Below are 72,089 nucleotides of genomic sequence, written 5' to 3'. Positions count from 1 at the left end.
GCCATCATCAAATTCCTTAGCAACCATTGGAGCAACGTTTTGCAAGACCATCATATCACGTAAATGAATAGGGAGCCATCTGGCATGATTTGGATGGTCAAGTGCAAAGAACCAGGGTATAAGTAGTGCAATTGAATCTTTGTACAGTTGGAAATTGCCTTCTCTTAAAGATCTGATAAACATCAAAATCGTCATTTCAAACTTCATTGTTAAAGACCAGTAGTGCAACAAGGAACGCTCAATTTCGCGGCGCTCAAGCCATTCTTCAAAAACCGGTTGATCATCTTCAGAATCTCTTTCTTCCATAAACATGCTTAAATATCGTTTCATCAAGATATACAAAGCACTGGCAGTCACTTTATGTGCGTGTCTTGTCCGTGATACATGGGATGCTTTGAGGAATGAATCTGCAGTACCCGAGATTTCTATGTTTGCTTGAGACAGTGGGCTAGTCCATCCACTGTTGTCTAACCAATCACCGATGGTTCTTAGTGCGGCTATTTGTATGTGGAGGCCCCCAAAAAGGATAACTATTCGTTTTTCAGAAAATCTGTCTGACCAGTTCCATTGTATCGACTTAGCTATGGCATAGAGAGGTTGATCACAAGTTATCACGGGTAACTGTCCAGGATTCAAAAAGTTTACTTTGCTCATAATAACATTCATAGCATGTCGAATCATTGCAACAGACTTTGCTTCCTCTTGGAATAAAGGTAACAGTGAACTTATATCTATTAATGTATCTGAATCTCCTTCAAGTCTGTTCGCATGGAAAGCTGCCCAGGAATATTCCATGTCCTCCGTATCGTCTGCAGCACTTTTGTCATAAACATGCTTCAGCCATCCGCAAAGTGACATTATATTATGAGCACTATGTACTAAAAAACTTGAAGTGAGAGTGATAAAGTAGAATATATCATATAAAAAAACGGATATATTGCTAGATTGCATAGGTGAGTATACACAATATCACACACCTATATCCCCCTCCAAAAAAAAAAAAATTTGACCCCCAAAAAATTACCCTCATTTCAAGTAAAAGAGCCCTAAATTTTCATAAAAAAAAAAGCAAAAAAAAACGCAAAAACACCAAAATTTTCTTACTCCCAAAAAATTTTTTTTTTTACTTTGGAAAAAAACGTTATTAAAAACACCCAAAAAACAACAAAAAAATTCAAAAAAAAAAATAAATAAAAAAACCGGGAGAACAGGCGAAGAAAGAATTCTGTGGGATTTAAGAGAAAAAATAATTTCCCCAGTGCGCCCCAACCTTGATTTTTAATTAATTTTATCAATATAGTCTAGTAATAAAACGGATCAATACGACTACAACTTCAATTGCTTTTTACATTTGTGAAGTGTTATAGACTAAATCGATCATTGGAAATATTTACATGGTTGTCAAGAGTGTGTTTACATGTTGCCTGGGTGATGTAAACATATAGCAGACGTTTATTGACAGTGGAGAGATTGGAGTATTTCACAAGAAAATCATCTGTAGGTGTTTATTCATTCTATTATTTTGTGTTGTGAATAGATTCCGTTGTAACATTTTATTGGAATTTCGTCAATTTGATCATATACTCAAAAAATGATTGCTACACAAAATTACACATGGACGGATGAACAAAAAGCAACTATTTTAGAACATCAGGCTTTTCATATGAATATGACTAATTTTTTAAATAATGTTGTGATAGAAGGACCAACCAAGACGTTTCCGAGGAAACCAAAGAGTAATTTAAAGCAAGTAATCATGACAAAGAAAACAAAAGGAGTACAAAAACGAAGTCATGAACAACTTCATGCATATTTAGTTGAAAACTTTATAGAAACAAAGAAGACGATAGACAGAGATGTGTTTCTGTTTAAACTTGAGGACATTACCACTGAAGAACAAGCGCTTGAAAAATTAAAAGACGGGTTTAAGCATCTTAAACGTCAAAATGCTCAGACTCTCTTCTTTTTTATTCAATATGGAATGTTGCTCAATGGTGTTTACAAGAAATTTTTCGAACTACGTATTCAAGGGATTATCACTATTACATGGGGTAAGTGGCTTCTTGAAAACATTGGGATTCATCCTTCCTATGCTCGAAGGTTGCGGGAATGTGCAAAATCGTTGGGAGGATACTATAAACTTTATAAAGTTGGACTTTCTTTCACCGAGATCTTCAAGCTTAAGAAAGAACTTGTAGCTTTGTTTAACAGCAGCCCAGAAATGAACACATTTTGGCAAGAAAATCCTTATATATATTCCACACGAGAAATGGAATCATCTCAAGAAGTCATGACTGCCGACGCTGTAAGAGGATACGCCATTTAAATTATGTATAGTACAATATTTGTTCTTGTTTGTCATGTACAATCCCACTTTACTACCGTAATTCATAACATGGTAACGGTGACACTACAGTAGCGCCGTTGCTAAGGATTTTGTGTTGACTATTAACTGATAATGGATTCTGTATTTCTACATACCTGAGTGACTGTTATATGTACATGGATGATAATGTGTAATTTTGCAAATACTTTTACAAATGAATGTTATAATAAAGATTTAAAACTTAGTCATTTGTAATTCTTGTTCATAGAAAGCACCTGTTATTTCTTCGCCTTTTAAATCAATTATTTTATAAGTAAAAGGAATTGTATTTAAAACTTTTTCAATTACAAATATTTCTTTAGTCCAACGAGTAGTATAACCCTTTTCAAATTTACCCTTTTTTTTTGTTATTCTTACTCTAGTACCTACTTCGAATTTAGGTTTTTTAATTTTCTCTTCTTTTTCTGGATATAAATTTTTATACACTGTTAATTCATTTTTTAATTTACTTGCTTCAACAGGTGTCATTTTAATTGAAGAATGTACTGTATTATTATAATTTTTAACTAATTTATCTAATATATCATAATATTTTAAAGTTTCATTAGCAGTAAAGTATTTATACATATGTTGTTTCATTGTTCCTATCCATCGTTCCACTACACTGGATTTTTCTTCATTCTCAGTTGAATATAACTTTATGTTATTATCTTTTAACAATTCTTTTACTTGTCGATTATAAAATTCGGATCCTTTATCTGACCAAATATATATTGGTTTTCTTTCTTTAAATAATGTTTTAAATGCTTCACTCACTGCTACTCCTGTTTTATTTTTCAATGGAATCAACCAACCATATTTACTAAAAACATCTATAACTGCTAATAAATATTTATAGTGTTTATTTTGTTTTGAATATTGTTGTATATCTATCAAATCAACTGCCCATGTTTGATCTATTGAATTAACATAAACACGTCTTTTAGGAAAAGATTTTATAACTCTATGATGTAATTCATCTGCTAATTTATTTGTTAGATTTGTTTTAGACATTTTTAAGTAACTAAAATGTTTTCTTAAAAAATGGAGGCAAAAAAGGATAAAATTTTATCCAAGCGAGAAGATTCATATAAACTTGTTTTGACAAAAGAATATAAACATAAAGCAAGTATTTATGTATTTAATTATAAAATTAGTCTAAAGGATGAAAAACAAGAAACATTTACAAATGCTTTTGACCACATGGTAGACTATTCCATAAAAGATTACCCTAATGGAAGAATTAAAATAGTACCTATTCATGAAATCATAATTACTAAACATAAAAGCTGGCCTATAAGAACATATAATACAGTTAAAAAGTTATTCATGGATCAAATGGAAAGATTATTAAATAGTGCTGAAGAATTAAATTTAGAAGAAGTTATTTTTGAAGTTACTATTATACCCAATAAAAGAGGAAAAGGTAAAGCTTTAAAAATATTAGATGTCATAAATAAAAGAAGTATTATCAAAATAAAAAATGATGATACAATATGTTTATCAAGGGCAATTGTAACTTCTTTAGCTTCAAATAAGTTATTAAAAGATTTTACAGATTCTCAATTAAAACACATTAAAGAGGGTAGACCATTACAAAAAAGATTAGCTGAAGATTTGCATGAACAATCAGGAGTAGAAATAAAAGAAGAAGGAAATGATTTTGAAGATGCAAAAGTTTTTGGAAATTATCTTAATATTAGGATAATTGTTTTTACATCAAATAGTACAGAATATATTTTATATGGTGGTAATGAAGAATATAATGAACAAATATATTTATATTATCATGATGAACACTTTGACACTATAACAAATATAACAGGATTTTTAGCTAAACGTAGGTTTTGTAAAGTATGTTTAATTGGTTATACTGAACAACATACATGCAAAGATAATACAGTAACAACTATCAGAAAACAACATATTTGTGATAAATGTAACAAAACATATACAGGTAAAAATCACAAATGTGGTGAAAAAATATGTTTAATATGTTATGAAAAATACACGGAAAGTAATGAAGAACACTTATGTTATATGAAACCATCAGTACCAAAACTAGTAAAAAATAATAAACATATATATTTTGATTTTGAAGCAAATCAAGAAACAGGAATACATATAATGAATTTTTGTATAGCTTACGATTTAGAAAATATTTATTGTTTTAAAAATAACTATGTAAAAGTATTTAAATGTGATTTCAATATTGATAATTTAAACTTGTTAGAATTAGACATAGATGATTGTTTTAGTGATGTAGAAAAAATTAAATATGAAACAAATTCTGTAATAGACAACTTTTGTAAATATTTCATAAGAGATAAATTTAAAGACTACACTTTTATTTCACATTATGGAAAAGGTTATGATATGCAACCGATTTTAGGATACATTGTTAAAAATAAAATTGAACATAACATAATTTCTTCTGGACTAAAATTAACAGCTATATTTATTAAAGGAATAAATTTAAGATTCATAGATTCTATAAATTTTACATTATGTGGATTAGCTGCTTTCCCAAAAACATTTGGATTTGTGGGTAACAAAGGTTATTTTCCACATTATTTTAATACAACAGAAAACAAAAAATACAAAAGTAAATATCCTGATAAAAAATATTATGGTTTTGATACTATGACTACCAAAAATAAAAAAGAATTTGACAAATGGTATGAAATAAAAAAAGATAAAAAATTTGAATTCGAAAAAGAAATATTTTACTATTGTTTTTTGGATGTTTTAATTCTTGCCAAAGGTTGTACCTTATATAGAAAATTATTTTTAAATATAACCAATAATTGTATCGATCCATTTCAATATATTACAATTGCTCAATGTTGTACAAAAATATTTAAAACATTAATGTTGACAAATGAAACAATTGGAATTCACAAAAAGATGACAATTAAAGAAGTACATTCACAAAAATCAATACAATGGTTAGAGTATATTTCTTTAGAATATAATATAATGATTCAACATGCTAAAAGGGGAGGTGAAAAGAAATTATTCATTAATAATAAATGTTATAAAGTCGATGGTTATTATTATGATAGAGAAAATAAAATGCGTAATGTTTATGAATTTTTTGGATGTTATTGGCATGGATGTACAAAATGTTATAGTCCTGAAGAAATATGTAAAAAAGATAGAAATAAAAAAACTATGAAAGAGTTATATGACCAAACTGAAGAAAGACTTAAAACTATTGAAGATTATCTAAAACCAAATGTAAAAATTCATACAATATGGGAATGTGAGTTTGATCAACAAAAATATCCTGAAGTTGATCCACATTTAAAACCTATTGATAAAAGAGATGCATTTTATGGAGGAAGAACAGAAACTATTCAATTATACAATAATCTTTCTGATTTAAAAGGTAGATATGTAGATTTTTGTTCTCTGTATCCATCAGTAAATAAATATTGTAAATATCCTATAGGGCATCCTATTGCATCTACAGATATTTCTGTAGATGATTATATAAAAAATAATTATTTCGGAATAATGAAATGTAAAATATTACCACCTAAAGGATTGTATCACCCTGTTTTACCTTATAAACAATTAACTAGTGATAATACACATAAATTACTTTTTGGATTATGTAGAACATGTATGAATAAAATATCTTTTAAATGTAAACACATAGATTATCCTACTTTAAATAAACATGATAAAATACATGAAATAAAAAGATGTAAAGAATGTAAAAATATTAAAAATGAAAAATGTATACATTCTGATGAGGAAAGAGTTATAGTAGGTACATGGTCTACAATAGAAATAGATAAAGCAATAGAAAAAGGTTATGAATTACAAAAAATATATGAACTAGAACATTTTGAAAAAACATCTACAGATATATTTAAACTTTATGTAGATACGTTTATGAAATATAAACAAGAAGCTTCAGGATGTAAATGTGATCCTAAATATTGTAAAAATGATTGTAAAAACGATAAAGAATGTAAAACAAAAATACAATACATTATAGATAATACTGCTTATGATCTAGATATTGACAAAGTTAAGTACAATTCAGGATTAAGATTTATAGCTAAAATATGTTTAAATAATTTATGGGGACATTTTGGTATGAGAGATAATTTTACACAAAAAGAATATTGTTTTACTTTAGAACATATAACTAAAATAGTATTTAATGAAAAATATAAAGATATAAGTACTATGATATTAGATGAAGATATTGTTTTAACAGAATATAAAAATAAAGAAGAATACTCTAAACCTAATCCAAGTGTAAATGTTTATATAGCTTTGTTTACAACAGCACATGCTAGATTAAAATTATACGAACTATTGGATATTCTTCAAGAAAGAGTTTTATACATGGATACAGATTCTTGTATTTATAATGATGATGGTTCTGAAGCTTGTAAAAAAATAGAAAGTATGATGGGAAATAAATTAGGAGATTTAACAGATGAAATTGTTTCAAAACATAACGCTAATCATATAAAACAATTTATATCTGCGGGTCCAAAAGATTATTCTATGAAACTAGATACAGAAAAACTAGTTAGCTGTTGTAAAGGTTTTAGATTAAATGCTGAAGTAGAAAAAAAGATTACATTAGATAAAAAAATAAAAATAGTTACTGATGAAAATGAAAAATATGAAACTGTAAAATATGACAACATAAAAATAGGAAAAGATCATCAACTTAAAACAGTTAAACAAGTTAAAGCTTATGATTATATGTTTGATAAAAGAATGGTATGTTATGAAAATGAAAATCTAATTAGAAGTTTTCCTTATGGATATTAAAAAATATATAATTTAAATTTTTATTTTAAAAAATAGAAGACTAAAAAATGATTGAAGCTTATACTGAGAAAGATGATCCACATGCTAAAGTTATATTAGGTAAAATAAAATTATCAAATTATCAGATATGTTGTTTAAGAGATGATGGAGAATGTCCTTTAACTTCAAAACAAATGGAAGTAATGGATAAGTATGAAGGTAAAAAGTTATCTAAGTTTCCTCCTGGTTGGGATGCTTTTATTAGACCAGATAAAGTTTATGAATATGTTTTTGAAAAACCATGTCCTGAAATTTAATTTTTTATTTTATTTTATTATTTCTCTATACCCCTTAAAACAAAAAAAGTACAGGAATTAGGGACTCTAATTTTTATCAATTTTTTCTTATTTTTCCAATTTTTCATACAAACGTAAATTGTATTTATTTTTTATTTTAATTTCCAAACAATAAAACCAGTTAATACCATACCACCAACAACAAATGCAATCTCTCTATTTTTCTGGTATTCTGATGGAGTATAAAAATCACTTAATGTAGGTTTAGGTGATAATGAAGTTAATTTTTTATTCGTGACACGATAGTATAGTTTCATTGCTTGGTCAACATCATCAAAAGTCTGAACCGCATGATGTTCCTTTTGTAATTGTTCATTTATAAAATCTAATCTTTGTATTCTTTTTTTATTCCATTCTGATTGTGCTTTTTCTAATTTTTCTATAGCTTTATCATGTCTTATTTTCTCTTCATTTGCATTACTACCCATATGTGAAAATAAATAATTACTCCCTGAAAATGCAAAAGCATTTGTTATTGCCCCACCAAGCATCATTGTTAAAGCACTTGCCATTTTATAAAAACAAAAATTACTTCATGATATCAGCAGGTATAATACCTTGCTTAATCAACATATCTTTTGTTGCTATCGCAAGTAATATATCAATGGATAACATTACAACATCATTCATATTAAAATCCACTTTTGGTGCTGGCCTCCTTAATACCTTTTTACCTATTTCTGCATATCCAACTGTTAACAATGTTTCCACTCCAGCATGATATAACATATTTGCTATTTGTTTTCCGTCTTTTTGAGTTGTCATTTTAATGTACTAAATTTAATTAAATTCAAAAGGATCAATTTCTTTCTTTTGTTTTTCTGGTTTTGTTATTTCTTTAATCATTCTTTCTGGTTTCTTACTTTGGTTGTAAAAAAACAATCCCAATCCAACAATACTTATAGGAAAAAGTACAAATTTGTAATCAACTAGGGAACTGGAGTGTTTTTTGACAGAAGGGATATGTTCGTTTGATTCATAATCTGTTTCTGTATCAGAATCTTTTGTTATTTGTTTGATTTTTGAATTTTCTTTTTTTAATTTTTCCACTTCTTTTTTTTCTCAATTCTGCATTTCTTATTCTTACTTCTGCACCTTTCTTACCAGCAGCTACTCTTTTTGGGTCTTTTGGTTTGGGTTTTTTAAATACTTCTTTTTTTTCTTCTTTGTTTTCTTTTTGTTCAGGATTTTCATTCATCATTTTTTATGTCATTATTTTCATCTTTTTTTCGGAAATCGAGCGAAGCGAGTGGTTCAATATGTCTTGCTGTTGTTAATATTGCAGTAAAAGGAGCAAGATACATTCCATATCTATAGTACAGTTCACAACATGTATTAGTTAAAGCATTATTGATAAAAGGATCTTCCTCTAAGTCTTGTATTAAAATTGGTGGATTAACAACTTTGAAAAACTTTGATACACCCATGACATATAAATTTATAAAAGAGTTTCCTAATGTCTTGGTCATACTAACTCCCAATCTTGCTTCATATTTACAGTATAGTTTGTTTATTTGTTCTGTTGTCATTTTATCAATATCTGACAGTTGTAATTCTTTACCCAGATATTGTTTACTACTCCCACCAGCAACAACGGATGATAATCTTTCGCGTTTTTTTTCTTGAAGGGAACCGTTCACTTCGCTCGCTTCATCATCAATATTTATGTTTTCCACAATTTGCTCGCTTAATAATTCTTCAGCATTCATTTTATACGTTTCAAAAAACGGATATAATTTATTTTTAACTTTAAAAAAATTAAATACAACATATCCAACCAATGATAAGACTGCAGTGTTTGTTGCAATTGTTAGTATTTCCAACAGCATTGCTTTTTTTTATTGCTTATTTTGGTTAAATTACTTAAGAATTACTTATTTTGGTTAAATTACTTAAGAATTACTTAAGCATTACTTAAGCATTATTTTGCTTATTTTGGTTAAATTACTTAAGAATTACTTATTTTGGTTAAATTACTTAAGAATTACTTAAGCATTACTTAAGCATTACTTAAGCATTACTTAAGCATTACTTGAGAATTGCTAAAAAAATCAATTAAGTAACCAATAATCAGTAGGTTGATCTGTCTTTAATATTAATTTACGATGTTTCTTTTTTTTAAGTTCTTCCTTTATTCTTTGTCTTTCTTCCAAAGTAGGAATAACATCATTTTCTCTTAGGCAATTATCAAAACTATCTCTATCTTTTGTGTAGAACATGCATAACCATTTTGTTTGTTCTCTTAAATCTTTTAAAACAGAGTTGTATCTCTGTGAAATGACCCACACTGATTGTTCCGCATGTCTTCCTGAAAATGCAAGCTCGGACAGCATATCTTTTTTCTTTGTTAGTTCTTTTGTTGCACTGCAGTCATCAATGATATATAATGTTGGATGACCAGCATATTTTTTAAAGAACATTCTTAGTAGTTCTTGTAGCTTCTCTTCTTCATAAAGGGAACCGTTCGCTTCTCTCACTTCAACAATAGGATTAACAATTATTAGATTTTTTGTTTTTGGTTTTCTAACATCACCAATCCATTCACGATTTTTGTATGCTTTGTTCCATTGGATGGTTGGACAAAGTATGACTATATATTTGAAAACTCCACTATATTCTCCTTCTAATAAATCAAGAACAAACTCTGTTTTTCCACATCCTGTTTGTCCACATATAATAGCACAATGGGGATATTTTGGTAATTCATAAAGGGAATCGGAGTGTATCTCGCTCCGCTCGTTTGTTTCCATTTTTTAAGGGGAACCGCTAGTAATTAACTTCTTTAAATCTTCCATCTTCAAAATTAATTTGTGCATCTTGTATAACAAACAGATAAACATTTATTAATTTATTTGCTCCTGCTGTTTTAGTTATTTGGATAGTAATACCTTCAGAAGCATTTTCAATTCTTCTACCTGAACCGTGTAATGAGTTGTCATCTGTTGAACGTAAATCTAACCATAATGCATAATTAGTTGTAAGATATTTTTCTAATGTTGTATAGGATAAATTTAAATCCTTTAAAACTTCTTCTGTTGTTTTATTTCTTTTTGAATTTAAAGCAAAGAATTTATTTATTTCATCCCATTGTTGATATGCTTTCATTCCTTGACTGTATAGTTGATTTGGAACACCTTCTATTGTCATTTCTACTTTTGTTATGTTAGGATTATAATAAGTTTCGGTACTTGTTCTTTCAGGATCTTCGAACAACATTAGAATTCCTTTCATACTTCTAGCTGGAACATTTAAATTTATATTCCACAATGTATCAGATTTGTTTTTGGTTATTTTTCTATGTCTTAGTATTCTATCGTACAAAATAACCATCTTACCATTAACTTGTTGTCTTATCTGTCTTGCTAATTCTGCATCAGTAACCATATCAAATTCTAAACAAATGTTTTTGATTGTATAACTTGCAGATGTATCTGTTGATTTAATAACATTGCTATAATTATTAAATGTAAGTTCATATTCAAGTCTATCACCAAGACCTGCTTGATAAAAAGGCATATGAGTTTCTAATAGTTCAAAATCAAGTGGGATACAAAATCTTGCACCATATGCAGTTGCAATTGCTTCATCACCTATGTCTGATGCTTTATTATCTGCACCAACTCTGTGTTTTAACATGTTTGTTTCACCAATTCCTTGGTATGCCATATTTAAACGTTCAGATGTAGATTTCCATAAATCAACATAACAATGATAAATATCACTATCATCAATTGACATAATTTCATTTCCACTTATACGAATTGTTGTTTTTTTAACTATTGTTCTTCCTATGTTTTGATATATAGTTGCATTGTCGTCTGTAGATGTGAGTTCTATTTCAAATGCCAATCTGGTTGTTCCAGGAACAATAACATCATTATTGCTTAGATTGGGGAATCTCACTAATAGCTGTTGATTTTGATCAATAGTTGAAGGATTATTTGTTATTGATACACTTTGACGAATACCTTTCACACCACGGGGTTCTCTTATTTTTCTGTAAGGATTTAATTTGTTTCCGTATGCCGACATTTTTAAGGATTAAATTTGTTATAAAAATAATTCAATTATCACTGATACTAGAGTATTGATACATGTATAATTATTAGTCATACTAATAAAACTTATTAAATCTCCAGCCTTAACTTCAAAAGGTGTATAAAAGTTATTAAAACCGTGTGTGACACCCTTATCCAAACTCATTTTGTAAATAGTTGACTTATCATTAACAATCATCTTAATGGCTATAATATCTGTGCTTGTTCTTAAACTTACTAAACTAATACCCAATATATGTCCTGGAAATTTCATTACATAATAACCACCACCAACACCAAAATTAAACTTTTTATTTCTATTTATTGGACCATCAATTCCAGCATATATACTTATTATTTTTCTGTCTGGTTTATTTTTAATATTATCAACTATATTTTCAACATTTAAAACTCTGATGCTTAGGGCAGCGACACTCCGATGTAGATTTTTATCCTTAGTATCCATTGTTTGAAGCTCACTCTTCATATTTAATATTTCTTTTTCTACGTTTTTTTTTTTGACACCAAGTATGCTCATTTTATTAAATAAATTATATAACTTCTAAAACACAATTAATTGGTAAATGATTAATTATCTTGTTATTATTTTCATCTCTTATTTCTAATTTCAATTCTGTTATAACATCATTTACTAAACACTTATATTCCGGATGCTCAAATCTTGCTGTTATAACTTCACCAAACTCTTTATTTTCAACTGGAATAACAGCTAATAATTTACTTGGCTTACCATCAAGATAATTATGAGAAGTGCTAACTTGTTCCAAATGGATATATAATGATTTATGGATAGCAAAATCCACAAATTTGTTTCCATAATGTAATTCATTAGGTTCGAATTTACGTTTATTATTAAACCCTAACATATTTCCCAAACCCTTACTTATCCTTAACTCAGTAGTAGTGTTTAATGAAGCGATACCATTTGCTTCATTTACGGATAATACAATATTTTCTTTTTGAAATTCATCCACTATTTGTTGAAAACTATAATAACCATTCATAATCCTTTGCTGTTCCTCTCCGGTTTTTGTTATAAACCCATGATAAACATTATACCAACCTATGCTGTATCTTATAAATTTCAAACCAATACGTTTATTTCCATTTCTGTTATTTATGTATTGTTCTAAGTTTATTGTATTATCAATATTTGAAATAGTATGAAACATTTTTAATATAAAAAAAATGATAACAAAAGAATTTAAATATAATCCTAATGTTTCATATAATCCAGGTATTAAATATTCTGAAAAAGATCATCAATTAAAAACAAATCTTGTAAATCAAACGATATTTGTAAATCAAAAAGAGAACTTTAAAACAGCTTTTCCTGATTTATTTCAAAACTATCAAAACCCATCAATACACACTAACGAACCATGGAATGCCTGGATTCATTCTTCATTTGATTGGTGGCAATGTCAGTTAAATTTTGCAGTTTGGTGTGCAAGTACAGGATGTGGTGTTTCTTATAATGATCATATACAAAATACTTCAAATCTTACAAAGTCTTTTTATATGTTTCATTTATATTATTGTATTGCCAGAATTTTAAAAGAACTTAAATCACCTTTACCAACAGATTCTTCTTTCTGTTATTACAAGAACCCATATGACAAAGCTGCATATCAGAAATTATGTGATGAATTTAATATTTCTCCAAATACAAATTGGAGACAAAAACTAGAATCATCATGTCAAGGATTAGGAAGTTTTGAGCAATATTATAAACCAAGTGGAGAATATAGACAAAGAAATAAAATTAAAGGACCGTTCTTTAGTACTCATGATACTATTAAGCATGAAAAAGATATAAGTATGGCTTGGACAACATTTATTTTAGATAACTCTAATGGGTTTACACAAGCAGGTATTGAACGTATTAATGAAAGTATTAAAATTTATGTATGGGCTTTGTTAGGTGCACAATCTCAAACAAAAACAAAAATTTTAAAAGTAGGAACAGGATTTGATGCACAAAAACAATTCTTAGCAAATGTACAAGATGTAATAAATAGTCCTATCGATTTACCCACCCAGATATCGAATTATGAAAATGTTTTAAAATATGCAAGAAGTAAAGTTGATTATGCTTATGGACTTGGTTTATATATGTCTCCCAGTGATATGGTTTTACAAATTGGAAGTATTGTTGGTTATAATAATAAAATTATAATTGCAACACAAAATCAAACACTTGGGTTAAATGATGATTTAAATAATAAAAATTTTGATCATGTTGATTTTAAACCAAAAGAACCTGTAAAACCACAAGAACCTATAAAACCTGAAAAGCCTAAAGAACCAAAAATAGATCCAATAAAAAAAATTGAACATGAAGATCATGAAGATAATAAACAAGCAATAATATTTGTAAGTATTGTAATAGGATTTACAGCACTTTATTTTTTCAAATAATCTCTAGCAGCAGTAAACAATAAACTAACAACTAAAATAAGCAATGCCCATAAGTTGTTTGCAAACCAATTTACTACGTCTTTTGTTGCAGACAATAACCAAGAAACAATAGAACCTATAATACCTGGTAATGCAGCTGCTAATTTTCCTGCAAGAAAAGATAATAATTTTCCAAGATTTTTTAATTGTTTTTTTATCCAGTCTTGTACACCACCACCTTTTGATGGAGGAGAAGGAGAAGGAGAAGGAGAAGTAGTTCCACCAGTAAATGCTTCAACAATAACACCAATAATCATTCCAAAAGCAGTTAAAACACTAACTATTGTTATTCCTTGTTCTCTGAATAATGTTCTTATTCTTTCACCTAATGTTTTGTCTTCGTTTAACATTTTATGTATTGTTTGTTTAAATCTGTTTACTTGACTACGTAGTTTTTCTTTATTAATATTAATTACTTCTAGTCTTGCACTTCTCTCAGATTCCAACTCTCTTATTCGACTACTTATTCTATCTATTTGAAATTCATCATTGTATTCTTTAGCTTGTTCTAATTTGGCATTTTCTTTTGCTAAGTCTTTATTTGTTTCATTCAGTTTTGCTAAATTATTTGCAATCTCATCTTCCGCTGTTGTAAATGCTTTTATTATACCATCCATCTCTCTTTTTGTCATTTTTGTTTGTGTTTCTTCATTTATTAAAGATGTTCCTTGTTCAATAAATGAAGTTTCTATTTCTTTCACATATGTTTCTGCATTACTTGCTGTTTCTAATAATTCTTGTCCTTCTTCTTGTGTAGATATTTCTTGTAATGGAATTTCTATATTATCGAGTTCATTTAACATTCTCTGAAACCCTGCTCTACCTTCTCTTAAATTATCAGATATTTTATAATCATCTACACCTAAAACATCCCTGACAAAATTAACACCGTATTCTCTTTGAAGAGTGCTAAATTTATAAAACTTTAATACTCCTTTTTGGTAATATGTTAATGCAATATCATTACCTTTTTCATCTTTTACATATAAGATTTGTCTTCCCTTATGATTTTCCCCAACAAAAAAAACCTTTTCATTACGTATAGTTTCACCATTTTTTTTATAAAATTGTTTAATCATTTTTTTTGTAGTTTCTTTTTTACGAATTTTAACATCATTTTCTGATAAATCTCTTGATATTTCAAATTCCTTATTTATATTATTTTGAAACTCTTCATCATCTTGAAAAGACGTTTCTTCTTCTTCATAATCATCATCATAATCATTATTTTTAAACACAGGATTATCAAACTCATAACCTCCTTCAGCCATTTTATTCATCTAAAATATTAGATAATAAACAATAAAAAGAACCTGTTAAAAACAACTTAAGATAAAAATAATTAAATTTTTTATTTAACATTATTTTTACATTTTTTACTAATTTTTCTTTTGTTTCTTCATCCATTTATTTAATTAAAAATTGATTCATAGTTTGGTGGATTTCCGTTATCAACTAAAATTATTTTATTAAAGAAAATCAAAGATTTTCCATTTTTTTTTTTAATTCGTTTTTTACTCTATTTTCTGTTTCCTCAATTAGTTTTTTTCTTTCATTATCATTCATTACTGTTTGTGTTTGTTTTGTTCGTATATTTTCTTTCATTTTGTTGTATTTTTCTAATTCATCTAAAATAAGTTTAAATTCATCTGCACTTATCTGTCCGTCAGTTAAAGATTTTGATATTAAATCTTTTATGCTGTTTAACTTGCATTCTGCCATTGTTTTAATTTCATAATGTTTTTTTGATTTTGTTGTCAACTTTCTTCTAATTAATTTAACTAGACCTCCTAAACTTCCACATACAACAGCTGCAATTTGTATGGGAAGTAAGATAGGAAAAGCTATTCCTATACCAGCTAAAACAACAGATGTCGAAATTAAACTTGTATCAACACCATCAGTAACATTAACTCCGCGTTTATATTTTTTGTATAGTGATTTACGTTTATCTCTCTCATTTATTAATGTTTTTTCTATTTCTGTTATTTTTTGTAGTCTATAATTTTGTCCATCTTCTATAGGTAATTCTGGATATAAATCAGGAGCTGTAGGTTGTTTCATTTTTTAAAGTAAAAATTGATTTTTTTTTTTTCTCTTAAATCCCACAGAATTCTTTCTTCGCCTGTTCTCCCGGTTTTTTTATTTATTTTTTTTTTGGAATTTTTTTGTTGTTTTTTTGGGTGTTTTTAATAACGTTTTTTTCCAAAGTAAAAAAAAAAATTTTTTGGGAGTAAGAAAATTTTGGTGTTTTTGCGTTTTTTTTTGCTTTTTTTTTTATGAAAATTTAGGGCTCTTTTACTTGAAATGAGGGTAATTTTTTGGGGGTCAAATTTTTTTTTTTTTGGAGGGGGATATAGGTGTGTGATATTGTGTGAGTATAAGCAATATGTTATATAAATGAGCAGATATATTGCTAGATTGCATAGGTGAGTATAAGCATTTATATTTATTCATATGTGCGGGTAAGTATTAAGTATATGACACTTATACTTAAAGTCAGTATACACGTGTATTATAAGTTAAGCAGACTAACTATCATAAGCAGCTGTAATGTATATGTGTATGTATATTACTTTTATAAATTTGATGCACTGTATGGGCGTTTTGTTGATTCACAAGTCATCGCCGATGTTCGAGGCAAATCGTTCGAAAATCAGTTAAAAATTTAAGCACAGACACTCAGAACCAACAGGTGAGTATGGTATATCTACTAAAAATCATAACTACAGGTGATAGTCCACCAGGAGTGGTATCGACCAAGTGATAGTATACTAGTATATATGTTTTATCATGAAACGTGCAAAGAAAGAAACAGCTATGGTTATTCAGAAATACCTGTACTCCAAATTCAAGGCACTGGAAATCGATGTACCATCAGCAACCAAGGATCCATTCAATAAAGGTATCTCTGATTTTTCTCTTGGTAGCACAACTGGTGGAACAACAGTGTAGGACTCAGGCAATGGTTTCAAATGTTCATATCTCGGAGCGGATACATCAATCAGTCTTTCTAAGACATCACCTTCTCTTACCAGATGTTGGAATACAGAAATAGCTGTACCATGTAACGATCATTGTGCAGTAGTTGAACTCAGATTATGGTCTATATTATCAGTAGCTGCTGAAGTGAATAGGCCGTTTCTGAGTTTTGCAGGACAAACAACGTTTTTAGTACTGAATGATTCACAGATCGAATTTCCAAGTTCTGTTGATAACTGCATAATTTTGTCATTGAAATTGACAAACCAAGATCGTACAATTTGTCAACAAGTCCTCTGTTCCTTGTCTCAGCATGTATAAGTAGGCCTAGATACGTTGGCAGAGGTGGTTCCCGGTCAGTTGAATGTGATGACTGCATGCTAGATTCCTTTCTTCTTCGAACAGAAGATTTAAATTGGAGCAATTGTGCAATAGTCAAGTACACTAGCCTTAAGCTTCTATGAAACTACTTGACTGTGTTTCAAAATTTGGACCGCCTAGAATCATCCCTACTAGTGTTTTCAGTGATTGTGGAACTGAATTTTTCTGACAATTAGTTTCGAAAAATCCTTTGAAGGAAGACTTAGTCCATCATGTCTTTTCGAACAATTTTTGCAGCCTTTGAAAGTATTATTGCCTCATCGTCGTAGTTACTTGCAAGTGCCTGTTTAATAGCGTTACCAATGTCTTCATTGAAAATTAGCAGAACGTCTCTTCCTTGCTTATGAGCTTTTAAGTCCGGTATGGCTGCAAGAATTCTGTTTTTCAAGTGGGTTGAATTAAGTTTTTGACTTGTGTCAATACCAAATTGTTCTAATCGATTAGTGTATATGTTCAAAAGGTCTGCTAATCTGAATATAGTAGCTACTTCTGTGTCCATTCTTGAATCCTCTATATATGCCACAAGTTCAGCAAGAACGATGCCATGAAACTGATTATCTGCCTTCGCATCGCCTATTTTTTTCGGCCTTGCTTTGTTAAAAAGATTAGAGTAACATCTTTTGTGGTACATGGTTTCCTGTGAAATCATGTCTCCTGCATTCAGTTTCGCTAAAAGTACACTGTCTTGCACTTCAAGAGCATATTTCCTAACGTTGCTGTCTATACTAAAAGTTGCAACTTTGAGAAGTTCTCCTGAGGATTCTCCACAGAAAAAAACAATCATGTGTCATTGTCAAAGTTGAGCAACCAATACTTTGACGAGTTATCTTTCCTGAAGTTTCTTCACTGCCTGATTAAATTTTTCTCTTTATATTCTCATGCCTTTCTATTTTCTTTTCTGTATACGTGTTTCTACATGTCTTGTGCCACTTGGCTTCCATTAGCTGTAACTTAAATGCTATACCTTTTTCCTGAATGAATTGATTAAACATGATTTGTGTTGGAAACCAATTGATACTTTGGCATCGATTTAACATAGACTCCAGTGTCCTATATCCAGCTCCAACTTCGATATCAGATCTCCTGATGTTTGCTGGACATTGCAAAGATTCAGAAGTCTCATCCTGGCAAAAAATACATTTTTCCCAATTAAGTTCTTTCATTGTTTCAGACGAAGACGATTGTGCATCTGGATTTAGAATTTTTACTTTTTTGGACATTTTAAATCTTCTATTAGGCTTTTACTACCTGCAACAATAAGTCATGAAAGGTCTAAAATTAGAAAAAATAAGTCTTTTGAAACAATCTAACTATAACTGAAATGATTTAAAACTAAACTAATGCCATTTTACCTACAAGGAAAGCAAACATTCAGGTCAATTCTCAATAATGAATATTTGCTTATTTTTCAAGGCGGCCATTTTAAAAATAGCCGCCATTTTGAATTTCAAAGATAGATCAAAACAAAATCTTGCTAAGTACACCAAGTCATTCAAATATGTTGAATTTTGTGCTTCCATCATCAAATCCACTGTGGTTTGTGCAATACTGGAAAATATTTTAGAATGTATGGCGGCCATCTTGAAATAAGCCGCCATATTAAATGTTGAGGTGGGTCCATAGCTAATATTGCTCAGTACACAAAAATGTACCACCTTGCAAAATTTGGTGCTTTCCTCATTATTTTAGCAATTTTTTCACCGATCGGCCGGACTATTAGGTTTCCAGACGAATGCAGGTATCCTTAAGACGACCAGGAAGTTTATTTAAACAGGAATATGTATTTTGTCGTAAGAGTGTTATAATGATGTCTTAATGTAGAAATTGAATATGAGGTTTAATTAAACGCGCAATATTATAGGTATTTGCCTGAGATCGAGAAAGTTATGTAGCAATCGAATTTATGATGTTGTAGAGCATCTCTTTGTTCAATTTCCAAAACAGTATTAGACATTTATCAAAGAGGTCAAAAGAAGTCGTAAGAGTTGTTAGTATGGTAGATTTAAAATATAATTTACTTGATAAATAATATATAAATTGAAAATAAATCAAAAAATTTCAAATTTAAGCTTGTTTTCAGATAGTTCCTTCAATTCCCTCTAGATTAAACTGAATGGTGTTTAGTTGTCGTTTCGAAGTATTTGTGAAACGGTATACCATACCGCATTACTTTGGTTACATGTGTGTTTAAAATTCAATATTATCTGCTCTATATAGTTTTCAAACATGTAGTTAAAATCATTAAAATTGCATCATTATAATACATGTAGCATATCTAATGCATATTTTAGGTGTCACTTAGGAAAATACGTCTTAAACTGTTACGCTTGGCATGCTATGTCTAGTTAAAACATGCATCATTAAACTGTCAAACTGTATAAGCTTGAAAGAAAATAAAAAATAGATGTGTACTTTATAAATTTATGTATTTGTTAATCAAAAAGTTAAATCAATACTCCATATGTCGATATGAAAAAGACCCAGCACATTAGTATTTCAACAAATCTGTCATAATAACTTGATAGCATGTTGTCTTTCAGTATGTACTAGATAAATATGATATAAGCCAATTTTAGGCCAAGTACCTCCACAAGCATGGAAATCACGTGGCTAGTCACATATCATCCCTATTGGCCTCATTATAAAAATAAGGAGATGTGATATGATTGCCAATGAGAAAACTATTCACCAAAGTTCAAATGAAGTGGATGGTTCATTACCTGTTACGTAATTTTACCTCATTTGTAATCCTTACATGACTTTTGTAAATTTATTGACGTTTGATTTGTTGTCAAAATCTATTCATTTACAGATTTATTCAGAAATGTAAGTAATTAAACTATCTGTTTAACTATAATTGTACTTACAAACCGATATATTGGCAAAACAAATTGAGAGAATGGTATAACCTTAGATGGATTTTGTCTTTTTTGTATGTTCTTAATGGTCATTTAGCTCTTCAACTGTTTCGGTTCTTATACATCCTTGGCTTTCAAATATTCGGCTTCGGGCGTTCCTGTTGTAGGTAAATCGAGATAATCGCTTCGGACGCATGGAATTTATAAAGTGCTGTTTTAATTTATTTTTTTCTTATTTGTGGCATAACTTTCATTCTAAAAAAGATTAAAAATGAGGACATATCAACAGTAACATTGTATCAGGTTGTAAATGTAAATAACACTTTATGAATTTTGTGCATCCGGGGCTCTTTTATGTATCAACCTTTATCGCGCCAGGGATGTGTAAATACGTAGAAACGTTAGAAGTTGTATGACCAAAAAGAGAATAGGAAATTATTTTTAATGTCAACTTTGCCTGAGTAAGTTGAAATCTTATAGTCAAAGCAGCCTTTCCACAAACGCCTCAATAGCGATAGGAGTGGTATCACTAAGAAGCCACTTCTCCCAGTTTCTCAGCATTGGGTCACAAACTTGATGACTTTAACCGCATGAAAATCCTAGTGATTGAACAGAACATCCGCTGGAGTAATGCCCAGCGACAGGTTCGGGAAAGTTTTTGGATAAAGGAACTAAATGTACATTATCCAAACGGCATCAAAAAGAAATACTAGCAGTTTTATTTTTCACTCGTTTTGGGATGTAAATATACACAGTCACGTATATTTGAGTATCGAGTTTTGTTTTATATTATGATGTTCAAGATTTTGGATTGAATCAATAGACCAAAACTTACCTGTATAACTGAGCTATTTTACACATACAATCAGTATTGTTAAAATTATTGACACTGACGAAGGCTATTTGTTAACCCGAAATATTTGTCAACACGATTTTATAACATCAGCTTCGTATATTACCATCTTATATTAGTACCGTTGTGCAAATCTTTCGACTTATATAATTTTTTCCTTATCTGCGCAGTATCGTCTATCCTAGACGACCGGTACATATTAAATTTGCTGATTGGTCTTTTTTATAGACTTCTATATATATATATATATGTATAGGGGTCCAAATACAGCACAAACAACATTTTCCAAAAGACCAAATGAGTGAAAAAGTATATTTTAACAAAACGCATTTGACTAACAGGTCGAACAACTGATGTTCTTAAACCCTGCTGACTGCCATTGGGGATTGCCAAATAAACGGATCACAAGATGTAACAGAACAGATCTTATTATTAAATTATTACTAAACAGAAAACAATAAACTTGCGGAAAAGATGATATACTGCAAACATGAGGTGCACAAATTTTGTACACCATATCCGGATTTCGACAATTAATGTCTCTTCAGTGATGTTAGGAATCGAAACGGTATTTGGAAGGCCATATAATTTACCTCAGTTTAGGATAGACTCTTGAATTTTGAAAGAGTCAAAATAAGATGAACGGATCATATACACCCGAAGGCAAATATAATACAAGCCCAAACGAAAAAATATAAACAGGTCTAAATTGAAAACAACGTTCAAACCTATGACCGCGCTGGATAAAAACCGCAATCTTTATACTTGTGCATGCAAAACAAATCTCCAGGCATAGGGGTCCAAATACAGCACAAACAACATTTTCCAAAAGACTAAATGAGTGAAAAAGTATATTTTAACAAAACGCATTTAACTAGCAGGTCGAACAACTGATGTTCTTAAACCCTGCTGACTGCCATTGGCGATTGCCAAATAAACGGATCACAAGATGTAACAAAACAGATCTTATTATTAAATTATTACTAAACAGAAAACAATTAACTTGAGGAAAAGATGGTATACCGCAATATATATAGGTATTTTGAATTGGTGGTTTGGCACCTTAAACAGGGTATATGCTGGGAAGGGAAAACAGACAACCTCCCATGTTGTATTGGTTCTTCAAAGGGTAAGTTACTGTGACATTATGTCGACATGAGGCATTACATTTAAGCCCCTTCCAACAGGACTCGACCTGAATATATATTGCGCACAGCACAATTGAATACCCCTTCCGTATGGATTTTTTTAACGGACTGGAAATTTCCCGGTATTCATATTTCTGTACCACATTTCATCCTCGTAGTCGGTACTAGTTATAAAAGAATCGGGAAATTTAAATATAACTATCTTTTTTTTTGCTGTGCATTAAAGTTATAAGTATCAAGCTCCGTCATTGCTAAAGTGAGAAAAATGAAGGAAAGAAAGTCAACGATTTTGACGACACAACTTTATCATATATGTTATTGTAAGTAAATGTAATAAATGACGTATCCTGTTTTTGTAACAGGTGAAAAATCGAATTAGACATTTGAATAATAGGTGCAAACTATCTAAATGAATGACAATGCGACACGTCTAGTTCAAAGGGTGTAACAAGTCACCTTCGGCGTCTTATAGTACAATATACATTTGTAGTATAATAAATTTGAAAACATAATATGTATTTCCTGGTCATAAAAAACGAATTCAGCAGTAATGGATTTTTAACGTGTAACATTTTTCGTTTGTAATTTGTCGATAAACTTTTCATACGTAAGGTAAGTATTATTATTGAAACTGTTTTATGGTTCCGAATTTTAAAATATCTTCTATTACAAATTTTAATTTGACCAAGGATTTGAATTTTGTATGATTTCAGAATCTCTTAAAATGTTTCTTTTCCCAACTTATTCTTAATGTAAAGAAGAAGTCTAAGAGTCAATCCCCCCTGAATGTCATTCACACTCGGGCCGTGTCTATCTTTACTAAATTAACTTGAATGGACTGGTGAGCTGTTTGGCTAACTTCCAGTGGCAAATTTTTCATGCATACATAAAGTAGTTCGGGATGAAGGGTAAAAATGTCGACTTCCACTGTAAAAGGACTGTATATTAGACGTGTTAGAAAAGTCAATACGATTTTGACGCTGATGTTAAATACCAATCCCACTACAGGCTATTGTGGGGACCATCTCAAAAAGCACAGCTTATCATTCATTAAAACTACCTGTATGGGTTTGTTTAATAATGCTGAGATGATTTTTGAACAATAAAATGATAACAGTTTATTCCGCAATACAACGAGGAGGATCCAGCAAAACAACATTATTAGGTCTTTCCACTTTTCGGTGGAAAGACCTATTGTATTTGTTCTGATTATTATTTTTGTTTTCTTCTTCCGCCACTTTTATTTCTTGCGTATAAATTTTGTTTCGCAAGATGTCGCTTAGATGTTTGGTATATGATATCGAACAGTTTATGCGCCTTTGAAATTTACCCTGCGTAACCGAATTCTTTTCTTGAAGGACTTATCTCCCCGAACACTTTTTTCCTTGTGACTGCATCTCCTCCGTAACCGTATAAGAAAGCGACAAATTTATTTTATAAAATTGCTCGTTATATCCTTCGCATGATTTGTCCAATTTTGACCGAAGCCATACGAACAATCCATATGAGAGTTATTTCCCCTTATGCATTTGATATAAGTGATATGCATTTCTATCTCGTGAACCATAAGTGATAGAGACCTAGGATCTTTTGATTTCAGGTCCTTGGTTCAAACCGGAAGTAACAATTTATCTCACTTATTTAGAAAAAAATATATATAGAAACCATATATTTTTGGAATCAGTGTACAATAAGCTATCATTTGACGCTGGATATGATATTTTAAACCGAATTGTAATAGTTCTATATCAAAATAGATCTTTATGGGTGGAAAGACCTTCAATTGTTCTCTGAACAATTGGTTTTTAATTATTATCAATATTATTATCATAAAATTGCATTGTTTCAAAGTAGTGATCGATTAAGTTTAAGACCGTTGTTGACCCATTTCTTTCTAATTTGTTGAATGACTACAAGGAAAATCTGTAAAGTGATCAAAATAAATGAATACAAAAAACACTGCAATCAAATCACATTCGAATCCGATTTTTGTCGAGCCTGCGACTTCTGGGATAGTGATCCGGCGGCGGCGGCGGCGGCGTTAACAAACTACTTAAAAGCTTTTTATTTTAGAAGGTGGAAGACCTGGATGCTTCATACTTTGTATATAGATGCCTTATGCTATGAAATTTCCGTCTGTCATATGTCCATTGTCCTTTATTAACCTCATTTTCATGGTTCAGTGACTACTTGAAAAAAAAGTTAAGATTTTTTGTAATGTTAATATCTCTCTTATTATGAGTAATAGGATAACTACATTTAGTATGTGCGTACCTTGCAAAGTCCTCATGCCTGTCAGACAGTTTTAATCTGACCTCGACCCCATTTCATGGATCAGTGAACAAGGTTAAGTTTTCGTGGTCAAGTCCATATATCAGATACTATAAGCAATAGGTCTACTATATTTGGTGTATGGATTGATTGTAAGGTGTACGTGTCTGTCTGGCATGGTTCATCTGACCTTGGTCTCGTTCTCATGGTTCATTGGTCAATGTTAAAATTTCATGATGAAGTTTGTTTCTTAGATACTATACGCAATAGGTCAACTGTATTTAATGCATAGACTGATTGTAAGGTGTACATGTCTGTCTGGCATGGTTCATCTGACCTTGGTCTCGTTTTCATGGTTCATTGGTCAATTTTAAATTTTCTTGGTTAAGTTTGTTTCTTAGAAACTATAAGCAATAGGTCAACTATATTTGGTGTATGGAATGATTGTAAGGTGTTCATGTATTTCCTGTTTGGTTTATCTGACCTTGGCCTCATTTTCTTGGATCATGTTAACTTTATGTGATACTTGTTGTAAAGCTTTATATTTAGGACTATCAAAATAAAATCAATTATCAGTAAAGCAGGCAAGACATAACAGCGTGTGCACTGTTGTTTTACTATACATCAATCTTTGTTCAAAATGTTCCTTTATTTGAAAATTATCTAATATATACTTTTCATGTCGGGGCCTTCATAGCTTTTGTGCGGGATGAGTTTTGCTCCTTGTTGGGGTCATACGGTGACCTATAATTGCACACATTACGTTATGTGGTATCTGGTAGATAGTTATCTTCTTTGACAATCATACCACATCTCATTGTTTTTACATCATTTTCTAGAATAGAGAAATGTGTAGCTTAAAAAATCTAATAAAAAAAAACTAGACATATGTGTACTTGACAAGTAAAAAAAATAACAGAATGAAACAAAGGCGTACTCAATTTTAATATCTATTTATTTTAATTTAATGTAATGCTGATAAGGAACAATACCTAAAAAAAAACGCTAAAATGTGTGAATTAATTATTCTAATTCACATTTTAACTGACGTTTTTTTCTTTCTTTCTATCAACTTTTGTCAGTTAGTTTTTCGGACAAAATATGTTATCGATCTAAATTTTAAAAAGATTACTACATTTTGGTCCTTATTCAAGCATGTTAAATCTACGTTTCGGTGAAGGGTCGGAAGTTTTTATTCTTGGTATCCACGGATTCCTCCACCAACAAAACAGATCAGCACGATTAAATTGAGATATTGTTGAAAGTGGCGTTAAAATTTCATATGGAGAAGTTAATTTTATTATCTTTGGATAAGGAGGATAGCTTGAAAATGGAATACTAGTAATCATGTTCACCTCTTGCAAAGCCTGCTAAATTATATGTCGGGCAATTTTTTTTTTTTTTTTTCGATTTTCTTCATTTTGTTTTGCCTCATATTCACTATACACTCCGCTTTCTAAATTGGACGGTACATAGTGATAGGTGGATGGGTCCACCCGTCCGTTCTTTCGTCCTTTTGTCCATTCGTGGCATTCATACATAGATAGTAGTCGACAATACGAATCACATACGGCTCTTGAAAAGTGGTATTCTTTGAACATTAAAACGATGCGCAGCAAGACAACCTTCTTCAAAGAATTGACAGCAACTTGGAATTGGATTTTCCTCTAAACTGTGTTAATTTATGTGATAAGATTTATGCGAACCTTCCACCAATTGTTACGCCATATAGGAGATACAAAATAATACAAAACCGCACAGGGAAAAAAAAAACGCAAAAAAACTAAATATAGAAGAATTTCATAATGTCAAGTTTATGTCGGACACGCCACCAGACGTTGAAATACATTAAGGGTTGTTGGAACTTTATATAGACATCCAAGACATGAATCAAATCAAATTGTTGAATTGTGTGCTGGACTTGTGGAGAGGCAAACTGAGTTATTTGACTATTAAACATATTCTACTAATAATAATTTAATGTTTATATTAGGACTTGTGGCCATACAATCCGTCATTCCCATTCTTGACCCCTACATATATTTTGTTTTCAAAGTTTTGTTTTGCACTCCGAAATCAAACAAATGTAAATGAATGTATGAAAATCTGCTTAAGGCCAATGCACGTCTTAAAATTTGGAGTCGACGTTAACAGTTCGCTTCATATTGTATCAAACACACCACAAAGCTTAACTAGACTATGCCGGTCTACTTTTCAATGCAATTACATTTTGAGAAAGTCCACACCTAAATCTTGTATCGGTATTGTTATTTAACATCAGCGCAGTATTTAAATCCCTTTCCTAACACGTCTATTAGATAGCTGAAAAAAGTTTGCCTTGTAACAGGTCACTTAGGAATTTGCCCGAATAGTTGATTTAAATGTTATTTGGCGTGCAAAGAGTGTGACATTCTTAACAAGCGGATCATAGTTAACGCCACCGGCATGCAGACTGCAAATGACTGTATTCATACCATCCGCACTGTCAAGCATGAGTTTTCATCTCGAATGGGAGAAGTCCAGCGATAAACATATTACCCTACTGCACTTTGAGGTTGTTTTATACGGTATACGGTTTTGGTTTTGCTCATTGTTAAGACCGTATGGTGATCTATAATTGCTTACATCTATGTAAGTTAAGGCCCATCGAATATGAAAATCTAACAAGTTTTATTAAACCTTTTTGATAAAGTCTGTCATATATTTACAGGGCAATATTCTGACAGATATTCGTATCTCGTTTCTTTTTTATTCTGTCTTACACTTTTGCCACATGCATTTACACGTCTTGTATTTAAAAGAAAATACATAGAATTTCTCTAATTCTTTGGCAATTTAACCCTTTCTGGACACATTGTTTAAAAATAGTTAATCAATATGTGGTTGTAAATGATTTTAATAGAAGATTGGCTGAGTTATCATAACCGTTATCAGCTTACTGAATTAATCGAAATGTGCTGACAGCTGTTAGAGAAATTGACAACTCTGTGGAATGTGGAAATCACCCGAAGGGTTTTTTTTCGTTTAACTAAAATGAAAATGTATTTGACAATCATTAGTGAAACAGATTATTACATAGTAACTCGTTGATATCGGGTTTTTCCAATCTCGATGGTTAGATTATCGAAATTTAATTCAACTATCTCGATTGGATAAATCCAAAAATCCACTGGTACCAATGTAAGAATTTATATATAACCTTCAGCCCTAGCAAGCTAATAATAAACTAGAATCATATTCACGCTATAATAACACATAGAAAGATTCCGGATTGATAGACATATCCGTACAGATTATAAAAGAATAAGCATGAAATGTTAAAGAATAATAATAAGTGTTTGTCATTCCCGGGGCCTTTTATTATAGTTAACTATGCGGTATATGAATTTTGTTCATTGTTGTAGGATGCACATCTGTAATTATTGACACCTTTTCTCTTGGCATTACTGGATACTTGTTTCAGTAATAGTTATCCCATGAGGACGCGGTGTGTCAGTGTAAGATCATCCCGATGGCCGGAGGCCAGAGGGTGATCTTACACTGACACACCAAGTCCGAATGGGATAACTGTTTTACATCCCAGCTGTTCTACATTAGTTAAAAAACCATTTACGCTTGATAAAATCTAGTTAAGAACGCCACACAATAATAATAAAATACTTTATATATTACTATATAGTACATACCTTTTATGAACCCCGGACACAATGTTTAAATATGTTAAATTAACACAAATTTGTATCCAGTCGTCCTGCTGTAGGGGTATGACTCGTGGTCTATATGTAAAGATAGAAAAAAAGACTCGTGGTCTATATGCTTAAGGTCATGAGTTCGATTCCCAGCATAGACACTGCTTTTTGTTTTTAGCATAAATTTTGATAGTTAGTCTTTTCCGTATAAATATTTCTAAGTTTTATTGTGGATTTGACATTCCCGCCAAAATGTTACAGAACAAAGGAAAGCATGCAGAACAAAGAAACCCAAGCCAGGGTGATCTGGTAGGGGTGACCTGAGCCAGATTACCCCTGGTAGAACAAAGGAGGTGGGATGTAATTGGCTATTAAATTACAAATCCAAATGTTTATAAAGGAGATTTGTATTTTCATCAAATGAGCTCGCAAGGACCATAGTACAGTATCGACATTATTTACGATTAAAAAAGTGCAAAGTATAAACTTTTTGAAAACACATAGCAACTCTCTCTAAATATATTGATAATTATTAGATTAGAATAACTCCATCTCAAGCACATCTCAAATCTAAACACATCTATCAGTTATATGTTTACTTAGATTGTAACGTGTTCCTGTATATTTTTTCTTCCCGTTTAGGAATAAATGGAAGATTTTCCTGTTTGATTTTAAATTACTTTTTCGTAGATGGAAACAACAGGAAGCTGGGTGAACATGTTTGATAATATGACATCGACGCAAAATAGTGGATCATACAATGTCACAGCAGATTTAATGGCGGCAGAAGATGGCGATCCGACTAAAAGATTCATAAAAAAGACATCAGACATACTAATGATTGTCATTTTAGCCGTGATATTGATGTCGCTCGGTTGTACCATAGAACCTACAAAACTACTGCAGCAGATAAAGAAACCAGTTCCTGTCATTATTGGAATGGTATTGCAATTTATAGTATATCCGTTAACGGCATTTGGATTTGCACATGCGTTTCAATTGAATAAGTATGATGCACTGGGATTACTTATTCTAGCAACCTGTCCTGGAGGAAGTTTATCTAATTTGATTACTTTCTATTCATCCGGAGATGTGTGTTTGAGGTAATGTTTTATGTATTTATATCAAAATAAATCATTTGAGTGTATAAAGAAAACACAAGTATTGTAATGAATTCGATAATCTTCGGGTTTCTTTTAAAAAAAGAGACGAAACCAAGGGACAATTAAAAATCACGTTCCATAAAAAAGACAACACGATGGCCAAAAAGAAAATCGACGAAAAGAAAAAACAACAATAACAAACATAGAAAACTAAAAATTGAGCAGCACTTACCCTAAAAAAACTGGGGGTGAACGCAGGTGCCCTGGAAGGTCAGTTCCTGCTCCGGAAGTAGCACCCGTTGTGTTGTTCATGCAAATAAAAACATTTCGTTTACAGTCACCATCACGAATTGGTTGACTGATACGATGTATCGGTGTCTCCAGCATCAGATCACTGGACACCAGTAAAGTCGTCTTATCTGTTTTTTTTTTTTTTTTTTGCCATTTTTTGTTTTCGCATGGCGGATGACGCTATAGCAAGAGACGGTTATCTTGTCGACGCACCAGATCTCGCTCTTATAAGAGTTCATGCGATTTACTTAGTCTTTGTTTGTTACCTTGATTTGTGACTACCTAATTGATTTAAAAGATTTGAACATCGACAAACTACTGTCACCTTCATTTACTACCATTGGATGTAATCGGAAAAACTGTAAAACTTTCAGTACAACCATTTCTGATACCTATTTTCAAAGTAACTTGACTATCATCACAGATGTCAACAAATAAAAAATTTTCAAAATCTCTGGTCGACACAATAGGATTCACGGTTATCGAACATATACAAAACCTTCAGTTCACACCGTGTCTATAGATGGTTTGTTATCCTCGGTTCATAAACCTTTCGGAATTCACTATATTCAAACTAAGCTCTTTTCACACCTTTATCAAAGCTCAATTCACTTTTTTAAGAGGCCCAAAACACTCCCACAGCTTTCCACCAAAAATCTGTGCAGAAAACAATACATGATTAACTCAAATGTATAACTACAACTATCATTTCATATACCTTCAACAAACCTATTGCTTTTAACATTTTCCACAACAAGAGGGTATTTTAGACATTTACTCTGAGGGATGTAAAATCAATCCTCCCAATTGATCTTGTCCATCGTCCCCCTTCAAATATAGTCCCGCTGGTCGTATTATAACTGCAGACATCGTGGCATCTTAAACAATGAACAACTTAGAGAATTGCTAGCCAACGGCCTGAAATATGGACTTCCCGAGCCCATCAATTGGAACAAGAACTTCAGGTTACTGGTGGATGCAGTTGAGGACTATGGTAGAAAATGATTGAAGCGCGAACCAGATGAACCAAAACCTGACACTTTATCTTAATGGATCTGTGCGGTCATTCATTTAGAAGTGCATTCAAGAAGCCCAAGAATGTGGATGCTTTATCCTTTCTTTTTAGAAAAATGTTTTTCAAGCAGACAAAAATGTTGTTGTTCAAGCAGACAAAATTGTTGCTGTGTAAACTGACAAAACCTCGAACAATATTGTTTTTATATGCAAAATACATTATTTAAAATGTCTCACTAACGAAAATGGAATTCACAGCAGAACTTGGAATCCAAATATGTAATAAAAAGAATAACGTAGCGCATGAGTTAATTATTAGTGTTGTTCGGTCACGAGTTGAATATTTTTCGATTTTTGAATTCTTTGATTAGTTATTCTTTTTATTACATTGATAATGGGCTTTTTAATGGAAATAAAGTAGAAAATGTAAGGAACTATATCTTTTTCTACGCATTCACAATTTGTTTTGATGCAACGTCGTCGACAACGTCTTGACAACGCCTATTGTTGTTTGACGTCAGTTGAGTGAAATAACCGAGTTTATTTCACATGTGAAATTATCGGTTTTTATTTCACAGGGAAACCACGATAATTCATTGCAAGCAATGTAATAAAACTGCTTATATTAGAGAAGTATATGCAATTTCAAGAAGCAGTTATGTTTTGGAACTTGAAGTTTATGAGGTTCGAGGTTCCACTTGTTGACAATGATACAAAATGGACCTTCCGTGCATACGACTCCACATGATGTATCACAGGTCTCATATTCATTTGAAACATGACATTGAAGTACAACAACTTATAAATAATGATAGTATGATCGTGAGTAGCCACACGTGAAGGGTATTCTCCATACACCAGTTAAGTATTTTTATTATTATCCTTTTTTTATTATTAAATGTTACATGTATAAATATTATGATTATGATTATGCAAAAAGAATAATTCAGTCATTATTTCCATCTAATTTCAGCGTTTGCATGACAACATTTGCCACAACGGTTGCAATAGGAATGATGCCATTGAACTTGTGGGTGTATTCCCGTAGTTTCATTACATCGACGCTTACTGTGCCATACGTCATCATAGTCATCTCCTTGGTTACGATACTTGTTCCTGTAGCTATTGGAATGGTTATCTTGAAGAAGCTACCAAAGCTCGCGACATATATTTTGAAGGTATTCTTTTATTTTAATGTGTACCAAACAAGAATCCTTAAGTTAATTGTTATGCTTACTGAGGCACGAAAAAAAGGTCATGTGACCAACTAATTTCTTCAATTATTTATCAACAAAATGTACCATTCAGATAGGTTTGAAAAATTGTTAAAAAAAATAACTTGAGAGGCAAAATAACTGTATTATAACTAATAAAAGAGAGGCGACCAAAGGGACATTTCAAACTCAGAAGTCGAAAAAAACTGACAACTCCTTGGCAAAGAGAGGCGAAAGATACCAAAGGGAATTCAAACTCACAAGTCGGAAATAAACTGACAACGCCTTGACAAAAGAGAGGCGAAAAATACCAAAGGGACAGTTAAACTCACAAGTCGGAAAATAGACTGACAACGCCATGGCAAAGAGAGGCGAAAGATACCAAAGGGTCATTCAAACTCACAAGTCAGAAAATAGACTGACAACGCCATGGCAAAAAGAGGCGAAAGATACCAAAGGGACATTCAAACTCACAAGTCGAAAAAAGACTGACAACGCCATGGCAAAGAGAGGCGAAGGATACCAAAGGGACATTAAAACTCATAAGTCCAAAATAAACTGACAACGCCATGGCAAAAAAAAAAGAAAAGACCAAAAGACAAACAAAAGTATACAAAACACAACATAGAAAACTAAAGACTGAGCAAAACGAGTCCCACCAACATCCGGGTGGATGCCAGTTGCTCTGGAAGGATAAGCAGATCCTGATCCACATGTGGCACCCGTCGTAGCTCTTAATAACTCTTTATTATTGTTATTATGTTTTAGGCTGGAGGAGTGCTTGGAATGCTTTTCATTGTAATAATACTTGTCATAAATATGTATCTGTATCCCGGATTGTTCAGTTCAGATTGGAAAATGATTCTTTTAGCAATTGTTCTACCGTGTTTTGGACTGTCTGTCGGATATGCAGGTTCCAGAATTGCATGTCTTTCTCACAAACAATGTCGAACCATCGGCATCGAGGTATCATCGCAGAATGTTGCCCTGTCAACGACTTTAATATATTTATCCTTTGAAACGGATGATGCAACAAAAATAGTTGTCTTTTCTTTGATCTTTGGAGTATTCTCAGTTACTTCGCTTACAATATTCACTCTTCTCTACAGAATATACATTAACTGTGTCACAAGAAAGAAGAAATCGTTGAATGAAAACGAATCAAAGGAAAAGAAGGAAAATATTTACCAAATTTCCATAACAATTGCTTCTCAAGATTGAAATGGGAATTAATATGGTGTATCAGAAACATATGATACAAGAGATTGGTAACTCCCCGAACTATAGTATAATGACGCGACCACCACCTAACCTTCGCAAGAATTTATTTGATATATGATATATTATAATATTATTAATTCGTATATTTTAACAAATTTGATTCGTTTAGGGATAGTCACATGTTAAACTATATTTTCGAAGGTAGAGAGAAAACGGCGGATAGCAAAAAGCATATTGCACAGCAAAAAGCATATTGCACGGTTATTTTTAGAATATCTAAAAACCGATATACTTTGTGACGTCATGTAATGAATTTCAAGATATTGTTCAACGTTTTGAAACAAATGACATCTGTGATCGATTATTTGACAATTTTTTTTTCAAATACATAAGATGTCAAACAAACAAAAAAGAAGTAAATGAAATAACAACTAATATGTTGTTATTGTCAAGGAGACAATATAATATCTAAAAAATTCCAACAAAATCAAATGACGATTTTGATACAAATATGGTCGAAAATTAATAATATAACAAATATAGCCTTTGTATGAGGTCAATACAGGATATATCGACCCAAAGAAGTATATCGACCTCGGACTTCGTCCTCAGTCAATATACTTCTTTCAGGTCAATATATCCTTGTATCGACCTCATACAAAGGCTATATTTGTATAAAGTCATTCATTTTTATGGAACATAATTTATTCTAATATGGAAAGCTTATTTTGCGAAATAACTCACTGATCCGTGCTATAACTATTAGGAAACGAGTGTAATGTTAATTGGAATTATAAAAACGAAGAGTATCTCGTATGATGAAACATGTTGATGAATGAAATTAATATGCTTACCATAAGTAGTTCAAAGTAATATACATATGACATGCGAAGAATACAATGGTAGTGAAGACGTAAGATATACATTTTGTATATCTAATTTTGAAAATTTACTTTTCTATTTATCATCGTCATAAATGTGTACAGCCTATTTTATGTCGACATCTTTCAATGTAAAATATAGCTTATATAGATAAGATGTGGTGAAAATTTCAAAGAGACAATTGTCCAACAGACACCAACGGACGAGGATGTATACAACGTTTTGATTATATTCTGTAGCTACAAGACATCTAGTCTTGCATTAAAATATTTTATCTTGGTGAATTTTCTTCTTTTTTTTTTTTGGTTTTACATTTCTTGACATTCCAAGATGCATTGGTGTTCATCCCCTGTTTCTGAAATGTCACTTATTTCACATTAACAATCTTGTCAGTAATGATCCTTCAAGTACGTTTTATCGGCAATGAGTGATTTGAGATTTTATAACATTTTTGAGTTATATTATATCACAATCTCCAACTATATAAAAACAGCCTTTAGAGACCACATATGTTTAAAAATACTATTGTTTTTACATTTTTTATATACGTCGTTCTAGAGTCAAGCATAATGTTTACATCGTACGCTTGTCTTTACTGCCTTGCATTACATTATGTTTGGACCTTTTTATAAAACCATTATAGATTTTCATTCTTTGACATTTCAAACTAAGAAAGTCGTGATTCAAAATTAAATTAATCTGTGCAATTTTTATTTTCAAAATGCTTTATTTCAGGAAATAAATTAAAATTTGTAATCAATAAAAGAAAGCTTTCTACTTAACGAAATAAAATCTGAGAGCTAGATTACGGAATTGACTTAAATTTCGCTATTCGTGCGGGTGCACTCGACTCCAATCTTCATTGACTAGGATTGTCAGTTTTCCTATCGAAGGTCGGTGGTTTTCTCCGGGCACTCCGGTTTCCTCCACCAATAAAAACTGGCCGCCACGAAATAGCCCAAAAGCGGTGCTTTAAAGTGGCGTTAAAACTCCAAAAAATCAAAAAAAATCAAAATCAATTTCGCTATAATTCAATAATAAGTTCTTTATTTAGCATATTCAGGACAAAAGAAATAAACACATAACAATAACATAAACGGTACCAATTTTTCTGCACCAGATGCGCATTTCGACAATCAATGTCTCTATCTTCAGTGATGCTCAAGGCCAAAATATTTGAAAATCCAAAGCTTATTAAAAATATGAAGAGCTATAAACAAAAAAGGACCAAAAAGTATAGCCAAAGACGGGCAAGGAATCAGAGCTTTGCATGAGGGAGATACATTCCTTAATTTTAAATAATTTCCAAATTTTGTGACAGCAAATTTTTAATTACATAAAATCCGTATTTTCATGCCAGTACCAAAGTACTGGCTACTGGGTTGGTGATACCCTCGGGGACTATCAATTTAAGGCAGGTTCTGAAAAGTGGGTTGACCATGCAGATAGTGCAGAAAATTTGATCAACTTTAGCATGGCTTTTTTGATGCCTGATGAATGAATTTCTGCTGATCCGTCACCCTTAGGATGGCAAATTCCATGAAACATTGCCAGCATGTTATATTTGATGATCGGTGATGTTTTTCTATCGTGAAATATATGAAAAAGTTGATTCAAAGATTTAAATAACAGTGGACTGTAACATGATTCTTTGTTTTACATCTTCAACGACAGAAAGACCAATTGTTTAATGACTTTCCCGCAGTATTTCTTTTTAAATTCGAGTATGGATTTTGCTCATTGTTGAAGGCTGTACGGTGACCTATAGTTATTAACTTCTATGTCATTTGGTCTCTGGTAGAGGGTTGTCTCAATGGCAATCATACCACATCTTCTTATTTTTATGAGTATAACAAACTAAAGAAAACCGTTCAACCAATGCTTTTTAAATTATGATATGTTGCTACTTATGCACATATGTAGGTAAAATGTCGATATAGACGATTTTCAATGTTATGGTCCCTGATAAGTATGCAAGGGGCGCTTTATGTCTTTTCCGTGCAATAACTTGAAACCTCTAGAACCAAGGTTTTTGTAATATAGATATTTTTTTACTGCTAACAAAATGAAGGTCAAGATTGATATTGACAATTTTCACCTTTGTCGTTCAGGATTTATGGTCCTTTATTTTTTTTTACATGGCATTTAATGTCGATTTTGATATATAATAACTTGAGAACGCTTAATATAATCTTAAAAAATTTGTTTGAATTTTTCATGTTTTTTACTTAAATGTAGTGTTACTATGTAATTTTAGATCTTTGATTGATTTTTTTTCAAAACTGTTACAGATTCATAGATGCTTGTTTCTATTTAAAGACTTTATGTTGAATCAAATGTCTGTTGTTATTTGTGTCATTCTCGATAGTCGATGTTTAAAAAAGGTGATAAATTATTGTGTGTTTCTAACTTAACTTTAACAGATTTTCAAATGCAGTGCGTCCAACCATCCAGATATAGCAAACCGTCTTTATCCATCTTTCAGGTTTATAAGCCTATTATCATTGATATACAATATAGGATCAATGTCAGAAAATTATCAACTTTTTTTGTATAAGGCTTAGACACTTGAGAAGGGCGAGGTTTACTGAGCCCTTCAACTGTTTCGTGCCGAATACAAAAAGGTTGATATTTTCTGACACTGACCTAATATTGATTTTATACCGCAACTGAAAATGACTACAAGTATCGTTATGAAAATGTTAACACAAAAATTAAACGTATTTCCATTCATAAAAACACACCAAATTGTGAAGAAAAGTAACGTGACATGAAATCGACATTGCACGATCAATTTGTTACTATAATTGGTAGATAAAGACAACAGGAAGTGTTCTAGCTGCAGTATACATGAGATTTCACATGCACAGTCAGATAGATAATTGAAATGACAGCGTTCATTCTTGATTCTCGTGAGCCTTTACACTAGTGCCGAGAATAACCAAGTTCTTTACTAGTATGATCAAGACATTCCGTCAGCATACATCAGAGTACAACGTTTAAAAATTTGGTAAGGCAAGATTTATTTGAGAATTTTCATTAAACTTTGAAGTTGCTATATCATCGGAATAAAAATGTAAACAATAGTTTATCTTAAACAGTTACAATGATAGTTAATATCAATGACATAAACGACAATGACCCTTTTCTTTTTAACTTCCCGACATATAACTTTGTTTTATTGTCAGAAGGACCATCAATTGGAACCAAAATAAGAATACAGGCAAATGGCGCGATAGACAGAGATACCTGCCATGTCTATGATCTAAACATATTTCTGGATGGAATAACAGGGTTGAAACTTGTACCGAAATAAGTCTTAGACAGTGAGCACAAACTGGATGACATCTAACACTTGTCGTTAAAAATGGTAGTTCGTCTTCTGAATAATAAATTTACGTCAAAATTAGTGATATCAATGATGGTCCTATGAAAAAAGTAAAATAACAAAAATACCGGACTCCAAGGAAAATTCAAAACGGATAGTCCCTTATCAAATGGCAAAATTAAAAGCTCAAACAAATCAAGCGAATGGAAAACAATAGTATGAAATCACTATGACAGAGATACTATTGTAAACGCTAAGATTTCCACCATTGCAGCCGAAGATCAGACTTGGAGGCGAACGATAGGAAGACATTTAAGTTCTCATCCCATCAGTGTAACACGATTCTTGATCCGTTTGCAATACACAGTGAAACTGGAGAGTTGCCGTTCATCATTGAGGCAGAACCAAAAATAGTTGAAGGCAGTGATAAAAGAAATCGACCTTTCAAAACACGAACTAATGCGATTATCTATTTAGATACTTATGGAATTTGATTGCTTTTGGTTTAATTCCTCTCTGTCTCTTAAAATCGTAGTTATAGGCAACAAATGTATATAGTACGAACTCATAAGTTACCGCCTGTTTTTGTTGTAAACAACATACCACTTTGGGATAGATAGATCTTAACAAATGTTTGGATGGAGCAACATAAGTTGTTGAAGAAAATCAGTAACACAATAAAAATGTAGCTCAAGTAAAGGTGATATTTGAAATGTTGCAATTTTAGCATTAATGGTCCGGGAACACAATTATTGTCCTTTGATTACGAATATAGTCCCAAGTGTAGACAGTGTATTATCCAAATTTTTTTCATTCACCTTCAATTATTTTTTTATATATTTTATGCATAAAATAGTAAGTAGGGTAATGAAATTACGTGTAAACAGATTTGTTTCATGAATCTTAAGGTAAAAAGGGAATATCTTCTTAACATAAAATTGTCCATATTTAGAGATAGAACTCGTAAAATTTCCATAACTGTGATCTAATTTGTCCAAAAAGTAAAACAGTATACTGCAAAAATCATATTAAGATACTGATAGAGCAGGTGCGATTTTATAAATTTGTATTTATTGTCTCAAAGACCTGCACTACGAAATAACTGTGTTATTGGGCCAAATAGAAGGAACGCATTAATTTCGGAATTTAAATTTATTTATTTTAATTGCTTTCACACACACTACCTAAAGGGATAGCTTGTGTAAAAGTGTTGTCTCCAGGTTTTCCTCTAATCCAGCATTAAAACCTGTTGCAGAGAAATTTTTGCTCATGAATACTCTTCAACTTCGTACTTTATTTGCCTATACAACTTTTTTTAGATTCGAGCGTCACTGATCAGTCTTTTTGTAATCGAATCGCGCGTCTGGCGTACTGAATTTTAGCCTGGTATCGATCATAAGTTTATTGCCTGTGTGGAATGTAAAATTTGATAGTCACGTTCGTTTTGGCTGTGTGGAATGTACGAATTTGCAGTCACATCCGGTTTGATGTGTGGAATATATATGTATACGCAGTCAGGTTCGTTTGACTGTGTGCGATGTATAAACTCGCTGTAACGTCCGTTCGACTGAGTTGTGTGGAGTGTATAAATTCGCAGTCGCGTCCGTTTGGCTGTTGGGGAATGAACAAATTCGCTGTCACGTCTGTTTAGCTGTGTGGATTGTATAAATTTGCTGCCACGTCCGTTTGGTGTGTGGATGTGCAAATTCGCTATAGATTTCGTCCGTTTTGCTGTGCGGGGAGTATAAACTCCCTGTCACGTCCGCTTGGATGTTTGGATATATAAATTTGCTATAGATTTCGTCCGTTTGACTGTGCTGGATGTATAAATTCCCTGTCACCTCCGTTTTGTTGTGTGGAATTAATAAATACGCTGTTGCGTCCGTTTTGCTGTGTGGGATTTATAAATACCAATCATGTTCATTTAGCTCTGTGGAATGTATAAATACGCAGTCGCGTCTGTTGGCTGAGTAAAATGTATATAAACGCAGTCAAATCGTGCGTTTTGAAATTAGCACCAAACATTTAGACAAAAGAAAGAAATGCAACTTCTTACGCCATATCGATATAAAATTGAGAATGGAAATGGGGAATGTGTCAAAGAGACAACAACCCGACCATAGAACAGACAACAGCAGAAGGTCACCAACAGGTCTTCAATGCAGCGAGAAATTCCCGCACCCGGAGGCGTCCTTCAGCTGGCCCCTAAACAAATATATATATACTAGTTCAGTGATAATGAACGCCATACTAAACTCCAAATTGTACACAAGAAACTAAAATTAAAAAAAATACAAGACTAACAAAGGCTAGAGGCTCCTGACTTGGGACAGGCGCAAAAATGCGGCGGGGTTAAACATGTTTATGAGATCTCAACTCTCCCCCTATACCTCTAGCCAATGTAGAAAAATAAACGCATAACAATACGCACATTAAAATTCAGTTCAAGAGAAGTCCGAGTCTGATGTCAGAAGATGTAACCAAAGAAAATAAACAAAATGACAATAGTACATAAATAACAACAGACTACTAGCAGTTAACTGACATGCCAGCTCCAGACTTCAATTAAACTGATTGAAAGATTATGTCTTCATCATATGAATATCAGGCACAATTCTTCCCGTTAGGGGTTTAGTATCATACCATCATAACATATATGAGAAGAACATAACCCGTGTCATGCCAACAACTGGTTTTTAAATAAATGTGTTTAGTGCCGATGCAAAGACCCTATAAGTGAATCAATATTAACGCCAAAATATGAAATCTTTAATGACCTGACAACAGTATCGTAACTATATCCCTTCTTAATAAGTCTATTTAAAGGTTTTGTTAGCTTCAGAGGTGAATACTGACATTTTTGTGCTTTATAAAGAATATTTCCATAAAAAAATGGATGTGAAATACCTGAACGTATAAGAAGTCTGCATGTTGAGCTATATTTACGAATGATGTCCTTAAACCGATGATAAAATTTAGTAAATGTTTTGACTAGTTTGTGATATCGAAAACCCTGGTGTAATAATTTTTCAGTAATACATAAATTTCTCTCGTTAAAATCTAAAACATTGTTACATACACGAGCGAATCGTACAAGTTGAGATATATAAACACCGTAAGATGGTGACAAGGGAACGTCACCATCTAAAAATGGATAATTAACGATAGGAAATGAAAAATCATCTCTTTTATCATATATTTTATGTATTAAGCTTTCCGTTAATGATATAGATATCAAGATCGAGGAAAGGGCAGTGGTCATTGTTAGTATTAGCTTTATTTAAAGTAAGTTCAACAGGATAAATTTCTTTAGTATACATACTGAAGTCGTCATTATTGAGAGCCAAAATATCATCCAAATATCTAAAAGTATTATTAAATTTGTGTATCAGATGTTGTTTCGATGGGTCTTTGCTGATTTTTGTCATAAATTGTAACTCATAGCAATACAAAAAAAGGTCCGCAATAAGTGGTGCACAGTTAGTCCCCATTGGAATTCCGATAACCTGACGATATACGGAATCTCCAAAGCGAACAAACATGTTATCTAGTAAAAATTCAAGGGCATATATATAGTATCAAAGCATGTCCAATTGACATAGTTTTTTTGTTTATTGCTACTAAAAAATGACCTAAAAGAGTTTGAACATATATATTCACATTCTGACTTTTTAAATGCCCATTTAATTAGGTGTGTGAATGTTTTCTTAATGAGAATGTGAGGCAATGTGGTATATAGGGTAGAAAAATCAAACTTTGAACAGATTCAAAATCACCAATATATGCATGTAATTTATCAAGTACTTCCAATGTCTACCGAATCGAATCGTTATTGTTATCTGCGTCGTAGCATTTTTCTAAATCGAATTGAACAGTGCTAAAAATTTGAACAGAAATCTAAGTTCCAATCCGACTTTGTCTGATAAAATCATACTGTGATTTGCCCTTGACCTGAAAAGAACTTTTTATCAAGTTTGAATGATTGCCATGTATAGATTACTGAATATAGTTGTAACAGGTATGTTTACAACTTTATTATTTTATTTAGTTTTAATACATCATCAACAATAGTTCAAGAGACACAGCCTCATATAAGTATGATCAGAATAAAGCATGGCTGTGTATTTGATGTATAATTAGTGGCGTAACGACGATTTACAAACCGGACATCAAAGTCGGGAAATTTGATTTTGAAACATGCTACAATTCAATACTAGAGCTATATTGGTCTTCCGGAATTTTATACACTATGTTGAAGAATTCGCCGGTTGAGAATCTAATGAACAATGGGTAATTTCATTGTTCGTACCCTAAATTAATAATAATGTCAGGCCATTGGATGAATTTCAATTGTTTTGGTTGTTGTTAGCCAATCACAGTGCTATTAAAAAATATCAACCAGAATACATTAAATCATGAAACGGCTAATTGCTCCTGTATTATTATTTTATTATTTACATACCATAAAGAAAAAATTTACTCAGTTTAATCTGTTGTCATTTTTGCCCATGCAGGCATGCCATTGTACCCCAACAATGCAAACATTGTTGAGACGTGTCTTCATGTAGGCATTATAAACCTGTAATTCATTTTTGTCGTCTCTCATACTGGTAAGTGTTTTGTCATAAATCAGGCCGTTGTTTTTTCTCGTTTGAATAGTTTCACATGTTATCCTGTCGGGGCCTTTTATAGCCGACTATACGCTTTGGGTTTTGAACATTATCGTAGGCCGTACGTTAACAATCACGTCATTTGGACTCTGGTAGGTAACTGTCTCATATACAGATCTCCTTATTCTTATGTTACGTTTTCAAATTTCTTTTTATTTTAGCATGTTTATGCGGATTGGTATTTAATCAATGTCAGAACCACTGGGTATATCATGGACATTCATGTTTTTACTTCAGTTCATATACAACGGATTGGTATTAGGCATCGGTAAGTAAAAACGTTATTGCTAAAGAGTACTTTGAGATATCCAAAAGATAAGTGTATTTTTCAGGGTGATGGTCTCAATATTCATGAGTTTCATAAATTTTTATTTGATGTCCAGCATATATCGATGGTACATGTAATTAGGCGTCCAAATAAAAAAGACCAAAAGATGTAAAGCAAATTCAAATCAAATGGAGGAAACACACAAAATAGATGAAAAATAAAGCAAGGGAAAAACAAAACCATGCGTATTTTTCGCATCATCAACACATTTATATCATGCATCATAAGTGAATAATGACGCATGCAAATCAGGCCACCGTTTCACAAAGCCTTCTTAACTAATGATCATCGTATCATTTTACGATCCGTTTACGTGTAGTTCTACGTTCCCGTTACGTGTGTTTCACAAAGGCATCGTAAAGGACTACTAAGTTGATCGCAAGTTTCGCACTGTGTATCATCGTAAATGTATCGTAAAACGGGACTCTGTAAACAGGAGGTGTGAATCGTAGTTTATTTACGGAATATGGCACACTCTTCTTTCACAGATCGATGAGTCGAGCATGCTGATGAGAGCGGACGTGAAAATGTGAGAGAATCCTTTAACATCATTGAAATTGTTTTGCCAAATTGGTTTCATGGATAAATATTGTTATCCTTACATCTTATATTTTATGTTTTGGATCATATTTTTTTTTTTAGGAAAGTTTCTGCAGATATTTTTCGGTTTGTTTTAGACATGTGGTTAGATGGAATCCATTAGTAGTTTCCATGTGGGAAACTTTCAGACCAATCTATTTGATGTCTGAGGGTTTTAACTGTTGTTCCCCTAATGGATCGGTAGTTTCTTTCCAAGATGCTGTATCATAGGATTTTCGGCTTTCCCTACCAGGAATACAGCTGGGCATTTAGCAGTATCGGTTTGTAATCCAAGTATGTCCTTTCCGGTTTCTCGTTTGTTGCCTTGTCACTTGTGCGGCATCCGGGGTGACCTTATCCTTTATTTTGTATATTATTGTTTTTATATTTTGAATTTTTATATTTTTGAGGACGAGCGAATCAGGTGAGTGAGTGTGTCAGTATGTTTTTCATTTGTAGACGAAACACAAGCCGTGTATCTTTGATGGGTTACTTCCTTTGATATTCAATAATACTTTTTTTTTTGTATCGGAAATTTGAAATAATAGGAGAGTGACGAGACGTGTTTATATCATTGCAAAGGATTAAACGAATTTTTTAACAATTATTTGATAATGTCTAAAGTTATTATAGTACTGCAATTTTAGGGGAAATATGATTGATTGATTGCTGTTTTCTGAACGTACAGTGGCAAATATTTCATGCAGATTTATGACCAAGAGAAGAAATGTCAAACAAGAAATACGAAGTTGCATGCGTTGTCGTTGAAAAAGAATTAAAAAACATTTCCAATAAAAGTACACAAAACCAGTGTATATAATGTGCGAATCCTGAAATACAATTTTCACTGTATCCGTTATGAATTTCTAATGTAGAATGATAAATAAACAAACCACAAATTCATGATTTTTTAATAGAATAAGAAATAAGATATAATGTGTACTGTTTTTATAAATTCATGATATAGGTATGAGATGCGGTCGGGTTTTCATCGCGCTTACAGCCATCCAGGTGTAAAATTGATACACAAATAGATAAATATTAAGAATAGTTCACGAACAGAGCGTGCAAGAGATTTAAAAGCAGCAGTTAAGTTTCATTTGCAGAAAAATGTTCCTTTTAACATAATTAATAATGTTGTATAACTTAAAACAGGTTTTATACCTTGATCTTTTCCTCAATATTGACACAGATGGACGACTTCACACGAAAATCAATGATAAACGGGACGATTTCAACTTCCCAATTATCAATTTCCCATTTCTCAGCAGTAACATACCCTCTGTCCCTTCGTATGGTGTTTACATATCTCAATTGATACGTTATTCTCGTGCTTGTTCACACTATACAGACTTCATATACAGGAGTGTGCTCCTTACGCAGAAACTGCTCCAACAAATTTAAGAGGACAGATTAAAAATGACACTCCGTAAATTTTACAGACACCATCACGAATTGGTTGGTCCATACGATGTGTCTTTGTCTAAACTAACTAAGGACATTTTTACCACGTGTTAGATTGTGGTTTGTCATTACGTCGTCTGATCTTTTAATTACCGAACGTGACTTATTCCCGATTGTAACTGTTTTGCTATGTGTAAAACCGCATTGCTATAAGACGTGTCACGGTACTATTCTATTCCAAATTCATGTATTTAATTTTGATGTTATATTTGTTATTCTCGTCGGATTTTGTCAAATGTCTTAACGTCTTTTCTGTTAGCGGTATACTACTGTTGCCTTTATTTGTTATTCAGCTTGTTGATATTGAATTAAAATCCACTATGTTGTTTTCATTATGCAATTCATGTTTACTGTCGAATAATGATACTAAACTTTCATTTTCACTGTAGGGGCGATTCATTTCTATTGCACATGCAATGCATTTTCACGGAAGGAAATTAATTAATTTTCATCACATAACGTCTTAATTCAGCCGACTCTCTAACAAAATTTATGAAGTCAGACGGATTGATTATATGTGACCCGCCACGACATTTCCAGGCTTATGGAGTTGATGATTATTACTTTTATCAAGTTAAAACATTGTTACACGAACTCGTTTAGTTTGAAAATTGAACGTTTGTCTACTTTCGGTTTTGTTTTGTTTATGCATTGATATGGAAATTTATAATAGTTAGAATCAGAAACGGACAGGTTGTGGTTAGCAAACCCGGATATATTCCGATCGATATTGGTAAAAATAAGGGCCGTCATTCAAACGTTTTAGCAATAAGGGTTAGGTATTCTATAAACACTCATAGGAATAAGATATTTGGTATCGTCCAAAGTAAATGCTATGGTCCAAAACCTAGTATAAAACCTGATGTGCTGTCAGAATAAGGGTCGCTTAATGGATAGTCCAGACGTCTCAAAGAAGCATAAAGGTAATTATATAATTATTTACACTTTATAAAAGATTAAATAGATTCCGAATAAGAATCTATCTGCGTACCTGAATAAGTTTGCAGGGATATTAAAAGTTGTACCCACGCACCGGGTAATAGGTGCATAGGCGACTGTGCGGTAATAGTGCACGGGTAAATACGTGCATTGGTTAAGCAGTGCACAGGCGGATCAGGTCAGATAGTGCACAGGCGGAACAAGTCAGATAGTGCACAGGATAGCAGTGCACAGGATAGTAGTGCATAGGTAGAATACAGCAAAGTTTTGGATAGTGCATAGGTTAGCACTGCTTGCTACTAGACACATAAGGTCTGTGCAACACATTGCTGGTTAATGACAGAGGCCAAATTAACAAGTTAAAGATCGATATCTAAGAGACGGTGTATCTTCCAATATCCAGGGGTAACTTCTGGTACGATACCCATAAGTCACTACACCGAGAACGTGACATAATTTTGGTGGCAGCGTTTGGATATTGGTAAGTGCATCGATAATTGAATAAATATGGATGATTAACAACAGCATATAAGTACGCTAGAGGAAGATGTTAAGCAAAGTAGGGAGAAATTGAGACAAACTCAAAACCCTTGGCTTTTGACACCACCACACTCTACCCCAAAAGAGCAACCTAGAAACCTGACGGATTCTGGTATTGTTCAGACGAGGCGCACGGATTTCGGCAATGTCACAGAGCGCACAGTCCAAACACAGCTTCAACGAGCATTGTTTGGACCTTACATAAGTGAGCAAGGCCCGGGAGTCCGTCCTAAGCAAGTGCAATACAACACAACTAGCGCCGCACCCTGTACCAGTAGCGGAGGTTCAGTGGAGATTTCTCCTATCTTAAGATGTAACCAAAGGAATGCAAGACAGGTTGTCAATTACCAGGAAAAGTACACACGCCAGGAAAGAATACAAGGAGAGAAATCAAACTGGCCAATTATGATGGGTCTGGCGAATGGGTTGATTTTAAATCGCACTTTGATGCATGTGCTATCATCAATATTTGGAATGAATATGAAAAGGGGCTTTATCTTGCCCCGCTGCCCTTCGAGGGCACGCACAGAGTGTATTCAGCGATTTACTAACTGACAAGAAAATGGATTATGAGACCTTAGTGAAATCATTAGAAGAGCAATTTTTGCTCCTCCAAATCAGAACGAACTATACAGAGTTCAGTTGAAGGAGAGACGCCAGCGCGCAAGTGAAACCTTGCCAGAACTAGGACAAACTATACGGCGATTAGTAAACAGAGCATACCCACTAGCACCCATTGAAGTCAAAGAAACATTATCAAAGGATTATTTCTTAGATGCATTGCACGATAATGAGATGAGGATAAAAACTAAACAACCCAGACCGCAAAACTTAAACCAAGCAATCTGTTTAGCTGTCGAACTTGATGCGTTCTACAAATCAGGGAAAAGACAAGATTTTGTAAAACCTCAAATGCGGGCTACGAATGTAGATACTAGTACACAAGTGGTATCTTCTAAGGACGATAAATTCACAGAAATGATGGACTTGTTTTCTAAGCAATTATAATCACTCCGAACGGAGTTAAATGAATTCAAAAAGAGTGGACAAAGGAACTCTGCCGCTTCGGAATGGAAAAGAAATCAGCAATGTTACAACTGCGGTAAATATGGACATTCTAAGCGAGAATGTAGGCTTCGAAAGCAAGGCGGTAATGGCAACGTTCAATATAGGAACTCTGAGAATGGCTCCGGAAGGCCAGTACATTCTAAATCAAGAAGACAGCGGAGAAAACAAATCAAATTGAATGTCCAAAATACCTCTACGAAAGAAGCATGGGCAGATATAGACGTTGCTATAGGAAATATAAAGGCAAGTTTTCTGGTAGACACAGCCACTGTCACTCTTATATCAAATAAACTATTCAATAGTTTGAGAAAGGAAGAGATGCCAAATCTCAATCAAGTGGTTCAAACTATTATGTCAGCAAACGGAACTGAATTAAAAGTTGCGGGAAAAGGAGAATTTCACATCGAGATTGATCAAAACGTATATTTATCAAAGGCAGTAGTAGCGGATCTTGCTATAGAGGGTATAATTGGTTTAGATTTTCTCAAGAAAAATAAATGTCTGATTAATTTGCTATAATCAGGTGATACCACTGAACTTCACTGGACAGCTTGGTTGTTATAGAGTGTCAGTAGTTGAAGATACATGCATACATCCAGGTACAGGAGCTTTGGTCCGAGGTCACATTAACGAATATCCGTCAACAAAGAATGAAGTAGGCTTAGGAATCATTGAACCCTGTGACAAATTCATAGCAAAGGACAGCGCCTTGATGGCAAGAACTTTAGTTAAAGCCTCAGAAACCGTACCACTGCGCTTTATGAATGTATCGAATGTAGTGAGGATAATTCGAGCTGGGACAATTGTAGGAAATATAAGCCCTGTCAAGGACGTGATAAGCGACGACAAAAATATTACTGTTATACAAAAGGATCATGACCTAAGAATTGAGTCACAATAATTACTGAGTAACTGCAGCGGAAATCTTAGGCAGGAGCAAAAACGAGGAGTTGAAAATCTTCTTAATGAATACAAAGATCTTTTTGCAGCATTCGACAGGGACTTAGGTAGAACTAACTTGGTGCGCCACACATTAAATACAGGAAATAATGCACCAGTAAAACAACCGACTCGCCGCAGACCTATATATATGCGAGAGGAAGTCGATAGGCATATTGATGATATGCGGGAACGCGAAGTAATTGAGCCAGCCGACGGTCCCTGGTCGTCTGGGATAGTACTGGTAAAGAAAAAGGATTGTACTACGCGCTTTTGCGTTGATTATCGCAAGGTTAACGATTTAACAGTAAAAGACGCATATCCACTACCCCGCGTCGACGACTCATTGGAGCAATTGTCCGGAAAGAAATGGTTCTCTACTTTAGACCTGTGTTCGGGATACTGGCAGGTGGAAATGGAAGAGAAAGATCGCCCAAAAACTGCATTTGCCACCCGACGGGGACTGTTTCAATTTCGACAGATGCCATTCGGTCTGGCCTGCGCACCAGCAACCTTCGAAAGATTGATGGAAAGGGTATAGGCGGGACTACAGTGATGTATATGTCTAGTCTATCTGGACTATATAATTGTAGTTGGGAAGTCTTTTGAGGAGATGCTCAAGAATCTTCGATTGGTTTTTGATCGGCTGAAGGGGGCTGGCTTAAAGCTTAAGCCCAAAAAGTGCACACTATTTGCAAAGAAAGTTAACTTTCTTGGACATGTCGTCACCGCAGAAGGGGTAGCCACGGATCCAGAAAAGATAAAGAGCATCAAAGGTTTGCCCATTCTAGTTGATGCGAGCGAATTACGTTCATTCTTGGGTCTTTGTGGTTATTACCGGAGGTACATAGAAAATGTTGCAAAAATCTCTAAATGTCTCCATCAACTAACCGAAAAAGGACGGAAGTTCTTATGGATAGAATAATGTCAGGAAGCTTTCGAAGCCTTGAAAGGAAAGCTAACTAAAGCACCCATTCTCGTTCATCCAGACCTATCTAGACCCTTTATCCTAGATACTGACGCGAGTAATAACGCTATCGGAGCTGTGCTATCACAGGAAATTGATGGTAAAGAGAGAGTCATTGCTTTTGGAAGCAGAACCCTATCAAAAACAGAACGGAAATATTGTGTCACCAGAAAAGAACTTTTATCAGTGGTACACTTTGTCAAAACTTTTCGTCATTTCTGTATGGCCGAACATTCATCGTTCGAACCGACCACAGCTCATTGCAATGGTTGTTAAACTTCAAAAACGCAGAGGGACAATTAGTAAGATGGCTTGAGGTGTTGAGTACGTATGACATGAAAATAAAACACAGACCAGGAAGTCAGCACCGAAACGCAGATGCGTTTAGTAGGATACCTTGTAGACAGTGTGGATATAGCTCGGAATGGAGGGCACAACAACTTGTACTTACAGTGTCATCAAAGCCCGATGAATGTGAAGGAGACACGAAGGACGACACAGAAATATCACTCAAACATCTTCAAGACAATGACAAAAATTTGCAAATTGTAAGACAGTGGGTACAAGATGGACACAAGCCTTACCTCAAAAACCTAGGCGAGTACAATTTTGTTCTTAAAAGCTTATGGTCGCAGTTTGATGACCTGAAGATTCAGGATGGAGTTCTTTCGAATTGCACAAAGATAGCAACAAATGTAGAGTGATAGTATCCCTCACAGAAAGACGTCGAATACTTAAGCAGTGTCACGATAACAAGACGTCAGGCCACCTTGGCATCAAGAAAACACTATCTAGAATCAATGATAGATTCTATTGGCCTGGTTTACGACAGGACGTAGTAGCATATATAGCCGGATGTGAAGTCTGTGCTAAAAGAAAAGGTCCAAATAAACGACAAAGGGCTCCTATGCAGCTGCAGAAATCGGGTTACCCAATGCAAAGGAATGCAATGGATATATTGGGAGAACTACCCGAAACTGAGAGAGGACAAAAGTATATCCTAGGCATAAGCGATTATTACAGCAAATGGACTGAAAGCTTTCCAATGCCTAACATGCTTGCGTCAACTATAGCCAATATATTAGTAACAGAGGTTATTACGCGTTTTGGCGTGCCTACTGTAGTTCACTCTGACCAAGGAGCGCAGTTTGAGAGCGAATTATTTCAAGAAATGTGTCAGTTATTATAGATAGACAAGACTAGAACCACGCCCTATCATCCGCAGTGTGACGGAATGGTAGAGAAATTTAATGGCACATTGGCAAAAATGTTGACTGCTTATGTTGATGAACACCATTCCAATTGGGATTGCTTACTGCCCTACGTTATGATGACATATAGACCAGCTCAACATGAGACCACAGGATGTACGCCTAATCGCATGATGTTAGGTCGCGAAGTTGTTACACCTGTGGACCTTATGTACGAGGTACCTGATTATTTTAAGAAAATTCCACAAAACAAATGGGCGTGGGAACTTCAAGAACGAATGGAAGAAGCTCACCACTTTGTTAGAAAACATGTAGGACAGGAAATGTTGCGTCAGAAAAAGTATTAAGACAAATAGTTAAACTGGAGCAAGTTTAGGACAGACGACCAAGTATATGTATTCTTTCCAATTTGAAAAGCTCGCCATTCTCCAAAATTCACATCACCCTGGCGTGGTCCTTTTCGAGTACCCAAAGAATACTCGGATGTTAACTATCTCATTAACTGTGGTAGGCGTGGTCGACCAGAGGTTATACATGTAGATAGAATGAGGTTGTGCAAGGGCCAACTTTTGAGAGGAGAAACAGTCTGAGAGAGGAACGAAAACGAAAATCAAGATGATACTTTTGAGCCGGAAAGTGTGGTGCCCGAAATTTCTAATGATGAGCCTGATAGTGAGGGCAACATTGTTGATCAAAGTGATTCAAGGGATAAATCAGACTACACAGGGCGTTCACACAGGGTTACCAAGCAGCCGGCATGGCTGCATGATTTTGTTAGATAATGTGGATCGCATTGTCGTATATATATATATATTCTTTATCATGTACTAAAATATATGAATAAATATAGATATGTATATAAAGTTAATTTCTACAGAATATACAGACAAAAGTTATTCAGTTATTTTTATTTTCTATTGCAGAATTGGTGAAGACAAAAGTTACAGTAAGAAATAGACAGGACTGGCGCTGCCTTTTTTGTAATACAGATTGTAAAACTGAGGCTGCATGGGATGTACACACGCTCAAATGTGCAAAAGAAAAGAGAGAAAAGGAAAAGTTTCGGTGCACAGAGTCTGGATGTAATTATGCTTCGGCAAGAAAACAGGATTTAAACAGACATAGGAAAAGAGTTCATGGTCTAGAGAAAGCTCTAGAGGAGTCAGACTGGGAAACACAAAATCCTGGTGATTTGTTGGATATTATTGATACGCCTGATGATCAGCGAACTGTGCGCAAACCAACCAAACCAAACCCAGTAGTAGCTCCTAAAAAGAAGCAGGAACTTATGGACATGTTACAAAATCAATATCTCCAAAGAAGATTCCCAGAGCGTCGTGCACTGTATCCACAGCGCCAGCTTCAGTCGTTAGTGACAGTATTGGTTCGGAATTTGACGATTCCACTATTTTCAGTGCAGTCTGGACGGCTACCCCAGTTGTATCAGAGAGCTCCGGTATTGTACCAAGCTCAATCTCGCCAAATATTGTAGTTTCAACACCTATAGTGAGTGCACCAATGCCAATACTACCTTTGTCTGTGGACAATTGCACTCAAACTGAAAGATTGAGCCATCATCATCGCCTCCGACGTAAACGTCATTTCATTGACAATCAGGGCATTCTTGTCTCAGAAACAGAGGAATAAGAATGGGATGATTTTAAGAACACTATCTTTTTGACACACATACCAACCAGAGAGGTTAAAGGTAGTTATCAGACAGTGCCGTTAATTATATATAATTAAGTGCATGTCATAAGTAGGAAACTGGACGTTTTATGAGTTATAAGGACACTTAATTATAGAAGTTGTTTTGGAGTCTAGATTAACAGACAGTTTTATTTGTAATTAAAAGTGAGGGAATCACTACTATAAATGTTATTTTGTTGTATATTTTAATATGTATGTCCGTCGGATTGGGACGTTAAATCCGAGGTCCCGTGTTCAGGGAGTACCACGCTTTGTTCACGTTAAAGATCCCTCTTAACAAGCTCTTTGAGTGGTTCATAAGTGGCCGGTTGTTAGGCAAAATTATTTCATACCGGTTTTGGCTTTGTGATGTTTTCAGTGGTTTTCAAATGTATCATTTGGTTTGTTGGTTTTCATGTTAAAAATTGATTGCTTAAAAATCTGTCAGCATGCATATTTGAAATCAAGACGTAAAACGACTTAAGGGTACTTAGGATAAAGTTGATATATTTAAGTTGATAAACTTATAAAACGTTTCCTCCAATGTTAAGACAATATTATATAATTGAGTGGGAATCTTGTCATGTCGGGTAGATAATATATCTACGAGTTGTTCTAGTGGTTAGTTACTGAAGAAGTAGCAGTTGTTTCATGATATTCATATTTGAGGTTTTTGAATGACATGGCTTGAGGCAATACCCGGATAGAGTTTGGGACTGAAAAATGTCCACTTGATGTAGATGTGCTCAATTGATATCGATAAATGCAGGGACGCATTTCCTGGAGGCGTGGATAATGTGATGAAAATAGTTCACCTGTTTTATTTTACAAGGGTTCAACTGATTATTACTTTTATCAAGTTAAAACATTGTTACACGAACTTGTTTAGTTTGAAAATTGAACGTTTGTCTTCTTTCGGTTTTGTTTTGTTTATGCATTGCTATGGAAATTCATAATAGTTAGAATCAGAAACGGACCGGTTGTGGTTATCAAACCCGGATATATTCCGATCGGTAGTTGTAAAAATAAGGGCCGTCATTCAAACGTTTTAGCAATAAGGGTTAGGTATTCTATAAACACTCATAAGAATAAGACATTTGGTATCGTCCAAAGTAAATGGTATGGTCCAAAACCTAGTATAAAACCTGATGCGCTGTCAGAATAAGGGTCGCCTAATGGATAGTCCAGACGTCTCAAAGAAGCAAAAAGGTAATTATATAATTATTTACACTTTATAAAAGATTAAATAGATTCTGAATAAGAATCTATCTGCGTACCTGAATAAGGTTGCAGGGGTATTAAAAGTTGTACATACGCACCGGGTAATAGGTGCATAGGCGACTGTGCGGTAAAAGTGCACGGGTAAATACGTGCACTGGTGAAGCAGTGCACAGGCGGATCAGGTCAGATAGTGCACAGGATAGCGGTGCACAGGATAGTAGTGCATAGGTAGAATACAGCAAAGTTTTGGATAGTGCATAGGTTAGCACTGATTGCTACTAGACACATAAGGTCTGAGCAACACATTGCTGGTTGGTGACAGAGGCCAAATTAACAAATTAAAGATCGATATCTAAGAGACGGTGTAATTTCCAATATCCAGGGGTAAACTCTAGTACGATACCCATAAGTCACTACACCGAGTACGTGACAGTAGAACCTCATTGTGAGAAAAACGCCGTTAACTATATGTGACTAGCCACTTCCAGGCTTATGAGGGTACATTGTCTAAAATTTGCTTTTTGTATATTTATCTAGAACATTCTGAAGCAAAAACAAACTCTGTCATGTTATTATGGCCTATTTTTTGTAATAACAATGAAACGAGTCATTTCGAATACCGACATGATAATGAGACTGTTCGATGACGAATTTTTCATTATCGAAGACACCAATTTATAAAATACAAAATTATTGTATTTTATTGGCGCTTAGTAATCTTCAACAGCGTATTTGAAAAAAATTTCAAACGAATTAAATTTACCACATTACAAACAGTTCTTAGCTCTATTTTAGAAAATGTAATTTCAACTTGTTAAAACGAAGTTAGTATAAAATTTGTCAAAGAAAGCTTTTAGAATTCCTTTTTTTTTAATTTGTCTTTTAACTTAGATTAATGACGTATGTCTCTATACAAAGTATGCGACGCGTAGCAGTTTATTAGTAGTTGTTCTCATATATGCATTTGATACGGTGCATTTATCATAGATATATTTTAGACTCCATTTATGAAAATCTATAGAGCAGAGAATTTTGATTTTTTTTATCAATTTAAAATGTAGATTCAAATATTTATATGTCGTTGATACAGACATGTCAAAATCATGATACAACAGGAAATATTCATATGCACGGTCTGAACACAAGAATTTACAGAATAAGCCTATTTCTTACTGAATAGAGAAAAATGGCCAAACGAATTACAGAATACAGAAAGGTAAACCCCCACCCCCTTTGTTTCCCCTAATCCAGACCCTAATATATCATTGTGATGGATAGATTTGTTTGTTCTATTTAACTGTTTTTATTTTCGAAAAGAATATTTGTACAAGGTGTTGTTAATAGATTTCAGATATCTCTTAAATCTACTTTTTACGATTTACTACCGGTACTTTAATTAGATTGCAGTACTAGTACCTCATATTACAAACCAAATACATGTATGATCAAATATACCTAATGTCATCTTATCTACTGCTTATTATTCCAGATATCCAAATTATTACAAAGAAATTAAAATAGCTTTTCCCCGTGTTTTGTTTTAATCAGATATTAATCAAAATTGATAAATGGTATCATTTATGCAGTACAGTGACAGATTCAGGGATGAGGGGTCACAAGTAGTGTCGTCATACATATGTCGTTGATACAGACAGAAAGATATATCATGTTAAAATCATGATACAACAATATGCACGATCTGAACACAAGAATTTACAGAATGAGCATATTTCTTACTGAATAGAGAAAAATGGTCAAAAGTATTACAGAATACAGAAATATAAAACCCCCACCCCCCCTTTTTCCCCCTAATCCAGACCCTCATATATCATTGTGACGGATAGTTTTGTTTGTTCTTTTTAACTGTTTTTATTTTCGAAAAGAATATTTGTACAAGTTGTTGTTAATAAATGTAACGGACAATACATACCATGTCCTCTCAGCCGACGTCGTAATTTCATTTTTAATGAAAGAAAGTATTTAAAAGATTCTCTCCCTGTGCAATATGATTTATTAAGCTCATTAGGCAGAGCAATTTTTATGACTACTTGCATAAATGTTTAATCGTATTAAATTCTGTTTCAAATTTATATTTATAATAAAAGTTTCAGATCTTTAATATTGAAAACGGGTTAAAATTATTTACTTGCATTAATATTGATATAAAAACATCCAGTTCTTTTTTTTTTTTGTGTTTTTTTGTAGATCTAAGAAAAAAAGCAACTCTGTTACACTAAAACAATTGACTAATTAAAATTGTCACATGGTGTCTTCTTATGTCGTCTGAATTACAATGAAAGTTAATGATCTGTAATTTATATATTCGCCATCGGTAATTATTATCTAAAATGTTTATTTGGCATGCCATACTCGATAGAAGTGCGGACGTGAAAGAAAAGCACTCTTCACCAAAACGTAAACGGAGATTACATTCCACGGAGATTACATTTCGATTATTCCGTCATTTATAAAACATAAAATTAAAAATATAGGTAATAAAGAAATATAAAAATCTCAGATATAAGTATAACAAGCTACGGGTATATAACTCGAAGTCGTTAGTTTTGCTTTGTTACGGTGGGACAAATCAGCGTCATAAAATGGGCGCTTAACCGGAGAACCAGTGAGTAGCGCAAAGCTAATAAAACCTGAGTTTCAGGAGTAAGTGCACAGGACCTATTCGTATCATGTTTTATATATGGTTCTATTGCCAATGTTATTTCATTGATACTGTGTCTATCCAGTCTGTATCTGGATATAATATCCATTTCATTTTCAAAATGATCAAATGAAGAAACTGTGGTTCTAATATTGAAGATTCTTCTTATCTAACATTTGCGGCATCTTGATCGAGAATAAAGCCATCTTAGATATGGTTTAATTCATATTCGCGGAAAAAACTACTATCGAGATACGATTGGGTATAGCTGTAGTAAGTTACGCCAGGATTTTAAGTATTATTTACGCTCATCTTAACTTACGACGGCTTTGTGAAACGGCTGTAAAACCTACGATTTAATTACGATGAACGTACGATGACACGTAGACTTACTAAGGCAGGTTTCTGACTTAGGACAGGTGCAAGCGAATGAAGCGGGTTTAAACGTTTTAACAGGCGCCAACCTTCACCCTAACCTGAAATATTAGTGGAACATTACAACATAGAAAGACACACTATAAAATATCAATTTAAATGACTTAACTCAATCAAAAAGACATATTAACAAAAACAAGTAAACATACACATACATATTTGGGACAATAACAAATTAAACAATACATCATACAAGTAAGTTTTGCATAGTGGGCGGACGTTGATAAATGCATTGAAAACTTTACTGCTCCTGGAAAAAAAGATTATATTGAAATGAAAATGTTGCAACTTAGTTTTACAGCCGGACACCTTTTGGGCTCTCAAAGAGTTGTAAGAATTTCTAACGTGGAGAGAACGTGACAATGTAACAAACGCAAGAAATCGGATTTAATGCCCCCATGCAGACTGGACGTGGCTGCGTATGTATATATCCAAACAAACACTCCATTTAGTTGGGTCTAACTGTTAGATCTTAAGTTAGAAGTCTAGCTGACCATATTTCTTTATACAAGGCTACTCTTTTGGTCAGCATTTCTGAAATACCTTCCTTTTTGGTAATAAAGCTCTTTAACTGTTTCGGTTTTTTATAAATCCTTGGCTTTCAAATATTCGGTTATGAGCGTTTCTGATGAAGGTAAATCCAGAAAAGCACTTCGGACGAATAACATTTATAACGTGTCGTTTTTTTTTCATGAGTTGTTTGTTTTGTTTTGCTCTCTGTGTATCATGTATCATTTCAACTACAAAATCCAAAAAACGATGACCAAAAGTATGAAAAGATGATTGCACCTCTGTAGTGCACCTTTGCAAATAATTGTGACCCACCATGACACTCATTGTGAGACAAACGCCGTTAAATATCAACATCACGTAAATTTTGTAAACAAACAAGTTTATTTCTATACTGAATATAAAGTCTGGATGCTTTTCAGCTTTAAATATGACATATAATTCAAAGTTTTAAGCTTAAAGAAAGGAACTAACCAAAGTTGAAACAATCTGTATATTTTACTTTTTAAATTGTTTGTCTAAAACATGAAAAGTTTAGTAAAACACCCTTTTCTTCCGTATTCTTTTGATTGGTGTGTTACAGGTATAAAAATTAGTAGATTTAGTATGATTGCTAATTAGACAATTCTCCACGAGAATACAAATGACGTAGAAGTTCGTAACTATAGGTCACCGTACGGGGCTTCAACAATGAGCATCAACAATGAGCAAAACCCATACCGTAAATCAAGCTATAAAAGGCCCAACAATGTCAAGTGCACAACAATTCAAACAAAAAACTAACGGCCTGATTTATTTACAAAACAATAAAAGAAAAACAAATATGATATACAGCAACAAACGGCAACTACTTCTCAACGTAAGGCTGTCTCCCGTTATATATACTTTTCAACGCTATTGCCTTCTTAAACGTGTAAAGCATTTAAGTTTCCAGACGAATGCAGGTATCTTTAAGACGATCAGGAAGTTTATTTAAACAGGAATATGTATTTTGTCGTAAGAGTGTTATAATGATGTCTTAATGTAGAAATTAAATATGAGGTTTAAACGCGCAATATTATAGATATTTGCCTGAGATCGAGAAAGTTATGTAGCAATCGAATTTATGATGTTGAAGAGCAACTCTTTGTTCAATTTTCAAATCAATATTAGACATTTATCATAGAGGTCAAAAGAAGTCGTAAGAGTTGTTAGTATGGTAGATTTAAAATATAATTTACTTGATAAATACTATATAAATTGAAAATAAATAAAAAAAAATCAAATTTAAGCTTGTTTTCAGATAGTTCCTTCAACTCCCTTAAGACTTAATTGAATGGTGTTTAGTTGTCGTTTCGAAGTATTTGAGAAACGGTATACCATACCGCATTACTTTGGTTACATGTGTGTTTAAAATTCAATATTATCTGCTCTATATAGTTTTCAAACATGTAGTTAAAATCATTAAAATTGCATCATTATAATACATGTAGCATATCTAATGCATATTTTAGGTGTCACTTAGGACAATACGTCTTAAACTGTTACGCTTCGCATGCTATGTCTAGTTAAAACATGCATCATTAAACTGTCAAACTGTATAAGCTTAAAAGAAAATAAAAAATAGATGTGTACTTTATAAATTTATGTATTTGTTAATCAAAAAGTTAAATCAATACTCCATATGTCGATATGAAAAAGACCCAGCACATTAGTATTTCAACAAATCTGTCATAATAACTTGATAGCATGTTTTCTTTCAGTATGTACTAGATAAATATGATATAAGCCAATTTTAGGTCAAGTACCTCCACAAGCATGGAAATCACGTGGCTAGTCACATATCATCCCTATTGGCCTCATTATAAAAATAAGGAGATGTGGTATGATTGCCAATGAGAAAACTATCCACCAAAGTTCAAATGAAGTGGATGGTTCATTACCTGTTACGTAATTTTACCTCATTTGTAATCCTTACATGACTTTTGTAAATTTATTGACGTTTGATTTGTTGCCAAAATCTGTTCATTTACAGATTTATTCAGAAAGGTAAGTAATTAAACTATCTGTTTAACTATATTTGTACTTACAAACCGATATATTGGCAAAACAAATTGAGAGAATGGTATAACCTTAGATGGATTTTGCCTTTTTTGGTATGTTCTTAATGGTCATTTAGCTCTTCAACTGTTTCGGTCCTTATACATCCTTGGCTTTCAAATATTCGGCTTCGGGCGTTCCTGTTGTAGGTAAATCGAGATAATCGCTTCGGACGCATGGAATTTATAAAGTGCTGTTTTAATTTATTTTTTTCTTACTTGTGGCATAACTTTCATTCTTAAAAAGGTTAAAAATGAGGACATATCAACAGTAACATTGTATCAGGTTGTAAATGTAAATAACACTTTATGAACTTTGTGCATCCGGGACTCTTTTGTGTATCATCCTTTATCGAGCCAGGGATATGTAAATACGTAGAAACGTTAGAAGTTGTATGACCAAAACGAGAAAAGGACATTACTTTTAATGTCAACTTTGCCTGAGTGAGTTGAAATCTTAGAGTCAAAGCAGCCTTTCCACAAACGCCTCAATGGCCATAGGAGTGGTACCTCTAAGAAGCCACTTCTCCCAGTTTCTCAGCATTTCAGACAATTGGATAACAATTTGATGACTTTAACCGCATGAAAATCCTAGTGATTGAACAGAACATCCGCTGGAGTGATGCCCAACGACAGGTTCGGGAAAGTTTTTGGATAAAGGAACTAAATGTACATCATCCAAACGGCATCAATAAGAAATACTAGCAGTTTTATTTTTCACTCGTTTTGGGATGTAAATATACACAGTCACGTATATTTGAGTATCGAGTTTTGTTTTATATTATGATGTTCAAGATTTTGGATTAAATCAATAGACCAAAACTTACCTGTATTACTGGGCTATTTTACACAAACAATCAGTATTGTTAAAATTACTGACACTGACGAAGGCTATTTGTTAACCCGAAATATTTGTCAAAACGATTTTATAACATCAGCTTCGTATATTACCATCTTATATTAGTACCGTTGTGCAAATCTTCAGACTTATATAATTTTGTCCTTATCTGCGCAGTATCGTCTATCCTAGACGACCGGTACATATTAAATTTGCTGGTTGGTCTTTTTTATAGACTTCTATATATATATATATATATATATATATGTATATATATATATATATATATGTATAGGGGTCCAAATACAGCACAAACAACATTTTCAAAACGATTTTATAACATCAGCTTCGTATATTACCATCTTATATTAGTACCGTTGTGCAAATCTTCAGACTTATATAATTTTGTCCTTATCTGCGCAGTATCGTCTATCCTAGACGACCGGTACATATTAAATTTGCTGGTTGGTCTTTTTTATAGACTTCTATATATATATATATATATATATATGTATATATATATATATATATATATGTATAGGGGTCCAAATACAGCACAAACAACATTTTCAAAAAGACTAAATGAATGAAAAAGTATATTTTAACAAAACACATTTAACTAGCAGGTCGAACAACTGATGTTCTTAAAAACCTGCTGACTGCCATTGGCGATTGCCAAATAAACGGATCACAAGATGTAACAAAACAGATCTTATTATCAAATTATTACTAAACAGAAGACAATAAACTTGAGGAAGAAATGTTATACCGCAATATATATAGGTATTTGAATTGGTAGTTTGGCACCTTAAACAGGTTGTATGCTGGGAAGGGAAAACAGGCAACCTACCATGTTGTATTGGTTCTTCAAAGGGTAAGAAACCGTGACATTCTGTCTACATGAGGCATTACATTTAAAGCCCCTTCCAACCGGACTCGACCTGAATATATATTGCGCACAGCACAATGGAATACCCCCTTCCGTATGGATTTTTTTAACGGACTGAAAATATCCCGGTATTCATATTTCTGTACCACATTTCATCCTCGTAGTCGGTACTAGTTATAAAAGAATCGAGAAATTTAAATATAACTATTTTTTTTTGCTGTGCATTAAAGTTATAAGTATCAAGCTCCGTCATTGCTAAAGTGGGAAAAATGAAGGAAAGAAAGTCAACGATTTTGACGACACAACTTTATCAAATATGTTATTGTACGTAAATGTAATAAATGACGTATCCTGTTTTTGTAACAGGTGAAAAATCGAATTAGACATTTGAATAATAGGTGCAAACTATCTAAATGAATGACAATGCGACACGTCTAGTTCAAAGGGTGTAACAAGTCACCTTCGGCGTCTTATAGTACAATATACATTTGTAGTATAATAAATTTGAAAACATAATATGTATTTCCTGGTCATGAAAAACGAATTCAGCAGTAATGGATTTTTAACGTGTTACATTTTTCGTTTGTAATTTGTCGATAAACTTTTCATACGTAAGTTAAGTATTATTATTGAAACTGTTTTATGGTTCCGAATTTTAAAATATCTTCTATTACAAATTTTAATTTGACCAAGGATTTGAATTTTGTATGATTTCAGAATCTCTTAAAATGTTTCTTTTCCCAGCTTATTCTTAATGTAAAGAAGAAGTCTAAGAGTCAATCCCCCCTGAATGTCATTCACACTCGGGCCGTTTCTATCTTTACTAAATTTACTTGAATGGACTGGTGAGCTGTTTGGTTAACTTCCAGTGGCAAATTTTTCATGCATATATAAAGTGGTTCGGGATAAAGGGTAAAAATGTCGACTTCCACTGTAAAAGGACTGTATATTTAGACGTGTTAGAAAAGTCAATACGATTTTGACGCTGATGTTAAATACCAATCCCACTACAGGCGATTGTGGAGACCATCTCAAAAAGCACAGCGTATCATTCATTAAAACTACCTGTATGGGTTTGTTTAATAATGCTGAGATGATTTTTGAACAATAAAATGATAACAATTTATTCCGCAATACACCGAGGAGGATCCAGCAAAACAACATTATTAGGTCTTTCCACTTTTCGGTGGAAAGACCTATTGTATTTGTTCTGATTATTATTTTTTTTTCTTCTTCCGCCACTTTTATTTCTTGCGTATAAATTTTGTTTCGAAAGATGTCGCTTAGATGTTTGGTATATGATATCGAACAGTTTATGCGCCTTTGAAATTTATCCTGCGTAACCGAATACTTTTCTTGAAGGACTTAACTTCCCGAACACTATTTTCCTTGTGACTGCATCTCCTCCGTAACCGTATGAGAAAGCGACAAATTTGTTTTATAAAATTGCTCGTTATATCCTTCGCATGATTTGTCCAATTTTGACCGAAGCCATACGAACAATCCATATGAGAGTTATTTCCCCTTTTGCATTTGATATAAGTGATATGCATTTCTATCTCGTAAACCATAAGTGATAGAGACCTAGGATCTTTTGATTTCAGGTCCTTGGTCCAAAAAAAAAGAAAATAAGGTCAAGGTCGGAGGTCGAGGTCATATTTTAAATTTTGGCTTATCTTCAATTCTTTTCAAAAACCGTATAAGATATCGACAACATATTTTTACTAAATTGTAAGTTGCGACATGTCGTAACACATAAATTTTGGTTAAAAGGGTACACTAACATTAAATTTCAGTTTTCTCCCCTCTTATATTAAAAATTAGGCATATAGAGATATAACTCATTAACCATATATAATTAAGACCTATAGTCTTTTGATTTGAAGCCCTTGGTTTATGAACTTGAAATTGAGCTCAAGGTCAAAGGTAAATTTGACGTTCTAGATATTGACCTTTGCATTTACCTCATATGTATACATGATAAAGCCATGGGACTTTTTGCATTACGTTGCAAGCCACTTGATCATGGATAAGCCAACCGGAAGTGACCATGTGTAAACCGGAAGTAACTATTTTTTGTACTTATTTAATGTAAAAGTATATTAAACCATATATTTTTGGAATCAGTATCAAGTAAACTATAAAAAAAACCCAGAAGTGACATTTTTCAAACCGGAAGTAACAATTTATCTCACTTATTTAGAAAAAAAATGTATAGAAACCATATATTTTTGGAATCAGTGTACAGTAAGCTATCATTTGACGCTGGATATGATATTTTAAACCGAATTGTAATAGTTCTATATTAAAGTAGATCTTTATGGGTGGAAAGACCTTCAATTGTTCTCTGAACAATTGGTTTTTAATTATTATCAATATTATTATCATAAAATTGCATTGTTTCATAGTAGTGATCGATTAAGTTTAAGACCGTTGTTGACCCAATTTTTTCTAATTTGTTGAATGACTACAAGGAAAATCTGTAAAGTGATCAAAATAAATGAATACAAAAAAAACTGCAATCAAATCACATTCGAATCCGTTTTTTGTCGAGCCTGCGATTTCTGTCGCAGAAAGCTCGACATAGGGATAGTGATCCGGCGGCGGCGGCGGCGGCGTTAACAAACTTCTTAAAAGCTTTTCATTTTAGAAGGTGGAAGACCTGGATGCTTCATACTTTGTATATAGATGCCTTATGCTATGAAATTTCCGTCTGTCATATGTCCATTGTCCTTAATTAACCTCATTTTCATGGTTCAGTGACTACTTGAAAAAAAAGTTAAGATTTTTTGTAATGTTAATTTCTCTCTTATTATGAGTAATAGGATAACTATATTTAGTACGTGCGTACCTTGCAAGGTCCTCATGTCTGTCATACAGTTTTAATCTGACCTCGACCCCATTTCATGGATCAGTGGACAAGGTTAAGTTTTCGTGGTCAAGTCCATATATCAGATACTATAAGCAATAGGTCTACTATATTTGGTGTATGGATTGATTGTAAGGTGTACGTGTCTGTCTGGCATGGTTCATCTGACCTTGGTCTCGTTCTCATGGTTCATTGGTCAATGTTAAAATTTCATGATGAAGTTTGTTTCTTAGATACTATACGCAATAGGTCAACTGTATTTAATGCATAGATTTATTGTAAGGTGTACATGTCTGTCTGGCATGGTTCATCTGACCTTGGTCTCGTTTTCATGGTTCATTGGTCAATTTTAAATTTTCTTGGTTCAGTTTGTTTCTTAGAAACTTTAAGCAATAGGTCAACTATATTTGGTGTATGGAATGATTGTAAGGTGTTCATGTATTTCCTGTTTGGTTTATCTGACCTTGGCCTCATTTTTTTGGATCATGTTAACTTTATGTGATACTTGTAGTAAAGCTTTATATTTAGGACTATCAAAATAAAATCAATTATCAGTAAAGCAGGCGAGACATAACAGCGTGTGCACTGTTGTTTTACTATACATCAATCTTTGTTCAAAATGTTCCTTTATTTGAAAATTATCTAATACATACTTTTCGTGTCGGGGCCTTCATAGCTTTTGTGCGGGATGAGTTTTGCTCCTTGTTGGGGTCATACGGTGACCTATAATTGCACACATTACGTTATTTAGTATCTGGTAGATAGTTATCTACTTTGACAATCATACCACATCTCATTATTTTCTAGAATAGAGAAATGTGTAGCTTAAAAAATCTAATAAAAAAAAAACTAGAAATATGTGTACTTGACAAGTAAAAAAAATAAAAGAATGAAACAAAGGCGTACTCAATTTTAATATCTATTTATTTTAATTTAATGTAATGCCGAAAAGGAACAATACCTAAAAAAAAAACGCTAAAATGTTTGAATTAATTCTAATTCACATTTCAACTGACGTTTTTTCTTTCTATCAACTTTTGTCAATTAGTTTTTCGGACAAAATATGTTATCGATCTAAATTTTAAAAAGATTACTACATTTTGGTCCTTATTCAAGCATGTTAAATTTACGTTTCGGTGAAGGGTCGGAAGTTTTTATTCTTGGTATTCACGGATTCCTCCACCAACAAAACAGATCAGCACGATTAAATTGAGATATTGTTGAAAGTGGCGTTAAAATTTCATATGGAGAAGTTAATTTTATTATCTTTGGATAAGGAGGATAGCTTGAAAATGGAATAGTCATGTTCACCTCTTGCAAAGCCTGCTAGTTTATATGTCGGACAATTTTTTTTTTTTTTTATTTTCGATTTTCTTCATTTTGTTTTGCCTCATATTCACTATACACTCCGCTTTCTAAATTGGACGGTACATAGTGATGGGTGGATGGGTCCACCCGTCCGTTCTTTCGTCCTTTTTGTCCATTCATGGCATTCATACCCAGATAGTAGTCGACAATACGAATCACATACGGCTCTTGAAAAGTGGTATTCTTTGAACATTAAAACGATGCGCAGCAAGACAACCTTCTTCCAAGAAATTGACAGCAACTTGGAATTGGATTTTCCTCCAAACTGTGTTAATTTATGTGATAAGATTTATGCGAACCTTCCACCAATTGTTACGCCATATAGGAGACACAAAATAATACAAAACCGCACAGGCAAAAAAGAAAACGCAAAAAAACTAAATATAGAAGAATTTCATAATGTCAAGTTTATGTCGGACACGCCACCAGACGTTAAAATACATTAAGGGTTGTTGGAACTTTATAAAGACATCCAAGACATGAATCAAATCAAATTGTTGAATTGTGTGCTGGACTTGTGGAGAGGCAAACTGAGTTATTTGACTATTAAACATATTCTACTAATAATAATTTAATGTTTATATTTGGACTTGTGGCCATACAATCCGTCATTCCCATTCTTGACCCCTACATATATTTTGTTTTCAAAGTTTTGTTTTGCACTCCGAAATCAAATAAATGTAAATGAATGTATGAAAATCTACGTAAGGCCAATGCACGTCTTAAAATTTGGAGTCGACGTTAACCCTTTTTGCTTCATATTGTATCAAACACACCACAAAGCTTAACTAGACTACGCCGGTCTACTTTTGAATGCAATTACATTTTGAGAAAGTCCACACCTAAATCTTGTATCGGTATTGTTATTTAACATCAGCGCAGTATTTAAATCCCTTTCCTAACACGTCTATTAGATAGCTGAAAAAAGTTTGCCTTGTAACAGGTCACTTAGGGATTTGCCCGAAGAGTTGATTTAAATGTTATTTGGCGTGCAAAGAGTGTGACATTCTTAACAAGCGGATCATAGTTGACGCCACCGGCATGCAGACTACAAATGACTGTATTCATACAATCCGCACTGTCAAGCATGAGTTTTCATCTCGAATGGGAGAAGTCCAGCGATAAACATATTACCCTACTGCACTTTGGGGTTGTTTTATACGGTATACGGTTTTGGTTTTGCTCATTGTTAAGACCGTATGGTGATCTATAATTGCTTACATCTAAGTAAGTTAAGGCCCATCGAATATATTTACAGGGCAATATTCTGTCAGATATTCGTATCTCGTTTCTTTTTTATTCTGTCTTACACTTTTGCCACATGCATTTACACGTCTTGTATTTAAAAGAAAATACATAGAATTTCTCTAATTCTTTGGCAATTTAACCCTTTCTGGACACATTGTTTAAAAATAATTAATCAACATGTGGTTGTAAATGATTTCTATAGAAGATTGGCTGAGTTATCATAACCGTTATCAGCTTACTGAATTAATCGAAATGTGCTGACAGCTGTTAGAGAAATTGACAACTTTGTGGAATTTGGAAGGTACCCGAAGGTTTTTTTTCGTTTAACTAAAATGAAAATGTATTTGACAATCATTAGTGAAACAGATTATTACACAGTAACTTGTGGATATCGGATTTTTCCAATCTCGATAGTTAGATTATCGAAATTTAATTCAACTATCTCGATTGGATAAATCCAAAAATCCACTGGTACCAATGTAAGAATTTATATATAACCTTCAGCTCTAGCAAGCCAATAATAAACAAGAATCATATTCACGCTATAATAACACATAGAAAGATTCCGGATTGATAGACGTATCCGTACAGATTATAAAAGAATAAGCATGAAATGTTAAAGAATAATAATAATTGTTTGTCATTCCCGGGGCCTTTTATTATAGTTAACTATGCGGTATATGAATTTTGTTCATTGTTGTAGGATGCACATCTGTTATTATTGACATCTTTTCCCTTGGCATTACTGGATACTTGTTTCAGTAATAGTTATCCCATGAGGACGCGGTGTGTCAGTGTAAGATCATCCCGATGGCCGGAGGCCAGAGGGTGATCTTACACTGACACACCAAGTCCGAATGGGATAACTATTTTACATCCCAGCTGTTCTAGATTAGTTAAAAAACCATTTACGCTTCATAAAATCTAGTTTAGAACGCCACACAATCATAATAATATACTTTATATATTACTATGTAGTATATACCTTTTATGAACCCCGGACACAATGTTTGAATATGTTAAATTAACACAAATTTGTATCCAGTCGTCCTGCTGTAGGGGTATGACTCGTGGTCTATATGTAAAGATTAAAAAAAGACTCGTGGTCTATATGCTAACGGTCATGAGTTCGATTCCTAGCATAAACACTGTTTTTTGTTTTTAGCATAAATTTTGATAGTTAGTCTTTTCTGTATAAATATTTCTAAGTTTTATTGTGGATTTGACATTCCCGCCAAAATGTTACAGAACAAAGGAAAGCATGCAGAACAAAGAAACTCAAGCCAGGGTGATCTGGTAGGGGTGACCTGAGCCAGATTACTCCTGGTAGAACAAAGGAGGTGGAATGTAATTGGCTATTAAATCACAAATCCAAATGTTTATAAAGGAGATTTGTATTTTCATCAAATGAGCTCGCAAGGACCATAGTACAGTATCGACATTATTTACGATTAAAAAAGTGCAAAGTATAAACTTTTTGAAAACACATAGCAACTCTCTCTAAATATATTGATTATTATTAGATTAGAATACCTCCATTCCAAGCACATCTCAAATCTAAACACATCTATCAGTTATATGTTTGCTTAGATTGTAACGTGTTCCTGTATATTTGTTCTTCCCGTCTTGGAATAAATGGCAGATTTTCCTGTTTGATTTTAAATTACTTTTTCGTAGATGGAAACAACAGGAAGCTGGGTGAACATGTTTGATAATATGACATCGACGCAAAATAGTGGATCATACAATGTCACAACAGATTTAATGTCGGCAGAAGATGGCGATCCGACTAAAAGATTCATAAAAAAGACATCAGACATACTAATGATTGTCATTTTAGCCGTAATATTGATGTCGCTCGGTTGTACCATAGAAACTACAAAACTACTGCAGCAGATAAAGAAACCAGTTCCTGTCATTATTGGAATGGTATTGCAATTTATAGTATATCCGTTAACGGCATTTGGATTTGCACATGCGTTTCAATTGAATAAGTATGATGCACTGGGATTACTTATTCTAGCAACCTGTCCTGGAGGAAGTTTATCTAATTTGATTACTTTCTATTCATCCGGAGATGTGTGTTTGAGGTAATGTTTTATGTATTTATATCAAAATAAATCATTTGAGTGTATAAAGAAAACACAAGTATTATAATGAATTCGATAATCTTCGGGTTTCTTTAAAAATAGAGACGAAACCAAGAGACAATTAAAAATCACGTTCCATAAAAAAGACAACACGATGGCCAAAAAGAAAATCGACGAAAAGAAAAAACAACAATAACAAACATAGAAAACTAAAAATTGAGCAGCACTTACCCTAAAAAAACTGGGGGTGAACGCAGGTGCCCTGGAAGGTCAGTTCCTGCTCCGGAAGTAGCACCCGTTGTGTTGTTCATGCAAATAAAAACATTTCGTTTACAGTCACCATCACGAATTGGTTGACTGATACGATGTATCGGTGTCTCCAGCATCAGATCACTGGACACCAGTAAAGTCGTCTTATCTGTTTTTTTTTTTTTTTTTTTGCCATTTTTTGTTTTCGCATGGCGGATGACGCTATAGCAAGAGACGGTTATCTTGTCGACGCACCAGATCTCGCTCTTATAAGAGTTCATGCGATTTACTTAGTCTTTGTTTGTTACCTTGATTTGTGACTACCTAATTGATTTAAAAGATTTGAACATCGACAAACTACTGTCACCTTCATTTACTACCATTGGATGTAATCGGAAAAACTGTAAAACTTTCAGTACAACCATTTCTGATACCTATTTTCAAAGTAACTTGACTATCATCACAGATGTCAACAAATAAAAAATTTTCAAAATCTCTGGTCGACACAATAGGATTCACGGTTATCGAACATATACAAAACCTTCAGTTCACACCGTGTCTATAGATGGTTTGTTATCCTCGGTTCATAAACCTTTCGGAATTCACTATATTCAAACTAAGCTCTTTTCACACCTTTATCAAAGCTCAATTCACTTTTTTAAGAGGCCCAAAACACTCCCACAGCTTTCCACCAAAAATCTGTGCAGAAAACAATACATGATTAACTCAAATGTATAACTACAACTATCATTTCATATACCTTCAACAAACCTATTGCTTTTAACATTTTCCACAACAAGAGGGTATTTTAGACATTTACTCTGAGGGATGTAAAATCAATCCTCCCAATTGATCTTGTCCATCGTCCCCCTTCAAATATAGTCCCGCTGGTCGTATTATAACTGCAGACATCGTGGCATCTTAAACAATGAACAACTTAGAGAATTGCTAGCCAACGGCCTGAAATATGGACTTCCCGAGCCCATCAATTGGAACAAGAACTTCAGGTTACTGGTGGATGCAGTTGAGGACTATGGTAGAAAATGATTGAAGCGCGAACCAGATGAACCAAAACCTGACACTTTATCTTAATGGATCTGTGCGGTCATTCATTTAGAAGTGCATTCAAGAAGCCCAAGAATGTGGATGCTTTATCCTTTCTTTTTAGAAAAATGTTTTTCAAGCAGACAAAAATGTTGTTGTTCAAGCAGACAAAATTGTTGCTGTGTAAACTGACAAAACCTCGAACAATATTGTTTTTATATGCAAAATACATTATTTAAAATGTCTCACTAACGAAAATGGAATTCACAGCAGAACTTGGAATCCAAATATGTAATAAAAAGAATAACGTAGCGCATGAGTTAATTATTAGTGTTGTTCGGTCACGAGTTGAATATTTTTCGATTTTTGAATTCTTTGATTAGTTATTCTTTTTATTACATTGATAATGGGCTTTTTAATGGAAATAAAGTAGAAAATGTAAGGAACTATATCTTTTTCTACGCATTCACAATTTGTTTTGATGCAACGTCGTCGACAACGTCTTGACAACGCCTATTGTTGTTTGACGTCAGTTGAGTGAAATAACCGAGTTTATTTCACATGTGAAATTATCGGTTTTTATTTCACAGGGAAACCACGGTAATTCATTGCAAGCAATGTAATAAAACTGCTTATATTAGAAAAGTATATGCAATTTCAAGAAGCAGTTATGTTTTGGAACTTGAAGTTTATGAGGTTCGAGGTTCCACTTGTTGACAATGATACAAAATGGACCTTCCGTGCATACGACTCCACATGATGTATCACAGGTCTCATATTCATTTGAAACATGACATTGAAGTACAACAACTTATAAATAATGATAGTATGATCGTGAGTAGCCACACGTGAAGGGTATTCTCCATACACCAGTTAAGTATTTTTATTATTATCCTTTTTTTATTATTAAATGTTACATGTATAAATATTATGATTATGATTATGCAAAAAGAATAATTCAGTCATTATTTCCATCTAATTTCAGCGTTTGCATGACAACATTTGCCACAACGGTTGCAATAGGAATGATGCCATTGAACTTGTGGGTGTATTCCCGTAGTTTCATTACATCGACGCTTACTGTGCCATACGTCATCATAGTCATCTCCTTGGTTACGATACTTGTTCCTGTAGCTATTGGAATGGTTATCTTGAAGAAGCTACCAAAGCTCGCGACATATATTTTGAAGGTATTCTTTTATTTTAATGTGTACCAAACAAGAATCCTTAAGTTAATTGTTATGCTTACTGAGGCACGAAAAAAAGGTCATGTGACCAACTAATTTCTTCAATTATTTATCAACAAAATGTACCATTCAGATAGGTTTGAAAAATTGTTAAAAAAAATAACTTGAGAGGCAAAATAACTGTATTATAACTAATAAAAGAGAGGCGACCAAAGGGACATTTCAAACTCAGAAGTCGAAAAAAACTGACAACTCCTTGGCAAAGAGAGGCGAAAGATACCAAAGGGAATTCAAACTCACAAGTCGGAAATAAACTGACAACGCCTTGACAAAAGAGAGGCGAAAAATACCAAAGGGACAGTTAAACTCACAAGTCGGAAAATAGACTGACAACGCCATGGCAAAGAGAGGCGAAAGATACCAAAGGGTCATTCAAACTCACAAGTCAGAAAATAGACTGACAACGCCATGGCAAAAAGAGGCGAAAGATACCAAAGGGACATTCAAACTCACAAGTCGAAAAAAGACTGACAACGCCATGGCAAAGAGAGGCGAAGGATACCAAAGGGACATTAAAACTCATAAGTCCAAAATAAACTGACAACGCCATGGCAAAAAAAAAAGAAAAGACCAAAAGACAAACAAAAGTATACAAAACACAACATAGAAAACTAAAGACTGAGCAAAACGAGTCCCACCAACATCCGGGTGGATGCCAGTTGCTCTGGAAGGATAAGCAGATCCTGATCCACATGTGGCACCCGTCGTAGCTCTTAATAACTCTTTATTATTGTTATTATGTTTTAGGCTGGAGGAGTGCTTGGAATGCTTTTCATTGTAATAATACTTGCCATAAATATGTATCTGTATCCCGGATTGTTCAGTTCAGATTGGAAAATGATTCTTTTAGCAATTGTTCTACCGTGTTTTGGACTGTCTGTCGGATATGCAGGTTCCAGAATTGCATGTCTTTCTCACAAACAATGTCGAACCATCGGCATCGAGGTATCATCGCAGAATGTTGCCCTGTCAACGACTTTAATATATTTATCCTTTGAAACGGATGATGCAACAAAAATAGTTGTCTTTTCTTTGATCTTTGGAGTATTCTCAGTTACTTCGCTTACAATATTCACTCTTCTCTACAGAATATACATTAACTGTGTCACAAGAAAGAAGAAATCGTTGAATGAAAACGAATCAAAGGAAAAGAAGGAAAATATTTACCAAATTTCCATAACAATTGCTTCTCAAGATTGAAATGGGAATTAATATGGTGTATCAGAAACATATGATACAAGAGATTGGTAACTCCCCGAACTATAGTATAATGACGCGACCACCACCTAACCTTCGCAAGAATTTATTTGATATATGATATATTATAATATTATTAATTCGTATATTTTAACAAATTTGATTCGTTTAGGGATAGTCACATGTTAAACTATATTTTCGAAGGTAGAGAGAAAACGGCGGATAGCAAAAAGCATATTGCACAGCAAAAAGCATATTGCACGGTTATTTTTAGAATATCTAAAAACCGATATACTTTGTGACGTCATGTAATGAATTTCAAGATATTGTTCAACGTTTTGAAACAAATGACATCTGTGATCGATTATTTGACAATTTTTTTTTCAAATACATAAGATGTCAAACAAACAAAAAAGAAGTAAATGAAATAACAACTAATATGTTGTTATTGTCAAGGAGACAATATAATATCTAAAAAATTCCAACAAAATCAAATG

The 72,089-nt window shown here is 33.1% G+C and overlaps 1 protein-coding gene across 2 annotated transcripts; it reads left to right on the top strand.

The window, feature by feature from the left end:
- The first annotated feature begins 22,781 nt into the window (after window positions 1-22,781).
- On the top strand, window positions 22,782-71,717 carry LOC127723374 (ileal sodium/bile acid cotransporter-like). Of its 2 annotated transcripts, none has more exons than XR_007992045.1 (4): window positions 22,782-22,855; window positions 28,894-29,306; window positions 31,585-31,789; window positions 32,594-32,632. XR_007992045.1 is itself a non-coding variant. In XM_052229950.1 (4 exons), exons 2-4 carry the CDS (start codon window positions 28,894-28,896, stop codon window positions 71,593-71,595), a joined length of 1,071 nt encoding a protein of 356 aa, XP_052085910.1. In that variant the 5' UTR covers window positions 22,782-22,855; the 3' UTR covers window positions 71,596-71,717. The 2 variants fall into 2 exon arrangements, 1 of the variants encoding a protein (XP_052085910.1); XM_052229950.1 differs by lacking the exons at window positions 31,585-31,789; window positions 32,594-32,632 and adding exons at window positions 70,134-70,338; window positions 71,143-71,717.
- Window positions 71,718-72,089: the final 372 nt, after the last annotated feature.

This window comes from Mytilus californianus, unplaced genomic scaffold (assembly GCF_021869535.1).
Source record: "Mytilus californianus isolate M0D057914Y unplaced genomic scaffold, xbMytCali1.0.p SCAF_13, whole genome shotgun sequence".
NCBI lineage: Eukaryota > Metazoa > Mollusca > Bivalvia > Mytilida > Mytilidae > Mytilus > Mytilus californianus.
Note: the sequence above shows the minus strand (reverse complement) of the source record. Positions and strands in the feature narration are given on the sequence as shown.

Coding starts and splice junctions, on each gene's coding strand:
- LOC127723374 (XM_052229950.1), top strand. CDS start 28,894: ATGGAAACAACAGGAAGCTGGGTGAACATGTTTGATAATATGACATCG. Junction 29,307..70,133: donor TCCGGAGATGTGTGTTTGAG/GTAATGTTTTAT, acceptor ATCTAATTTCAG/CGTTTGCATGACAACATTTG. Junction 70,339..71,142: donor TCGCGACATATATTTTGAAG/GTATTCTTTTAT, acceptor ATTATGTTTTAG/GCTGGAGGAGTGCTTGGAAT.